The sequence below is a fragment of the Pongo pygmaeus genome, chromosome X (assembly GCF_028885625.2).
Source record: "Pongo pygmaeus isolate AG05252 chromosome X, NHGRI_mPonPyg2-v2.0_pri, whole genome shotgun sequence".
Lineage (NCBI taxonomy): Eukaryota > Metazoa > Chordata > Mammalia > Primates > Hominidae > Pongo > Pongo pygmaeus.
This window is the reverse complement of record NC_072396.2, coordinates 43,807,584-43,879,672: the sequence shown is the minus strand read 5'-3', so window position 1 is coordinate 43,879,672 and position 72,089 is coordinate 43,807,584. Positions and strand designations below refer to the sequence as shown.

Genomic DNA, 72,089 nt, shown 5'->3' with positions numbered 1-72,089 from the left:
GTGGCATCTTGCATCACTAGGGAGAAGAGGGACTTAGACTGGGTTGAGATAAATGGATAGTCATTTGAAAAAAAAATAAAACTGGGTTCATACCTTATACCATACACTAAAATGAATTCCAAATGGATTAGATATTTAAGTGTAGAAGTAAATAAATTAAATCACACAAACACTAGAAGAAAACTTGAGTGAATTACTTTATAACCTGTATGTGAAGTTCTATGACTCGCAATTCAAAGGCAGCCATTAAAAAGACTGATAAATTTGAACTCATAAACATTCTCTGAAAAATTTTTTCACATGGGAAAAATATACCATGAGCAAAGTCAAAAGACAATATGGGAGAAGCACTATGCTAGATTCAGTACTCTGAATCCTCTCATATGACAGTGTTCCTATCGTGGCATTCCACTTTTTGCTAATCATTATTTTATATATATGAGACCTGATGAAGTGATGAGTTAAATGATATTAATTTCCCAATATATGTTTCCAAACTTTGAGTATAGTTTTCAGCCACTTCCTCTCTACAGCTACAAACGAGATTCTTTAACATGGTCATAATAATTCTATCATTTTAAGTTTTTGCATTAAACCAAGAATTTAGAACTTTAAGATCACTCCTACAATCCCTGAATTCCTCATTGCCTTTATTCACGTTTTTTTGGAAGTAGTTACTATATCCCTCAAAGCTGTGCCTTCACTAGGTACTTTATTTTTAGTGATCATAGGTGATAACTTAAGTGGTTGCTTGCTATGTACTATGAACTACTAAGTCCAATCTTTCAATACTAACCAGGTGTCCCAACAAGCACATAGAATTAGATGTACAATAGATTTGGTCAGAAATGGGATGTGGGGGATTCCTGTGAAGGATAATGGGGGCAGAAACAGGCATAGGCAGGGAGAGCCTTTTTGTTGAATCATCATAGCCATTGATGAAGGCTGCTTAACATCAACTGGCCAAGACATTTTGTCTGTTTGATTTTTCAGCCACGCTTCTGTGGTAAATGCTTCCTGGTGACCCTTAAGGTGTGATACAAAAATCTTTACACTTATGCCCTCCTCTATTCATATATATGCTCTATTACTTCAAGGCACCATAATTCCCATAATTATCAGTGAGCCCAGCTCTGTCACTGCCTTGCCTACTGTCTGCCCTGGCTTGGAGAGGATAACTACCACTGAAGTCAGTGATGCTGGTTCCCATCTCACCATCACATTCCTGATGGCCTGGGTGGAAGAGGGTGCCCTTTGGGTCCTCTCATGAACCATAAGCCTATGATGAATCTTCTGGTCTCATGTAATATATTAATTCCAGCGTGCCCACTTCCCTCAGTCTCTTCATTCCCTTCTCTACTATCTGCCAGGGCAGTTTTCACTTGATCCTTGTTGACTGTCACTTCTTCCAGGCTTCTAAAAGCTAACTTGTCAGTACATTTGCCCCATCCCTTAGGGTCCCTGCCAGGTCATTAAATTTCATGTCCTGAAAAAGTGTTCCCAAGTGAGTTAACTTTTGCTTACCTAGTCATATGTTCCAGTTTCTTTCAAACACTTTTAAATCCTGTTCTACAGATACTCTCTGGCTCCTGCTAGTGAATGCTGGGTAATTCTTGATGCTCCTACTGTATATAATCTCTTTATTCCCTTATCAGACCTAGCATTTTTCCATACAGGTTATACTGAGATTTAACCTTAGTAATAAGCCTAACAGCCAGGAGAGGAGGTGGGGCAGCTCCTGATGTATCCCACCTATTGTCTTACAGGGCACGAGCCTGCAGCATTTTCCTGTATGGGGGAAATGCTAGTCTTAAGAAGAAATGGTTATCTTGGCCAGGTGCGGTGGCTTACGCCCATAATCCCAGCACTTTGGGAGGCCGAGGTGGCCAGATCACGAGGTCAGGCGATCGAGACCATCCTGGCTAACACGGTGAAACCCCGTCTCTACTAAAAATACAAAAAATTAGCCGGGCATGGTGGTGGGCGCTTGTAGTCCCAGCTACTCGGGAGGCTGAGGCAGGAGAATGGCGGGAACCCGGGAGGCAGAGCTTGCAGTGAGCCGAGATCCCACCACTGCACTCCAGCCTGGGTGACACAGCGAGACTCTGTCTCAAAAAAAAAAAAAAAAAAAAGAAATGGTTATCTCTACAAGCTCTAAGGGTTCAGGGAGGTCTGAAGAGCTATAATCCTCAAATGCAAGCATCCTGATGCTTCCATTTCACGTTTCAGGGGCCCAGATTATCCCTATCAGGGGCTAGAACTTCATGTAACAGGCCTGCCTTGGCTCAGCATTTAAATGCCTCTGGAATTCTGCAGCTCAATCAGATCTTGTGTCCACTCCTGTTAACACCTATGTCTGCCCTTCCGCTGCAGGAGGTAAGGTTTATTTCAAGCAACTACAGAGGCACTCTGGCTCTCATAGTTAGTCTTTAACTGTTTGTTAACAGCCTGCAGACTTCCATTATCTCTCTGCAGGATGTCAATCGAACTTAATCCTATCAAGCCAACTCTCCTGTCCTTACAGGTATTGTTTTACCTGTCTCTTTCAAGTGCCTGAATCACCAAACCAGCAAGGGCATTCCCCTCCACTGTGAAATTTTCCCAGATCACTACAGGTGAAATCGCCAACAGTTGGGTTGACACATTGTATCTGGGACTATTCATGATCTTATAGAGGCACTCAGCATGGTGTCCTGCTTTTCAGACAGGTACTTAGTGAGCCAGTGGCCATATCCCATTTTTATGAGTTTTTCCTGTCCACTGTCAGTTAGGTTAGTTAGGTCTTTTGAGAAGCAGATGCCAAGATGGGATCAGGGGTGAGAGATTTATAGGGGGAAATGCCTATGAAGGGTAAAGGCAGAGGAAGCATTTTAGGAGGTGAGAGGCTTCAGTCTGTGTTGCAAGTGTGGAAAAAGAGAAAGAAGGAAGAATTGGGTAAGAAGAGCCTCAGACCATAGGGCAGTTCTGAGAAAGTTTCCACTTGGCTGAAAGGAACTCCCCAAACCAAAGTTGCTCCTTAGAGGAATCCCAGTTTGAGGCAGGAGTGAGCTGGCCCCAGTACCTCTGCCATGCTCAGGCATTGGCTGGGAGGAACAGCAGCTGGAAGCTGTCAGTCACTATGTTCACTGCTCATGGAGCAGGTTCTGTTGAAAGAGAGCTGAGCAGCATGTTTCCATGGCTGCCGTGCCAGATAACCAATCACAAAACTTCCCCATTTCCCAGGGGTTCTGTTGTCTGCATCAACTTCTGGTTCCAATTTCTGTATCCTTCCGGATTCTTAGCTGCATATAGCAGAAGCTGACTGGCTGATTAGGCAAAAAGAGAGTTTTTTAAAAAGGGTACTGGATAGCTCATAGAATTATTGAGAATGTCTTAGGCTAAGTTTCCATGGTCAATGCCAGAAAGCAACCTACAGAATTCGATAATGAAGAAAAACACAGCTGTTTCCCCTGCTGCTACCAAATCCTAGAAGCTGCAGATTGAACAGCTGCTATCTACTAGAAATGACTGAAGTAGCTGCTGCTGTTAGCCCCAAACTCACTTCTAAACCAGGAACTCAACTTGCCTGCTACTATCTCCCTTGACAGCCAGAAGACTCTGCTATTGATATCTGGGACCAGCAGTCTAGTCTTTCACCCTTCAGGCTGTTTTTGGCTTGAAGGTGAGGTTTCACCAGGGACCCGCCCCTATCTGCCTAGGCATTTGGCTGCCTCCTGTCACTATTATTGTAATCCTCTCCAGGAAAGTGGATTAAGTAGGGAAGCTGCTCTTCGCCAATCAAACTGAAGCAGGGGGTATATCTAAGTCACATGATTGTGCCCTAGCTGAAAGGAACCTGTGGAGGTGAGTTGCCTGAATTCTAAATTATAGAGATGAGACTCTAATTCTCTAGACATTTCAAAGATGCTCGAAAAGTTCTGGAAAACAGGTCAAATACCAACTTCAAATGTTCAACTTCATGCCTGCCTCATGCATAACTATAAAATCATTTGTATTAGTAAATACTTAAGGACAACCTAAATACCCATCATTAGATAAATGGTTAACTAAATAACGAAAAGTATTTACTTTGGCACACTATGTAGTAATAAAAAGATTGAGAAAGTTCTGTATGTGTTAGCAAAGAATAGTATCTAATATGTCTTTATGCAAACAAATTCAAGACAGAAATATATATATAACTATATGCACATATGTGTTTGAAAGTTAATAGCATGATTCTATTCATATTCATAAACATATATGTAAGTATATACATATTATTCTCTATTTATACATAGAAAAGGACTAAAAAATATATATCCATATGATACATTTGCTTACTTTTAGTTAGGTAAGACGATATTGAGTGTTGGGGCACAGTAAATGGAACATTCACATTTAATTCTCTACAACTCTCACTGTATAAATCTATTATCATAAGACTATATTTGTGTTTAGCTATTACATTTATGGAGAAGATGAGGCTTTAGAATATAAATAAGTAGCCCAAGTGATCTACAAATTTGGTTCTGAAGTCCTTAATGGCCAAAAATGGTAACAGCCTCCATTTCAGTTTGCTTTGTCCATGGGAAGGGGGAGATTCCAATTACCTGGGGCATAAACATTTTACCTGGTGTTATTGTATTGTAGTATAATGCAAAATAAGTATTTGGTCATTGTCCTTGGTTCTTGGCACAGAGCCCCTGAAACCCTTGGAATTTCCTGAGTGATGGATATTTTTGTATGCTAATGAGATATTTGGTGGCTAAGGGCCCCTAAATAGCTTTAGGATGGGGGCACAATAAGAGGGTTGGAATTTTCAGCCCCCTCACCACATCCCCCCACCATGTTTGGGGAAGGGAGAGGGACAGGAGATTGAGTTCAAAAACCAATGGCCAATGATTTAATCAATCATGACTACATAATGAAACCTTTATAAAAATTTCTGAATGACAGTCAGAGAGCTTCTGGGTTACTGAGTATGCTGGGAAGGTGGTGTGCTCAGAGAGGGTATGGGAGCCCTGTGCCCACTGACCCCATACTTTGCCCTATGCATACCTTCCATTTGGCTGTTCCTGAGTTGTATCCTTTATAATAAACTGTTACTAGCAAAGCACTTTCCCAAGTTCTGTGAGTTATTCTAATGAATTATTGAATCTAAAAAGGGGATTGTGTGAACCCCCAAATTTATGGCTTGTCAATAAATATGGGTGGAAAGATTGAACTTGTGACTGACATCTGAAGTGAAGGCAGACTTGTGAAATGAGCCCTTAACTTGTGGGGTCTATGCTAACTTTAGATAGGTAGGGTCTGAATTGGATTGAAGTGTCGGACACTCAGTTTGTGTCAAGAATCAGTGAATTTGTGTTGGTAAAGTTACCACATATTTGGTGTCAGGGGAAAAACACTTTTCAAATATGCATAACTTTTTCATATGAGTCTCTAAGTAGGCATATTGAGCAATGTACCTGACAATTTTCTTCAGAACACATCTACATTAAATGAAATAGTGAATTCATTAGGGCTGTTTCTTGGGGTGTCACTTAACACAACTAAGCCATAATGCAAAAGTTCCAACCTAAAGAATCAATCATGCAAGGATCAAAGTTCCTCCAGTTAGTACCTTCAGTTAGTTCCTCCAGTTGGTACTTCTTGCTAAATAATATCATTGGCCATCAGTGAAAGAGGCAGTTGGAGGAAGGAGAGTTACAGCTGTACCATCAACTCATATATAATGCTAACTATGAATCTTGACCCAAGTGGAACTCCATCAGTAAGGATAAAACACTAGTCAAATGGGAACTTTTGTAAACATTAATGCTTTGTAGTAAGACCGGGGCTCATTTTTCAAAAGCTAGCTTCTTCTTTTTTTGAGATGGATTTTCGCTCTTGTTGCCCAGGCTGGAGTGCAATGATGCGATCTCGGCTCACTGCAATCTCTGCCTTCCGGGTTCAAAAGATTGTCCTGTCTCAGCCTCCTGAGTAGCTGGGATTACAGGCCCCCACCACTACGCCTGGCTACTTTTTTGTATTTTTAGTAGAGACAGGGTTTCACCATGCTGACCAGGCTGGTCTTGAACTCCTGACCTCAGGTGATCTGCCCGCCTCGGCCTCCCAAAGTGCTGGGGTTACAGGTGTGAGCCACCATGCCTGGCCAAGTCAGCTTCTTTATAGGTCAGGTTTAATGATTTGAAAGGCATATTTACATTACTCCCTCTCATTGTCAATAACTTCTACTAAGCCCCTTCTAGATACAGAACAAAGCATAGAGTAGACACTGTTGATGCTCTGTTTCGTATTTCTTTGGCCTACATAAATTCACCTGCAGATGCAAATAAAGACAATTACCAGCACCTGTTAGCTTCCCAGCTCAATCACCAGTCTGTCTTCTCGGGCTGAGGATTTTATCCAGCATGGAAACTTAGGCTACTATATACAGGCACAACATGGAAGTATGGGGAGTTCATGCTATTTGAGAGAAACTCAGCCAATGAAGTACGGGATCTGTGAATAAGAGCTCCAGTGTCCCTCTCAACCCCACCCACCTCCACCACAGTCCTTGGGAAACCTCTTCCATGTGATATTTCAGAGGTGCCCTAGCAAAATTAAGCTCCAGTTGCCCACAGCGATAACCTGCTAATGAATACCCACTTCATTAGCTTTCCTTTTGTATTTTCTCACTAACTCACTTCTCCATTCTGCTTCCTATGCTCACCTCCCAAATAAAAAATTTGCACCCATGTCCTCACCTCAGAGTCTGCTTTTGAGAGGGGCCAAAGTAAGACAAAGAACATGTGTTTATTTTTGCAATCTCATTTGAAATAAATTAGAATAAGGTAAAGTACTACTTAGGAAGTAACTATGAGCCCTCTTAAGACAGAAAATTTTTTAAAAGATTTATTTAAAAGCTTAGGAATCAGTATCTGACATTGTAGATAAAACACAAAAATCACATTTCTAGTAACCACTGTTATAGCCTGACCGTGAAAGATCTGTTTTCCCTGTTAACATTCCACAAAACCAAATTAAAGATTGAACCCTTTGGAGACCCTTGTATTGAATGAATAAAGAGCCTGTCTTTATCATTTCCTTCAATCAATCTTCTTGAAGATGTGATAATCTTGCCAAAGCAAAAAGCAAAGTCAAGTGATTTATTTAAACATGTCTACCAGGTGATCACTGCCTTAGTTGTCTTTTCAGAAATGGTAGCAGCCCAGAGGGTTTCCCGTGCTCTAAGCCTGAAATTAGTTCTGGAGAATAAAGAGAAATTTGCTGTCCCGAGTTATGAGATCTTGAAAGACAGTGAGTAATATGTGGGTGCATGACCACTCTCCTAAGCTTGAGAGACAGCTGAGAAAATCATATTCTTTTATTATAAAACCTGTGTTTGCTGAGGTAAGAGAGGTTCAGAGAAGAAAATCAAAGGAAAAGATAATGGCCAATATTTGGAAATGTTTTGTAGTAAATGTGATAACATTATGAAATCTGTTTTCCCCCTGTCCTGCAAATCTCAAATATGCAGAGCCTGACACTTGATTCTAAATGAAAAATTTATCTCTAAGGGTCAGAAATACTTCAGTTCACATATGACCACAAGGTTTTAAATGATGACTCATTTGTTTTTATCCCCTCACTTGCTTTTAATTTCAAAAATATCTTTCACGTAGAAAGCTTTCCAATATGCTCCATTCAACACACAAGTTAGGTGTTGATGTTTGTGGACAGAATATCTGTTTTGAAGTAAATGCCAAGTTTGATCAGGACCTATTGCTCTTGGTTTCTCATAGCTGTTTATTTTTCTTTCTGGAAAGGTAAAATTGCATTCAGAAACCAAGCAAACCTTATTTCAAAGATCCTTATCATTTGTTGATGCCAGCCCTTCCCTAAAATCAACTACTGTCCTGAAACTACAGTGGTATTGGGATAATCAAAGCAATAGTAAAGGCTTTCTTCTATCAGAATCTTAAATATCTTAAAGACTGGAAATTTTGATAGTGTTATATTCAGATCTGATAATGGCTCACGGCATTATTGGAAATATAATTTCTTAATTTCTCTGTATCTCTTGTCACAGCCATAAAATCTATTTGCCTCTTCAGTTATATAAAGTCATCCTTATCAGCTATTGAAAGTATTTATTAAGTATCAATTTATAAATGGAGCCACGCTTGGCAGAGAAAGGCAGATCATAACTTCCTCTGGAATGTGGTTAATTTATTTCAATGCACCACTATGATAGACTGAATATGTCTATGATACATAGATAATTGAATAATAAACATTTATCTGAATGAATAAGCATAATGTTCAGGTGTCTGCATTATGTGGAAGTAAGGAATTACTGAATTTATATAGAAATTAGTGAGTGGAAAGCCGATGTATGTTTTATGTTTGGACATGGTAATGGGAAAACTTTTTTACTCAGGCAATTAATTCATGAAAGCGTTATTGAGTACATGGGGTTTTGAAAGCAACGATGACACTTGGCGGTGATGTGAAGAGGTAAAATAGCACTTTTAACTGAGGATGGCAGTGACCCCTCTATTTCCTTGGCTGAATAAAGTGTTCCTTAGGGTCCCATGGGTGGCAGGTACACACAGAACAGGGTTTCACAACTATGACGGGGCAAACTATTTCAGTGATGCTCCCATTTGAAGGTTAAAGTGGGGAGAAGACAGAGGGAAAGAGAATACTGTAATTCTGATGTTATTTTCAACAAATTTGTATGCTTTTGTTGATATTTCTAAATACTTGACTATTCATGCTGTGCAAATTTGTTTCAAAATGGTTAACATGAAACTACCTATACCAAGAACATGTTTTCAAATTAGGAAATGAATAACCACACTGCTGTTCTAATGAAATTAGTCTAAATTGTAGCCAAAAACTTCTCACCATATTTATGCATTAAAACTCTTTAGGAAAACAAGGTATTTTAGGACTTATTTTGGCTACCTAAAAATATGACTTTAAGTCACTATTTGTAACAATACAATTTTTCTAATAGGAAAGGTTTTCTAATTACAAAGATTCTGTGAAATTTGAGGGGCATAAAATTCCATTTAAATAAGGCAAACTGCTTATATAAGAGGGAAACTAAGAAGCATTCAATGGAAATATACAATTTTTAGATGAGAAGATAAATTCATGAAAAATGAAGCTTGCACTACATAAAAAAAAGTTATCGTGTAATTTTGTCTCTATGTTATGTGTGAAGAAAGGAACCAGAATTTTGAAAAGGCTACAGTAACCAAAACAGCATGGTACTGGTACCAAAACAGAGATATAGATCAATGGAACAGAACAGAGCCCTCAGAAATAATGCCACATATCTACAAGTCTCTGATCTTTGACAAACCTGACAAAAACAAGAAATGGGGAAAGGATTCCCTATTTAATAAATGGTGCTGGAAAAACTGGCTAGCCATATGTAGAAAGCTGAAACTGGATCCCTTCCTTACACCTTATACAAAAATCAATTCAAGATGGATTAAAGACTTAAATGTTAGACCTAAAATCATAAACACCCTAGAAGAAAACCTAGGCATTACCATTCAGGACATAGGCATGGGCAAGGACTTCATGTCTAAAACACCAAAAGCAATGGCAACAAAAGCCAAAATTGACAAATGGGATCTAATTAAACTCAAGAGCTTCTGCACAGCAAAAGAAACTACCATCAGAGTGAACAGGCAACCTACAAAATGGGAGAAAATTTTCGCAACCTACTCATCTGACAAAGGGCTAATATCCAGAATCTACAATGAACTCCAACAAATTTACAAGAAAAAAACAAACAACCCCATCAAAAAGTGGGCGAAGGACATGAACAGACACTTCTCAAAAGAAGACATTTATGCAGCCAAAAAACACATGAAAAAATGCTCACCATCACTGGCCATCAGAGAAATGCAAATCAAAACCACAATGAGATACCATCTCACACCAATTAGAATGGCAATCATTAAAAAGTCAGGAAACAACAGGTGCTGGAGAGGATGTGGAGAAATAGGAACACTTTTACACTGTTGGTGGGACTGTAAACTAGTTCAACCCTTGTGGAAGTCAGTGTGGCAATTCCTCAGGGATCTAGAACTAGAAATTCCATTCGACCCAGCCATCCCATTACTGGGTATATACCCAAAGGACTATAAATCATGCTGCTATAAAGACACATGCACACGTATGTTTATTGCAGCATTATTCACAATAGCAAAGACTTGGAACCAACCCAAATGTCCAACAATGATAGACTGGATTAAGAAAATGTGGCACATATACACCATGGAATACTATGCAGCCATAAAAAATGATGAGTTCACGTCCTTTGTAGGGACATGGATGAAATTGGAAATCATCATTCTCAGTAAACTATCGCAAGAACAAAAAACCAAACACCGCATATTCTCACTCATAGGTGGGAATTGAACAGTGAGAACACATGGACACAGGAAGGGGAACATCACACTCTGGGGACTGTTGTGGGGTGGGGGGAGGGGGGAGGGATAGCATTGGGAGATATACCTAATGCTAGATGATGAGTTGGTGGGTGCAGCGCACCAGCATGGCACATGTATACATATGTAACTTACCTGCACATTGCGCACATGTACCATAAAACCTAAAGTATAATAATAATAATAATAATAATAATAAAAGAAAAAAAAAAAAGAAATAAAAAAAAAAAAAAAAAGAAAAATCTCTATAGAGCACCAAGCTAGACTTTCACAATTTCTGCTAGATTCCACCCATGCTAACTTCTTTCTAAACAAATTGTTTTGGCTTTTCTAATCTAGCCTTAGTTCCATTTGAAAATTTTTTTAACCACTGTCATGCTGTAACAACTAAAACTGGATGAAGGTCATTATTGATTGATCAATAATTAAGAATTTTTTATCTGCTCCAAAGTAGTTGTCCCAACCACTATAAATAAATATTGTTTAATGTGTAAAAAAAAGAAAAGGCAACTGCAATTTCCCTGTTCTCTAATGGCATCTCCAATTTTCCTGTTCTCTGATGACATGGGCAGGCACAATAGATGCTTCAGTTCAAGACAAAATATGTAGGTAACTAGTTACTGAGTCTTAAGTCTCTGAGTCACTACTCAGAGACATTGAAAGAATCGAGTACAAATTGCTAGGATGGGCTATAGATTATCAAAGGTTTCAGATGACTCTTTTCTACTCCCTGCTGACTTTTTGGCATGCATTTCTATGAGTCTTAACACATGTATAAGTTAATGTATCCATTAATACCACCACAATCAGGATACAGAGCAGTTTTATCACCCCTCAAAAATGACTTCATGCTCTTCCTCTATAATCACACCCTCTTCCCCCCTCTCAACTTTTGGCAACCACTGATTTGTTTTGTCTCCCTAGAACATGTTACAAATAGAATCGCATACTACGTAACCTTTACAAAATTGCTTCATTCACTTAGCATAATGTCTTTGAGATTCATTGATGTTGTTCCATGTATCAATAATTTATTCCTTTTCATTGATGAGTATTATTCCATTGCATGGGCATATCACAGTTTGTTTGTCTACTCACACTTTAAAAAAGGTATATGGGTTGCTTCCAGTTTGGGACAATTATAATAGAGCTGTGATATATATTAATTTGCTGGTTTTTGTATTAACATAAGTTTGTATTTCTTTGGAGTAAATACCAAGGAATAAGATTGTTGGATAGTATGGTAAATGTAGGTTTAACTTTATAAGAAAACTGCCAAATGATTTCACAGAGTGGCTATATCATTTTGCATTCCCAGGTGAGGGTTCCAGATGTGTCACAATTTTGCAAACAGTTGATATTGTCAGTATTTTTTAGCCATTGTAATATATGTGTAGTGGTATCTCCTCATTCTTATTTGCATTTCTCTAATAACTAAAGATGTTAAATGTTCTCTCACATACTTATTTGCCATCTCTGTATTTTCTTTGGTGAAGTGTATGTTTTAGTGCTTTGCAAAATGTTTTTGAAATTTTTATTGTGATATAATTGTAAATTTACATGCGGTTGTAAAACACAATATGGAGAGAGTCTTTGTATGCTTTACCCGGTTTCTAACAATGATAACAATTTGCAAAAGTATAGTATAGTATCACAACCAAGATATTGACATTGATACCTTATAAACATATACAATTGTTATTAATTAAAAGTAAAATATTATAGTATAGTATAGTGCACTATGTAACCTTCTGAGACTGGCTTTTTACACTCAGCATGATTTCTCATAGATTCCTCAAATTGTTGCACGTATCAATAGTTTGTTCTTTTTCATTGCTGAGTGTGTATATGCCACAGTTTGTGTAACTATTCATTCCTTGAAGGGCATCTAGGTCGATTCCAATTTCTGACTATTACAGATTAAACTGTTATGACATTTATGTTCAGGTTTTTGTATGATCATGTTTTCATAACTTTGGAATAAATATCCAATAGTACAATTGCTGGGTCGTATGGTAGTTGCATGTTTAGCTGTATAAGAAACTGCCAAACTGTTTTCCACAGTGCCTATACCATTTTACATTCCCATCAGCAATGCGGGCGATTCATTGTTTACATCATCTCAAGCATTTGGTGCTATATCTATTTTTTTTGTTTATTTTAGTCATTCTGATAGATGTGTAATGATATCTCATTTTAGTATTAATTTGCATTTCCTTAACTAATAGTGTCGAACATCTTTTCATGTGCTTATTTTCCATCTGTGTATCCTTTTAGGTGAAATGTCTTTTCAAGACTTTTGCCCATTTTCTAATTGGATTGTTTGTGGTTTTGCTGTTGGGTTTTGGGACTTCTTTATATCCTACATAATAGTCCTTTGTCAAATATGTGGTTAGCAAATAATTTCTCCCAGTCTGTAGACTGTCTTTAATCCTCCTCATATGGGATTTCACAGAGTAAAAGTTTCTAGTTTTAATGAGGTACAATTTATCAATTTTTCCTTTTATGAATCATGTTTTTGGTGTGAAGGCTAATAAAACCTTGTCTAGTATTAGAGCCCAAAGATTTTTTCTTTTGTTTCTTTTTTCTGTATATTTTACACTAAGTCCATTATCCATTTTAGGTTAATAGTTATATAAGGTGTGAAGTTTAGGGCAAGGTTCATTTTTTGCTTATGGAGGGCCAATTGCTCCCACACGATTTCTTGAAAAGGCTATCCTTCCTCTATTGAATTGTATTTGCACCTTTGTCAAAAATCAAGTGGTTGTACTTGTGTGGAAGCAATTTCTGTGTTCTCTATTCTATTCCATTGATCTATGCATCTGTCCCTTCACCATACCATATTGTCTTGATTATTGGACTATATGGTAAGTCTTAATATTGGGTAGAGTAAGTCCTCCCACTTTATTCTTCTTTATCAACATTATCTTAGTTATTCTAGGGCCTGTGCTTTTCCCTATGAGTTTTAGAATAAGCTTGTATATGACTATAAAACACCTTGCTTAAATTTTGGTAGGAAATTTGTTAACTCTCTATATAAATTAGGAGAGGATTGACATCTATACTGTGTTGAGTCTCCCAATTCATGAACATGGCAAGTCTCTTCATGTATTTAGGTTTTCTCTGATTACATTCATCATTTTGTAATTTTGCAAACAGACCCTATATGTGTTTTGTTAACTATACACTCAACTCTTTTATTTGGCAATTTTAGTAGCATGGTGTCTTAAATTTTGGTTTCTGCATGCTTTTTATCAATATATAGATACGCAATTGATTTTTGTTGTTTGATATATTGTTCTAATATCCTAATATCCTGTGACTTTGAAGAACTCACTTAGACCTAGGAGTTTTTATTAATAGATTTTCTTTCTTTCTTCTTTTCTGACCTGTATGCCTTTTTATTTCTTTACTTTTCTTTATTGCATTGCCTAAAACTTCCATCACTATGCTGAATAATAGCAGTGACAGTAGACGTCTTTACTTTGTTTCTGAACATAGCTGGGAAACGTTCATTCTTTCACCATTAAGTATAATGTTAGGTGTAGGGTTTTTGTAGCTGTTCTTTACCAAGTTAAGGAAGTTGTCCTGTTTCTATTTTCCTGAGACTTTATAATAAATAAGTGTTAAAATTTATTAAATGCTTTTTATGTATCCATTGACAAAATCACTAATGTTTCTTCTTTACCTTGTTATTATGGTGGAATGAAATTATTTATTTTTAAATATTTAACCAAGCTTCGATCCCTGGAATTAACCCCAGTGGTTATGGTGTATAATTCTTTGCATCATAGAATTCAGTTTGCTAATATTTTGTTGAGGAATTTTATATCAAAGATTATGAGAGATATCGATCTATACTTTTAGTTTTGGACACTATCTTTGTCTGCTTTTGGTGTCACAGTAATAATAGCTTCATAAAATTAATTGAGAAGTGTTACCTCTTCTATTTTCTGCAAGGGATTGTATATAATTGCTATCAATTCTTTTTGAACATTTGGTAGAATTTTCCAGTGAAACCATCTGGGCCTAGAGTTTCTATTTGGGGAGTTTTAAAAATTATGAATTCAATTTATTTAATAGTCTTAAGGCAATTCAAATCAACTATTTAATATTGGGTGAGCTGAGGTACTTTATGTTTTTCTAAAAGTTGATATATTTCATCTAAGTTGTCAAATGTATGAGTATGGAATTGTTTGAAGTATTTCCTTATTATCATTTTGGTATCTGCAGGGTCTGTAATAATACACTCTTTCATTCCTGACATTAGTTATTTGTGTCTTCTCTTTTTGCTGTTGTCAGTCTTGCTAGAAGTTTGTCAATTTTATTGATCTTTTCAAAGAACCAGCTCTGTGTTTTATTGTTTAACTTCTCTCCTCAAAGCACAGATAAGCATCCTCCCTGTTCATTTTAAGAGCTAAAAGTCTTCATGTACCATTTAGCATTGAATGGTCACTCATCGCAACAAAGTTGCCTTGGTTGTTATGTTTTGAAAACTCACATGTTTAACATAAACCACCTAGTTATGTCACAGTTGATTCCTGGCCAGAAGACTATGTTATGTCTACCTCCTTATATACACGTCTTGTTACTTTGGCCATGAGGAAATTATTCCTCCATGACAGAAGGCAGTGTCAACCACAGCCTATCCTGATGACAGCTCATGTCAAGTGGAGGAAGAGGAGTGCAAAGAAAAGGATGCTTTAGACGTTTTGATAAGCAGCCTGGTTTTCAATATGTGCCTGTTATGGGGTGAATTGTGTCCCCTCAAACGTCATAGCCCCCAGGTATAGTTCAGCACATTTCATTTTCCTGTGGATAACTGGTCTCTTGAGAAAAGTATATGGAGAAGCTGCTGGAAAGATTTCCCTATAGTTTTCTCTTTCAGAGTTGGATAAGACTGTGAATTGAATAGCTATTTACCCATCTGCTCTAAGATGCCCTGTAGCACTTTTCCAATGGCAACTGAGAGTCTCTTTGATTGTAGCTCCCAGATCTTTTTTCTTATCCTAACTTCTTCTAGCTACTCAATAAATTGATCAGTTAAAGTTCAAAGGATTTATTAAATTGAAAATCCTCAACCTGAAGAAAAGAAATAAACCCAAGCAACTTTTGTGAGACTTGTCATGTGTCCTTCAGCAAACTTAATGTTAAACAAGAGTACTTTTCACCTTAAGCAATGGAGACAGATGGAGAAAACCAATGTATTGAAGACTAATGAATCCACTACTAAACTTTATCTATCTTGTAGCTCTAAAATTGCACTGTTTAGAATACACTATGGTAGCCACTAGACATATGGCTACTTGAACTTGAATTGGTTAAAATCAAAATTAAGAATTTAATTTCTCACTCACATTAGCCACATTTCAAGTGCTCAACAGACACATGTGGCTAGTGTCTACCATATTGGACAGCATAGACTTAAAGAACATTTCCATCATTACAACATGTTCTACTGGTAAGTGTTGCTAGACAATGTCTACAAAAAAGACAATGTCTAAACAATATCCAGACTAATGTGCTCACCACTATATGTCTTATGTTTACATATACATGTACACATACAGAAGGTGTATATATTAATGTATACCTCTAGGCAGTCTATATAACAGTACATTTTAATATAAAAATGGTCCACTCCCAATCATAATACCTTATTTTAATATATTTCCTTCAATTTGCATATATTTTATGCTCTCATATATGATATGCCACTTTGTGTTCTGCTGGTTTTACTTAACATTATATGAAACATTTTGTTTATGTTTCTACATAAACCTAACTATCATTTTAATACCTGCATAATATTCCATCACTTTACCATAATTCATTAAACCAGTTCTCTAATATTAGACTTTTTCTTAGTGTTTCTTTCTTTCTTTATCCTGATTAAGGTTACAAGGCATTTTCTGTGTGTAAATGTTTCTGCTGTTCTCTTATATTTCATGATTATTTCCTTTATTCACATGTGCTTTACAATGAATATCCCATTTAAAGCCTCTATAGTACCCAGAACATAAAGCTGTCTCTAAGTTAATCCAAGAACACTCAAAACAAATAGTTTATGGAAGACAGTGGATTCTGTATTTAGACTGTATGCCTTTGGTGGATGACCTTGATTTAATTGTTCAATTTTCATTATACTGCAGCTTTCATTCCCTGATATCCTACAATGCTTTCAGCCCCAGAGACAGTTTCTAGAATAGAAGTCATATGAACCAACAGAAATAACTGTCAGTCCCTATTTGAATTTCATCTGTAAGCTCAGTCCTCCTTCCACCTTTGAGTTATATTCCTGACAGAAGTGGGGAGACTAGGATCTGTTGGCCAAATTTTGTCTATGCTGTGCCTATGTTATTCCCCAGTTTCCCTCTACTTACACCCAGAACTAAGATCTAGGATTCCACAGGCATCTTTATGGCCTCTTACTCAGGCCTAAAGCAAAGACTGGAACACCTACTGCTTTGCCATTTTTTCCAATTTATAGTCTCCAAGACTAGTGCTTGCTTCACCTTTTAAGGTAAATTTTAGGAGGAGGGTCCAAGGTCTCAGCCTTAAATATAGGGTTTAAGGGTGTGTTTGTTTTGCATTGCTATAAACGAATACCTGAGATTAGATAATTTATAAAAATAAAAGGTTTATTTGGTTCACAGTTCTGTAGGCTGTACAAGAAGCACGGTGCCAGCATTTGCTCAGCTTCTGTTGAGGGACTCACAACGCTTAAAATTGTGGCAAAAGGTGCAGCTGGAGCAAGCATGTCACATGGCAAGAGAGGGAGCAAGGGAGAGGGGAGGAGTTGTCAGGCTCTTTTTACCAAGTAAATCTCACAGTAACTAATAAAGCACAAACTCACTCATTACTGTGTACCAAGCCATTCATCAGGGATCCATTCCTGTGACCCTAACACCTCCTACTAGGCTCCACCTCCAACATGGGGGATCACATTTCAACATGAGATTTGGAAGGCACAAATATCCAAACTATATCAAAGGGTATAACAATCACCCAGGGTCAGACAATTGAAAGGACTTACTTCACGTATAAGGCTTTAATAAGGGCAAGTATAGCAGAAGAAAGAAAATACGGTCAGTCACTGAGGGGTTTAACATGTCCAGGAGCAGCTCACAGAGTCCTTTCTCAATTGCAAAGGATGTGCTTTGCATTCAGATTATAAAAAACTAAGATATGTGAAAGATATCTTAATATCAAGGAAGCTAAGACAGAAGTTTATTGAAGGTTTTATCCTCCACTGATCACAAATAAAATCAGAATGTGTAAATGATTAAAGCAGGTGCAAACCATCAATCTATCCATCCTTAAACAATGTAGACAAGCCAGCAGAGGATACCTCCAAGGGAATTTTGGACTTTGTATAGCACAGTATAAATCATTAACCAGCACATTCCATCCTTATCTTAGACAAGGGTCAGTACTAGACTTTCAGACATCTCTGGAGATAAGCATTTATCTATCTCAGTCCAGGTGCAAGTTAATACACTATCCTCACATAGAGAGATAAGATATCTAGGGGTTATGAATTTTGAGGGAGCAATATCAATGTATTGAGGATACATCCTCCATATTGCAATGTTGCCATGATGGAAATGTGCTTTAAATCTATGCTATCCAATATGGTAGACACTAGCCATATGTGTCTGTTGAGCACTTGAAATGTGGCTAATGTGAGTGAGAAATTAAATTCTTAATTTTGATTTTAACCAATTCAAGTTCAAGTAGCCATATGTCTAGTGGCTACCATAGTGTATTCTAAACAGTGCAATTTTAGAGCTACAAGATAGATAAAATTTAGTAGTGGATTCATTAGTCTGCATTTTTTTCCCAATGCCATTAATATTTTTTCTATGATCAGTTAGGGTCCTTAAACGTACTTTGTCATACACCTCTCCCTTTGGAGCAAGAAATCATGTAAAAAGTTCACCCTGGTATACTGCAAAGGATAAAAGAACTCCATTCACTCGCTATTTCAGTGGAATTTTGGTTCATCAGTTTTGGTATATCAAAAATCTTTATTGTAATCACAGATATACTAGAGACCTATGGTTACCCAAAAAGTTGTCCCTTTCTGGTACAAAAACATAAGAAACCAGAAAGACAGCAGGTTATACATGGGCATCCTCACTTATTTTGGTCTGTAAGGTACATGATCAAAGGGTTCTTGCACAGTCAGTAACCTGGTAAATATGAATGAGAAAGCAAACAACCGTAGTTCTCCCACTTGAAAAAATATGAGGACTCCATATAATTTTTCATTTATCTCTGGAATATTTTCCTCCTGTGTCTCTAGTAAGCAGTGTCCACCTGAGTCAGGTGGATCTCATCCTGACTTCTGCATTATCATACTGCTTTTTCTTCTATATTTTTGTGTATTCACATTCCCAACCATACTTCTCTGCTCCTGTCCTCTACCTTCACCTTGGAATGCCATTTCTATTCCCAAAGGAAGTATTGAGCTAGATCTTGAAGGGTAAGATAATTTGGATTAGAGATGAGTAAGGGAAAAAAACGACTCAAACTTAGTGTGATGTAATTACCAGCCTCCTTCAGAGCAGTCATTGTTATGCCTGATAATTTGCCTGGGGGTTGTTCTACTAAACCTATCTACAAATTTTAAAAAATTGGTGATATTATTTACTACCTACTCAGTTATGTATCTAGCAGCAGTCTAAATATCTTTAAACAAACATTCTTTTTCATTTTTTACTCATTCTAACAATGATTTCTTTTTCCAATCAGTCTTTTTTCCTGTGTCTCCACTAAGAGTAAAATATTTCACTTGTCTGAGTTAGAGGCTTAGTCTCTTGCATCAAACTTAAAATAAAACTTTGAAATAATGAATTTGTTATATATATTTTCCTTAAGAATTTGGAGGCACTACCAAGATGGCTAAAGTCACTATGTTGGTATTCACCAGAGTGAAGTAAGAACAGCTCTGAGTCAAGTAACACCATACCAAGAATGACACTGAAAGCTTCAGATCTCCGTGGCTTTACTATTCTGCAGCTACTGCCATTGACTGTTTTGATGAGATATAGAAATTGGACTCAATTTTAGAGCTTTTGCTTTTCAAAATCTGATGGTGAAAACTTTTAGAGAAAGTTTGGAGCTAGAGTACTGGGTGTTCTCATGTTTTGGACAGTTACAATAAATGTCACCACCCCTGCTTCTCCCACGAATGCCTGGAAATGTCATTTGATGTCTGAAGGATGTCATAAGACTGGAGGAAAGGAGATTCGGGTGTGGTACCATAGGCTTTTGGTCAGCAATTATATTACTAGGGGATGACAAAAGCCCCTAGAAAAGATATAGTGGGCAAATAATCGGTTATTTCTTTTGGTTGCAGGAAGTTATTTTGTGTTTCTTCCACAGGGATTTTGTGTCTTATTTTCATTTTTCTTTTAGCTAAAATTGTATAATTTACCCAGCAATTTTTCACATGTTGGCCTATGTCTATAAACAGTCATTTATAATTCTTTGTGTTTGTGGTCAGAGAGATTCTAGATACACAACTGCCTGTTTGCTTAAAATATCTCTGGAAACTTAAAGGTAATTGATCACAGGAATTGGTCATTTGTGTGCACCATGAAAACATGAGTTCAAACAGACAGGTCCATTTTGAGATGAAGAAGGAATGGAAAATCTGTTCAACTAATATCACAAAAATATCCTATCTTCTTCTGTGACATTAAAGAGAAAGACAGTTTCCTGTGCTGGGCACAGTGACTGAGGGATTGGCTAGAATAGGCAGAGATAGAACCAACTCTGGAGATATAAATAATATTATCAAAGGCAAACTATTTACTTACTTAACGTTGCAGGTTGGGTTCTCCTGGGTGCAGACCTTGAGATAGAGCTTAGCATGCATAATATTTATGAAGGGATCAACACCTGTGGGAGGTAAGAGGTTTAAACAGGCATGGGCAGAGGGAGAAGGCCAACTTGCAGTGCCAGCCTAACAAAGGTTTTGGGCAACCCTATGGGGGCACTCTGCAGTTAAAATAGCTCTTCAGAGTTGTTCCTTTTTGGGTAGAGAGGTCTGGACATTTCCATCTCCATTTGGATCAGGGTAGTAGGGGAAATTTGTAGCTACCTTTGGCTGACACATCTTTGACGTCTCTCCCAGAAGCTGAGGCAAATCTTTCCCTGAGGTAGGATCTAGGTAGAGCATAAAGGGATCTCCCTCCTTAGTTATACATTTTTGTGGAACTAAATTGACTAATCTGGATAGAAATTAACAATGTTGTTAAATTTATCATATTTAATGGAGCTCATATTGTAACTGGTCTAGGAACTAAGTTCATATAATTTTAGAATAAATAGTCTCAAGAATGCATAGACAAAAAGGAAGAAACAAAAAAACTGTGCCTAAAAGGGAACAATTAAGTTTTAGGTATATGGGTGAACTTTAGGTTACTATGATAAGAAGCAAAGAAATGAACATTGGTACATTGGTATAAGGCCAGTTTTAAGAAACTATTCTAAATGATGATGTTAAAGCAAAATTAAAATAGTTTTAATCTTTTCTGATAAATATGAGAGGATTACAAAAGTTCTTTTATTACTTTTAGTTATAGTAAGTCATGGACAAATGAAACTGTTTTGATAGATTTGTTTTAAAAGATAGTTACATGTTTTCTTTCTTACTTTATCACAGTGTAGAATATAATATAAAGTACTTTATATATACAGTACTTGATTTTATTTTCTTACAAAAGTGTCTGGTTAACTGGAACTTTTCTATACTTGTCTTATGGGGTCAGATAAATAATCATTACTGATACAAAAATTTTAGGACATGTAAATTTAAACATGGATGTTCAACTAAATTGATTTACAATAACTAATATCCTTATGATTTTTTGCTACTGTTGTTCTTGTAAACTCCAAGCACAGTTTCAAATTATGTGAACCCAAGAATTACTTAACTTGTACCAGGTGAAATTTCAGGGTGTTATACTTTTCTGGGAAGTTTTTTTTAAATATCAACAGTGACTACACTGTTATTTAATTAACTTACAGCTAAATAAGGATCTTGAAATTATAATTTATTTATTTATTTATTTAGAGACGGAGTTCTCTCTCTGTTACCCAGGCTGGAGTGCAGTGGTGCGATCTTGGCTCGCTGCAACCTCCGCCTCCTGAGTTCAAGCGATTCTCCTGTCTCAGCCTCCCAAGTAGCTGGGACTACAGGTATGTGCTACCACGCCTGGCTAATTTTTATATTTTTAGTAGAGACAGGATTTCACCATGTTGGCCAAGCTGGTCTCGAACTCCTGACCTCAGGTGATCCATCTGCCTTGGCCTCCCAAAGTGCTGGGATTACAGGCGTGAGCCACTGCACCCGGCCAGCAATTATAATTTAAAGTCTTCTCTAAGTATTATATTGGGGTCATTAAAAAATAATCTTAGGTTATCTGGAAAATTGTTAAAGAAATCTAAGTGAATAAAGATGAAAACAGCAAAAGTAATTGGTCACCAAACAATAGTTTTCATTTATGTATTTTCATTTATATTTAAATATAGTTGACACTATAGAAAAATATTCTTATATGTTTAGAAAAGTTAAAAGCTACAGCTTACATTTTTAAATTAAGTTATAATCTGTTATTTTTTAGTGTGATTGTATATGAATTTTTTTTATTAACAAATTTTATATTTGAGTGAGAGAAGACACTGGTAGCTCAGAAGACAAAATAAAAGGGTCTTTAGAATAATGTCTGTTCTAAATGTGAGACAATAAAAAGTTATCATTTGCTTTCAGCATCTTCTACCCAGATGGCAAATGATTTTTGCCTCACCCACCCCGACTGTGCATTCTCAAAAGAGTCTGTTAATTTTTAGGTTTCTTTCTACTTTTGGGAATTCCATGACTAGAGACAACTCTAAGCACAGTGACATAAAGAACTAAATTCCTGAATGTTTATTATGAAACAATTCTGTTATGATTGTTACATGGTGTTGCTACTCTCTGGAAGTTTCTTATCCTCACATTGTACTCCCATCTGAAAACTATTATGACATCACCTTCCTTCGAGTTCAGACCTCAAATTTAGAAAAATACAACCAAAAAGTAATCTAGAAATGATTTAAAGTATACAGAAGGATGTGCATAGGTTATGTTTGAATACCATGCCACTTCATAGTAGAGGCTCAAGCATCTGTAGATTTTATTATCCATGGTGGGTCATGGAACCAAGCTAGTGACATCTTTACTTTACATTAGTCTGAGAAGCTGAAGGACAGTGACCCTGAGAGAAGGGAGACAAATGAAGAGAGCACTATAATTATCTTCAGAGAATTACTAGTCCATGACACAGAGAGGGGGATCACGAAGAGTCCACAGATGCACTGAATTTAAGAGGAGCTGAGAATCTTGGAGAACAAAGTGGCCTAGAGTTGGTAGGACAGAGTGCCAGAAAAGATAGGGCTGTAAGAGAACTCTAGGAAAAGAATTCCAATGCAGAGGGTTCCCCACTGAGTATCAATTAGTACGTGTGTGAGAAAATTACCTGAGGATGGAGAAAGAATCAGATGAAAGGATTAGAGAAAAAAAATGCTCCCAAAGGGCCAGAAATAGTGCTTTACCTCAAGATTCATAGGATTTAAGCTGGGTGCAGTGGCTCATTCCTATAACCCCAGTGCTTTGGGGAGGTGGAGGTGGGAAGATTGCTTGAGGCCAGGAGTTCAAGACCAGATTGGGCAACATAGCAAGACCCTGTCGTTACTAATTAAGTAAATAAATAAGTAAGCAAATAAATGAATAAATAAGTAACTAAGATTCATGGGGGGTTAAATACAGTACACAGAAGGGTCTAACCTCAATAATGGGCAGTAGTCCTAAACTGACCAGTGTTCCAGGCCCACCTAACAAATCTGAAAGCAGAATCTGAAATGACCAAAATGTTTCCAAGTAACTTAACTCTAGGAAGAGAAAAATTTTCAAGAAGATTTATAGGAATGCAAAGATATCCAGCACCCGGCAAGGTAAAATTAACAATTTATGACATCCAATAAAAAAAAGACAAGTCATACAAAGAAGGAAGAAAATAAGGTTGTATTCACATTACAATAGGACCCAAAAGAACAATGTGCTTAGGAATAAATTTAACAAAAGAAGTGCAAAACTTGTATTCTGAAAACTACAAAATATTGTTAAAAGAAGTTAAAGAAGACCTAAATAAATGAAAAAAATCTATGTTCATGGATAAAAAGACTTAATATTATTAACATAGACATACTTCCTAAATCGATTACAGATCCACACAATTACTAGCAAAATTTCACCAGGCTTCTTTGCAGAAATTGAAGAGCTGATTCTAAAATCAATGAGGAAATTCTTCACAGGGCCCAGTATAGCTAAAACAAATAAATAAATAAAAACTTGACAAATAAAAACAAATTTGGAGAATTCACACTTTCTGATTTCAAAACTTACCACAAAACTCCAGTAATCAAGACAGCATGGTACTGGCAAAAAGATAGAAATATAGATCAACTAAATAGAATTGAGGGTCCGGAAATAAACTCTCACGTTTATGGTCAAAAGATGCCAAGACAATGCAATAGGGGAAAATAGTTTTTGAATAAATGGTGGTGGGATAATTGAATATTCACACATAAAAGAAGGAAGAAGAACACTCTCCTGAATCCATAGAAGAAAATTAAATCTGATCTTAGACCTAAATTAAAACTATACAACTTTTAGAAGAAAATATAGGAGCAAATCTTCATGACCTTAGGCTAGGCAAAAAGTTTTTAGACGTGAAAACAAAAGTACAAGCAACAAAAGAAAACATAGATAAAATGGACATCATCAAAATGTAAAACTTTAGTCCCTTAAAGAATACTATGAAGAAAATGAAAAGGCAACCGCAAATGGAAGGAAATATTTTCAAATCTTATATTTGATAATGGATTTGTATTCAGGATACTTACCATTCAATAATAAAAAGATAAATAACTCAATTGAAAAATGGACAAATTATATGAACAAATAGTTTTCTGAAAAGATACACAAATGGCCAACAAACACATGAAAAGATACTCAACATTATTAGCCATTAGGGAAATGCAAATCAAAACCACAATGAGATACTACTTTATACTTACTAGCATGGCTATAATAAAAAAGACAGATAACAACAAGTCTTGGGTAGGATGCAAATATTGATCTCCACAAAAGATGAAGAATCATCAGAATGGTAACTACATGGGTAAATATGTAACACCTTTTCCTCATTATTTAAATATCTTTAAAAGATAATTTACTCTTCAAAAAATAATAAAAATGTAGCCTGAGATTTATAGCATAAATTAAAGCAAAATGTATGAAAACCAAAGTACCAAGGTCAGCAGGGGAGAAATAGATGTGTACCACTCTGAAAGGTGGAAAGAAGTCAGACAAGCTAGCAACTTCGGGATCAAAAGAGTGATTAGTGGTGAATCGTGTGTGTGTGTGTGTGTGTTTGACACGTATTTTCCAAACTGGGCACTGGAGAAGCCAGCAACTCAGAAACATCAATAGGCAAACACCAAGGGAAAACAACAACAACAACAAGAAATCCTACTTTCTATAGTCTATCTAGCCTAAGAGCCAGGAGAGGAGCAACCTAGATGGATAGATAGAAAATATTTATTATTAGAAAATAGCTCCTCTACCAAAATACCACAGAAAAAAATGTGGCTTAACCACCAACACTGATAGAAATGGCTAAATGAGCAAGTGTAGACTTCCTCTCATGTGAGAGTCTTCTCTGTCCCTGCGTCTTCAGAGATAAGAATGTTCTTTTCCTTATCTCTGAAGATAAGAGAGGGCACCTTTGGAATATTGGTCTTATAACCTGCTTCAGGGACAACTCAGAAAATCCTTCCTAGGTTTTATAATCTGCCTCAGGGGAGAAGGACAAGGGAAGGCTTGAGAGACCTTCCTGCTCCTGCTACTTTCTCAAATGCCAAGGTGCCACATTTTGGGGTAGTCCTGTGCCCCATAACATTATTATATTGATGCAAATGAGGAAGAAAGGAGCAGACCTAATAACTTTGTAATATAGTGTTTTGACTGTAAGGATAAAGGCAAAAAGTACTGTGTACAAACACTGTGTTTTAGTTGGTAAACTTGTCTAGCATGGGATATGGATTAGCAATTCTGAAACTATATAAGCACTACAGTGAACAAATAAGTGTGCTGTAGAACAGGGGTTGGCGTACTATGGACTGTGGGCCAAATTTGGCTTATTTTTCTATGGCCCACAAAAAACCTTTTTTTTTTAATTATTGAATGGCTAAAAAAATCAATAGAAAAATTATACTTTATAATACATGAAAATTATTAAAAAATTCAAAGCTGAGGAGTTGTGATGGAAACATTATGGTCCCCAAAGCCTAAAATATTTACTGTCTTTTACAGGAAAAAGTATCTATTTACATGAAAAGTTTGCTGACCCTTATAGTAGATAATAAGAGCCAGAATTCTCAGTGTCATGGAAATAAGTTCTAAATAAGCAAAAAGGGAGGACCAGAATATACCCTGTGTTGCTGGATTAGAGTTGGAGACATCAGTATAAATTCATATTTAATATACATATAAATAGATACAGAAAGGTAGATAAATATGTATACATGGGTTAGCATACATACATATATTTCCCAGCTCTGTCTATTGAGAGGGCTGTATTGTATTAATTCAGCCTAGCTCCCATTCCTGCTATCTGTATTAAATATAAAATTTGACTAAGCAAGAAATTCAATTAATAAATTTAGCACAAAAATATATTCAGATATTTTTCTAACAAAACCAGTTCCTTTATGATTGTTTCCTTCAAAAGCAGAATCTGAGAAAGAAAAATTGAACCAGACTTGGTCTAAGAAAAAATATTTTAACCTAATATATTTCAAAATCTTTTGATAAATAATTCACATCTCTAATAAAATGCTTAGGCAATTTCCTTTTTCATTTACTTTTCTTCTTCAACTTTTATTTTAGGTTCAGGGGATACATATGCAGGTTTGTTACATCGGTAAATTTTGTGTCACTAGGGTTTGGTATACAAATGATTTCATTACCCAGGTAGTGAGCATAGTACCTGATAGGTAGATTTTCAACCCTTACCCTCCTCCTAACCTCCACCCTCAAGTACACCCTGGTGTCTATTGTTCCCCTCTTTGTGTTCATGTGAACTCAATGTTTACTTTCCAATTATAAGTGAGAATGTGCAGTATTTGGTTTTCTGTTCCTGTGTTAGTTTGCTTAGGATAATGGCCTCCAGCTCCATCCATATTGCTGCAAGGGACAGGATTGCTTTTTTTTATGGTTGTGTAGTATTCCATGGTGTATATGTACCATATTTTCTTTATCCATTCCACTATTGATGGGCATCTAGGTTGATTCCATGTCTTTTCTATTGTGAACAGTGCTGCAGTGAACGTATGAGTGCATATGTCTTTTTGGTAAAACAATGTATATTCCTTTGGGTATATATCCAGTAATGGTATTGCTGCTTCAAATGATATTTCTTTTTGAAGTTCTTTGAGAATTCTCCAAACTGCTTTCTATAGTGGCTGAAATAATTTACATTCCTACCAGCAGTGTGTAAGTGTTCCTTTTTCTCCACAATCTCACCAATATCTGTTATTTTCTGACTTTTTAATAATAGCCATTCTGACTGGTGTGACATGGTATCTCATTGTAGTTTGATTTGAATTTCTCTAATGATTAGTGATGTGGATAATTATTTTCATGTGTTTGTTGGCTGCATGTATGTCTTCTTTTGAGAAATGTCTGTTCATGTACTTTGCCCATTTTTAATAGGGTTGTTTGTTTTTTTCTTACTGATTTAATTTGCTTATAGATTATGGATATTAGACCTTTGTCATATGTGTAGTTTGCAAATATTTTTTCCCATTCTGTAGGTTGTCTGTTTAGTCTGTTGAAAGTTTCTTTTGTTGTGCAGAAGCTGTTTAGTTTAATTAGGTCCCAATTGTCTATTTTTGTTTTTGTTGCAATTGCTTTTGGCATCTTCATCATGAAATCTTTGCCAAGGCCTATGTCCAGAATGATATTTCCTAGGTTTTTTTCCTAGGGTTTTTATAGTTTTAGGTCTTACATTTAAGTCTTCAATCCATCTTCAGTTAATTTTTGTATGTGGTGAAAGAAAGGGGTCCAGTTTTAATATTCTGCATATGGCTAGCTAGTTATCCCAGCATCAGTTATTGAATAGGGAGTCCTTTCCCCATTGTTTGTTATTGTCAACTTTGTAAAAAATCAGATGGTTGTAGATGTGCAGCTTTATTTCTGGGACTTATAACCTGTTAAATGGGTCTATGTGTCTATTTTTGTACCAATTCCATGCTATTATGGTTACTGTGGCCTTGTAGTACAGTTTGAACTTGGATAATGTGATTCCTCCAGCTTTGTTCTTTTTGCTTAGGATTGCCTTTGCTATTTGAGCTATTTTTGGTTACATGTGAATTTTGAATAGTTTTTTTTCTAATTCTGTAAAAAATGACATTGGCAGTTTGATAGGAATAGCATTGAATCTATAACTTGCTTTGGGCAGCATGGCCATTTTAACAATGTTGATTCTTCCTATCCATGAGCATAGAAATTTTTCTCATTTGTTTGTGTTCTCTGATTTCTTTGAGTAGTGTTTTGTAATTTTTATTATAGAGATCATTGACTTCCCTGGTTAGTTGTATTCTTAAGTATTTTATTTTTTTGTGGCTATTGTGAATGGCACTGCATTCTCGATTTGGCTCTCAGATTGGACAATGTTGGTGTATAGAAATACTAATGATTTTTATACAGATTTTGTATACTGAAACTTTACTGAAGTCGTTTATCAGTTCTAGGAGCCTTTGGGCAGAGACTACGGAGTCTTCTCTGTATAGAATCATATCATCTGCAAAAAGAGATAGTTTGACTTCATCTCTTCTTATCTGGATGCCTTTTATTTCTTTCTCTTGCCTGATTGCTCTGGCTATGACTTCCAGTACTATGTTGAGTAGGAGTGCTGAGACTGGATATTTTTATCTTGTTCCAGTTCTAAGAAGGAATGTTTCTAGCTTTTGCCTTTTCAGTATGATGTTGGCTGTGGGTTCATCATAGATGGCTCTTATTATTTTGAGGTATGTTCCTTCAATGCCTAGTTTGTTGAAGGTTTTTAACATGAAATGATGTTGACTTTTATTGAAAACCTTTTCTGCATTTATTGAGATGATCACGTGGGTTTTGTTTTTACTTCCGTATATGTGATTAATCACATTTATTAACTTGTCTATGTTGAAACAACCTTTCATCTCAGAGATAAAGCCTACTTGATCATAGTGGAATAGCTTTTGGATGTGCTGCTGGATTAGATTTACTAGTATTTTCTCCAGGAGTTTTGCATTTATATTCATCAGGGATAGTGATCTGAAGTTTTCTTTTTTCATTGTGTTTCTGCCAGGTTTTGGTATCAGGATGATTCTGGCCTCATAGAATGCGTTCAAGAGGAGTCCCTCCTCCTCAATTTTTTGGAATAGTTTCAGTAGGATTGGTACCAGCCCTTCTTTATACCTCTGGTAGAATTTGGCTGTGAATCCATCTGCTCTGGGGCTTTTTCTGGTTGGTAGGTTTTTTTTATTACTGATTCAATTTTGGAACTGGTTATTGATCTTTTCAGGGTTTCAATTTTTTTTTCCTGGTTCAATCTTGGGAGACTGTATGTTACCAGGAATTTATTGATTTCTTGTAGGTTTTCTAGTTTGTGTTTTATAGAGGTGTTTGTAGTAGCCTCTGAGGGCTTTTTTTTTTTTTTTTGTATTTCTGTAAGGTTGACGGTAATGTCCCCTTTGTCTTTGCTTATTGTGTTTATTTGGATCTCTCTTTTTTCCCTTATTCATGTACCTGGCAGTCTATCAATCTTATTTATTGTTCCTAAGAACCAACTCTTAGTTTCATCGACCCTTTGTATGGGTTTTAATGTCTCAATTTCATTCACTTCATCTCTGACTTTGGTTATTTCTTTTCTTCTGCTAGCTTTGGCTAGCTCTTGTTTTTCTAGTTCCTCTAAGTGTGATATGAGGTTTTTAATTTGATATGTTTCTAACTTCTTGATGTAGGTGGTTAGTGCTATAAACTTTCCTCTTAACTCTGCTTTAGCTATGGCCCAGAGATTCTGGTATGTTGTATCTTTGTTTTTATTAGTATCAAAGATTTTTTTAAAATTTCTGTGTTAATTTCATTGTTTACTGAAAAGTCATTCATAAACAGGTTGATTAATTTACATGTGCTTGTATGGTTTTGAGAGATCTACTGGTATTGATTTCTACTAGTATTGATTTCTATTTTTATTGCACTGTGGTCTGAGAGTGTGGTAGGCATGATTACAGTTTTTAAAAATTAGTTGAGAATTGCTTTATGGCCAAGTGCGCAGGCAATCTTAAAGTATGTGCTGTGTGCAGATGAGAATGTATACTCTATTGTTGTTGAGTGGTATATTCTGTACATGTCTGTTAAGTCCATTTGGTCAGGCATTGAGTTTAGGTCCTGAATATTTTTGTTTGTTTTATTTCTTGTTGATCCAACACTGTCAATAGGGTGGTGAAGTCTCCCACTATTATTGTGGTGTTCACTAATAAGAACACAATAATAGTAGGAAGGTTTTCTTAGGTCTCTAAGAACTTATTTTATGAATATATGTGTTCCAGTGTTGGTGCATATATATTTAGGATAGTTAAGACTTCTTGTTGAATTGAACCTTTTATCATTACGTAATGCCCTTCTTTGTCCTTTTTTATTGTTGTTGGTTTAATGTCTGTTTTATTTGATATATCAACTCCTGCTGTTTTCTGTTTTCAATTTGCTTGATAGATCTTTCTACATCTGTTGAGCTTATGGATGTCATTGCATGTGAGATGGGTCTCTTGAAGACAGCGTACAGTTGTGTCTTGTTTCTTTATCCAACTTGTCACTCCATGTCTTTTAAGTGGGGCATTCATCCCATCTACATTCAGGGTTGATATTAATATATGAGGATTTGAACCTGTCATCATGTCGTTAGCTGGTTGTTATGTGGACTTGATTGTACAGTTGCTTTATAACGTCAGTGGGCTATCTACATAATTGTGTTTTTGTGGCAGCAGGTGTTCATCTTTTTTTTCTATGTGTAGCACTCCCTTAAGGACTTCTTGTAAGGCAGGCCTGGTGGTAAAGGATTCCCTTAGTATTTGCTTGTCTAAAAAGGATTTTATTTCTCCTTCACTTATGAAGCTTTGTTTGACTGGATAAGAAATTCTTGGTTAGAATTTTTTTTAATTATGCTGAATGTAGGCCCCCAATCTCTTCTGGCTTCTAGTGTTTTTGTTGAAAGGTCCACCGTTAACCTGATGGGGTTTGCTTTGTAGGTGACCTGCTACTTCTCTCTAGCTGCCTTTAGGATTTTTTCTTTCACATTGACTTTGGAGAATCTGATGACTATGTGTCTTGGGGATGGTCATCTTTTGTGTTATCTCATAAGGGTTCTCTGAATTTCTTGAATTTGTATGTTGACCTCTCTAGCAAGGTTGGAAAGTTTTTCATGGACAATATCCTCAAATATGTTTTCTAAGCTGCTTGCTCTCTCTCCATCTTTTTCAGGAATGCCAATGAGTCATAGGTTTGATCTCTTTATAGAATGCCATATTTCTTGGAGGTTTCGTTCATTTTTAAAAATTATTTTTTCTTTATTTTTGTTTGCCTGCATTGATTCAAAGGGGCAGCCTTCAGGCTCTGAAATTCTTTCCTCAGCTTGGTCTATTCTGTTATTAATGCTTCCATTTTCATTCTGTAATGCCTGTAGTCAGTTTTTCACTTCAAGAAGTTCAGTTTGATTCTTTTTAAAAATCAAACTGGCTATGTTGTCTTTCAACTCTTGGACCATATTACTGTGTTCCTTGGATTGGGTTTCAACTTTCTCCTGTATGTTGATAAGCTTCCTTGCAATCCAGATTCTGAATTCTATGTCTGCCATTTCAGCCATTTCAGTCTGGCTAAGAACCATTGCTGGGGAACAAGTGTGGTCATTTTTTTGTCATGAGAAGACACTCTGGCTTTTTGAGTTGCCAGAGTTCTTGAACTGGCTCTTCCTCATCTGTGTGGGCTGATGTTCATTTCATCTTTGAAGCTGCTGTTTTTTGGATGAGAATTTTTGCTTTCATATTTTTTAATGTTCCTGAGGATTTGACTATAGTATACTTTAGGTTTAGTTGTTTGGCTTCATTTCTAACTGCTTCCAGAGAGCCAAGGCTCAGCTCAGCACTCTGGCTACGTGTTCTATCCCTGAGGGGCTGGGAACAGGCCTGCAGCTTTATTCTCTTGCCCATTGAGTTAAGCACCTGACACAATGGAAGGCCCAAGGTGCTCCCAGTCTGCTGACAGTGATGCTCTGATGGGGGCTGCTGGCAAGAGTCCTCTGGAGGGGTGGCAATAGACCCCTGCATGCATGCATGTCAGTGAGGCAGTGAGAGGTCCCCATGTGTATGCATGCCACCAGTGGCAGGATGTGGGAGGGGTCCCTGTGTGCATGTGCCCTGGAAGAGATGATAGTGGGTCCTGTGGGGCTCCTGCATGTGCATGCTTGTGGGGTGGTGGGGATCCCTACCCATGTGTGTGCTGGTGAGGGAACAGGGAGAGGCTGTGGATAAGTGTGTGCTGGTGGGGAAGTGCTGCCGGTGGTGCAAAAAAATGCTGGCAGGGTCAAATGTGCAGGTGAGTGAGTGCTTGTGGGAGTCAATCTGTAAAAGCACATGGATGGTTAGGCGGGGTTTGCTGGCAAAAGAGCTGTGGCAGTGGCTGCTGGCAAACTGAGGCTGCCCTGCCAGCAGGTGCTGCAAGGCAAGGACCCTGGGAGAGGCCAGCAGACAGTGAGTTACTCAGGTCAGACTGCGTCCATCCCATGGGCAAGACAACCCTCCTCTGTTTGGATGCAGCTGGTAACAGACTAGAGCTACCTAGAAGAATATGGTGAGCCTTGAGTGATGAGTACCCATGGTTGTGCTTCATTGCAGCCAGCCATTCCTGCACCAAACCCTCTGGACTTCACACAGGCTGGAGTTCTGTCTCTGCCAACTCTTAAGGCAGTTCTCCCTGCCGGACCAGATGTCCAAGGGGGTCATGGGGTCTCCTGGACCTGGGATCTTGGAGGTTCATGGCAAGAGTGGGCCTATGCCTATTTCACTTATCCCTTCTCTAGGAGCCACTTAGTGTCAGAAACATGTCCTGGTGCTTGGCAACCTTGTGCAGGATTCCCAGCTTCCTTCACTTTCAGCCTGGGGCCTGCATCTTCCCTCTGTCCACACTCGATGCCTTATTTTTGAAGATCTATTTGGAGCGTGTTGGTCTACCTGATGATCTTGTCTCTCTTGGTGGGTGCATCTAGTAAGCCATCTTGGCTCTCTCCCTGCCCCACAATTTTCTGATAAGCCTAAATGAGATTCACAACTGCTAGGAAATTCTTCATCTTACGTTTCCATATCAGTCCATCAGTCGGGGTGTAAAGCTCTTTAACGAGAGGTTCTCTATCACTTGTTTGCTTGCACTTTTATTTTATCCTACTGAACAGTGATTTCCTAGCCATGTCTTTTTTTCATACAAATATTTTTAAGAGAGAAATCTTTGAATTGGCTTGCATAGAATCTTAGAGGAAGCATGATGTAGAACTTTGGCACATGCTTGTAAATTAAATAATTTTTCAAGTAGTGGAGATGCACGAACGAGGCAGTCAGAGAAGAGAGACTATGTACAAAAGAAATACAAGACCTAATATATTAACATGTCAGTATATCTACCACTTCCCCACTGCCCTCATGCCCTTGCTCCCAAGTGGAAAATTTTTCTCTTGTCTGAAATTTTCTACTTTCTTTTTTTTTTTTTCATGGACAGGAATCATTACTCCTCTGAATGCATGGACCCTGTGGAAAGAAAATTAATTTATTTACATATTCCCAAGGAAGCCCAAATGCCTGCTGTTCATTTGCTGAATGAATACATTTTGTAAAAATGGTATAGATAGTGAAGATACTATATGGCTGTATGGCTCATCACAGAACGAACATTGAAGCAGCATATTTTCTAAGATTATACTTCCCCTCCTTCATACATGCTTTTCATGTACATTATTCAAGGCGAGGTAGGACAAGGAGCCCTTCTTTCAGTAGCCCAATCTCCTTGCAGGAGTTTCCCAGCTAATCAGAATTTCAAGGAACACCTACAATGCCTCTGCTCTTTGCTCTTTTGAAGAGTTTTAACTGCTTACATTATTCCTCCACCACAGAGAAAACTCTTAGATTATATTAGAAGAAAGTATAATTTTAGACAGATATTTGAAAACAATTTTACCTCCACAAAAGAAAAAGAAAAACCTCAATGGTAGCCAGTAGAGGTAGCAGAAAAAGCATAATGCAACACTTCACCAATTTTATTAATTTATTCAATAAATATCTATTGAGTACAGATGCTCTTCGACTCATGATCAGGTTATGTCCAGATAAACTACATCCTAAGTCAAGGAGTATAAAGAATGTTTATGGTTTTCATATCGTAGTAAAGTTGTAAAGTTGAAAAATTGTAAGTTGAACCCGTCGTAAGTTGGGAACTGTCCATAATACTCTGTAATGTCCATAATACTCTGTGTGGGGACTCAAGCAAGAAAATAGTTCTGTCCTCAAAATACTTATGGCCCATTTCCACAATCTAAAATTGAAAAGCACATATGATATCAATATTAAATAGTCCAATTCAATAAACTTCATCAGCATGAAAATACCAAAAGAACTGTATTTTTCTGGGCCAAATGTTGTACAAATATATCACTATTGTAAGGGACAAAAAGTAATAACTTTTCCTTACTCATTGCTAAATTCATGACTGTGTATTAGTCTGTTCTCACATTCCTATAAAGAACTACCTGAAACTGGGTAACTTGAAAAGAAGTTTAATTGACTCAAAGTTCTGCAGGCTGTACAGGTAGCATGGCTGGGAGCCCTCAGGAAACTTACAATCATGGTGGAAGGTGAAGAGGAAGCAAGCGTTGTCCTCACATGGCAGATCAGGGAGAGAGAGAGAACAAAGGGGGAAGTGCTTCACATTTTCAAACAACCAGATCTGATGAGACCTCACTCACTATTATGAGAACAGCAAAGAGAAAATCTGCCCCCATGATCCAATGACCTCCCACTAGGTCCCTCTCACAACATTGAGGATTACAATTCAACATGTGATTTGGGTGGGGACACAGAGCCAAACCATATCATTCCCTTCCTGGCCCCTCTCAAATCTCATGTCCTTCTCACACTTCAGAACACATTCGTGCCTTCCCAACAGTCCCTCAAAGTCTTAACTCATCCCAGCAATAACTCAAAAGTCCATCACCAAAGTCTCATCTGAGACAAGGCAAGTCCCTTCCACCTATGAGCTTGTAAAGTAAAAAACAAGTTAGTTACTTCCAAGATACAATGGGATACAGGTATTGTGTAAATTCTCCTGTTCCAAAAGGGAGAAATTGGCCAAAACAAAGGGGCTACAGGACCCATGCAAGTCCAAAACCCAACAGGGAAATCATTAAATCTTAAAGCTCTGAAATTATCTCCTTTGACTCTATGTCCCAAATCCAGGCCACACTGATACAAGGGGTGGGCTCCTAAGGCCTTGGGCATCCATACCTCTGTGGTTTTGCAGGGTATAGCTCTCTCAGATGCTTTCATGGGCTAGCATTGAGTGCCTTCATCTTTTCCAGGTGCATGATGCAAGCTGTAGGTGGATTTACCATTCTGGGGTCAGGAGAACAGTGGTCCTCTCCTCACAGCTCCACTAGGCAGTGGCCCAGTGGGGACTCTGTGTGGGGGGTCTGACCCCACATTTCCCTTCCCCAGTGACCTAGTAGAGGTTGTCCATGAGGACTTGGCCCCGGCAGCAGACTTCTGCCTGGACATCCAGACTTTCAATATATGCTCTGAAATCTAGGCACAGGCTCCCAAGTTTCAACTCTTGCCCTTTGTGTACCCACAGGCCCAAGTCTACCTGGAAGCCACCAAGTCTTGGGGCTTGCACCCTTGGAAGCAATGTCTTAAGCTGTACCTTGGCCCTTTTTAGCCATGGCTGGAGCTGGAGCTGCCATAATGCAGAATATCATGTTTGCCTGCACAGAGCAGAGGGGCCTGTGCATTTTTTTCTTCTAGGCCTCCAGGTCTGTGATGAGAGGAACCATTTTTTTCTTCTAGGAAACCATTTTTTTTCTTCTAGGCCTCCAGGCATGTGATGAGAGGATCTGCCATAAAAATCTCTGAAATGTCATAGAGGCATTTTCCCCATTGTCTTGGCTATTAACATTTGGTTCCTCTTTGCTTATGCAAATTTTTGCAGCAGGCTTGAATGCCTCCCCAGAAAATGGTTTTTTTTTCTACCACGTGGTCAGGCTGCAAATTTTCCAAATTTTCATGCTCTGCTTTGCTTTTTAATATAAGTTCCAATTTCAGACCATCTTTTCACAAATGCATATGAATGTATGCTATTAGAAGGAGTCAAGTCACATCTTGAATGCTTTGCTGCTTATAAATTTCTCCCACCAGATACCCTAAATCATCTCTCTCAAGTTCAAGTCTCCACAGATCCCTAGAGCGGGGCACAATGCCAAAGTTTATTTGCTAAAGCATAGCAAGAGTGACCTTTACTTCAGTTCCCAATAAGTTCCTCATGTCAATCTGAGACCTCAGCCTGGACTTTACTGTAGGTATCACTATCAGCATTTTGGTCACAACAATTTAACAAGTCTCTAGGAATACCAAACTCTCTTTCATCTTCCTGTCTTCTTCTGAGTCCTCCAAATTGTTCCAACCTCTGCTGGTTACCCAGTATCAAAGTCACTTCTACGTTTTCAGGTATCTTTATAGCAATGCCCTACCTCTCTGGTACCAATATTCTGTATTAATCCACTCTCACATTGCTATAATGAACTACCTGAGACAGGGTAATTTATAAAGAAAAGGGTTTTATTTGACTCACAGTTCTGCAGGCTGTACAGGTAGCACGGCTGGAAGGCCTCAGTAAGCTTACAATCATGGCAGAAGGCAAATAAGAAGCAAGCACTGTCCTCATATGGTGGAGAAGGAGAGAGAGTGAAGGGGGAACTGCTACACACTTTCAAACAACTAGACCTCATGAGAACTCACTCACTATGACGAGAACAGCAAAGGGAAATGTATTAGTCCATTCTCACACTGCTATGAAGAAATACCTGAAACTGGGTAATTTATAAAGGAAAGAGGTTCTTTTGACTCATGGTTCTGCATGGCTGGGGAGACCTCAGTAAACTTATAATCATGGTAGAAGGAAGGAAACATGTCCTTCTTCACATGGTGACAGGAGAGAGAAATGCCAAGCAAAGCAGGGGAAAGCCCCTTAGAAAACCATCAGATCTCATGAGAGTTCACTCACTATCACAAGAACACCATAGGACAATGAATTTATTTAGTAAGAGTTTTACATGCCACAAAGCCTTCAGAAATGAAAAACCAACCCCCTAAGGAGGTACAAAAGCTTATAAACCATCTTTTAAAAAATAATTTTTATTTTTATATTTTTAGATACAAAATTTCTCTGCTGACTGAACCACAGTTACTGCTTCTATTCACATTTCATTGGCCCAGGCAGGTAGAGGGCCGCAGCTAATTTCAAGGACAATGGGACAATGCAATTCTATCAGATACCTTGAAGGAGGAGAACTGAACTATTTGTTTACAGCCTTAATAATACACTTTCCAAAGCATATTTCAGAAAAGCTAGAAAACTGAAAGTCTCCTAAAACCATTAAAGTAATACCAGTGACAAGAAATTTGAAGAATTCAGTTTCAGGTGTCTTCAATGGGAAGTTTTAACCAGTAGTCAACAAATAATTTTTTTCATCTGTTACAAATTCATCACAATATAACTGGCTAGCCATATGCAAAGGATTAAAACTGGACCCCATACTTATACCATATACAAAAATTAACTCAAGATGGATTAAAGACTTAAATGTAAAACTCAAAACTATAGAAACCCTAGAAGAAAATCTAGGCAATGTAATTCAGGACATAGGCACAGGCAAAGATTTCATGATGAAAACACCAAAAGCAATTGCAACAAAAGCAAAAATTGACAAATGAGGTCTAATTAAACTAAAGAGCTTCTGCACAGCAAACGAAACTATCAACAGAGTAATCAAACAACCTACAGAATGGGAGAAAATTTTTGCAAACTATGCATCCAACAAAGGTATACTAGCCAGCATCTATAAGGAACTTAAACAAATTCACAAGAAAAACAAACAGCTCCATTAATATGTGGGCAAAGGACATGAACAGACAAAAGAAGACATACATGTCCCCAACAATCATATGACAAAAATGCTCAACATCACTGATTAAAGAATGCAAATCAAAACCACAATAAGATACCATGTCACAGCAGTCAGAATGGCTATTATAAAAAGTTAATAAATGACAAATGTTGGCAAGGTTGTGGAGAAAAAAAAGAACACTTATACACTGTTGGTAGTAGTTTAAATTAACTCAACCATTGTGGAAGACAGTGTGGCGATTCCTCAAAGACCTAAAGATAGAAATATCATTTGACCCAGCAATTACATTACTGGGTGTATACCCAAAGGAATATAAATTATCTTACCAGAAAGACACATGCACACAGAATTTTATTGCAGCACTATTCACTATAGCAAAAACATGGAATCAACCTAAATACCTATTGATGATAGACTGGATAAAGAAAATGTGGTACATATACACCATGGAATACTATGAAGCCATAAAAAGGAATGGAATCTTGTCCTTTGCAGAGGCATGGATGGAGCTGGAGGCCATTATCCTTAGCAAACTAATGCAGGAACAGAAAACCAAACACTACATGTTCTCACTTACAAGTGGGAGCTAAATGATGAGAACACATGGACACATAGAGGGGAACAACACACTCTGGGGTCTATTAGAGGGTGGAGGGTGGGAGGAGGGAGAGGATCAGGAAAAATAACTAATGAGTACTAGGCTTAATACCTAGGTGATGAAGTAATCTGTACAGCAAACCCCCATGACATAAGTTTACCTATATGACAAATCTGCACATGTACCCCTCAACTTAAATGTTAAAAAAAAATTATGCCAATAAAACAAATGGGGGAATATACTCTGAATTACCTTATAAGGTTAGTATAACCTTGATGTCTAAGATAATTCAAAGGAAATACAAGAAATAATAATTAAAGGTAAATCTTATTCATTAATATAGATACAAATATCCTGGACAAAATATTATATTCGATCAAACAATATTTGAAAATACACTACATCAGCCTATAGTGTTTATATCCCAGGAATGAAAGTACAGTAAAACATGAGAAACCAATTTATATAATCCACCACATTAACATATTAAAAAGGATATATATATATATATATACACACACACATATATTGTATATATACTCACCTCAATAGATTTGGAAAAATCTATGCTATTTAACATCCATTATCTTTTTTTAATCATCTTTACTGAACAAGAGCAAATGCATTTTTGAAACATTTTTACTGAATAAGAGCAAACGTAAATCATACTCAATGGTAAATTCAGATTCCAACTTTATCCTTGGTATCAGAAGTAAGACAAGGATATCTCCTATCATTACATCCATCCTTTATTTTATCAGATGCCTTGGTCAGTGAAACAGAACAAGAAAAAAAATAAAAGCTATTAGTCTAGGAAAGGAAGAATCATACTATCATTTTTCACGGATGACACTGTGCATTTAGAAAATCAAGAAAAGGATTAGAAACAGCTGCAGTATGCAGCACTTATGGGAAGAAATTAAAAGGGGTGAGTGAATCCAGTATCTTCAACTGAAATAGCCAGGTTCTCACTTTGGGACTGACTAGGCAAACAACTCGACCCACAGAGAATGAAGAAAAGCAGGGAGCAGGGTGATGGCCCACCTGGGAGTGGCACAGAGCCAAAGGAACCTCCACCCAAGCCAAGGGAAGCAGTGACTGATAGTGCAACCCCACCTGAGAAACCACACTTTTCCCACAGATCTTTGCCACCTGCAGGTCAGGAGACCCCCTCAAGAGCTCATGCCACCAGGGCCTTGGGTCAGATACACAGAGCTGTGTGGAGTCTCAGCAGAGCAGCTGCTTAGGCATATACAAAGACACAGGAGTTTTACATACTCTGGCCCTGGGATCCCTGGCAAGGTGGGAAATCTGTCCATACATATCCCTAGAAAGGGAGCTGAATCCAGGGAGCCAAGCAGCATCTTTCTCTGGGCCCCACTTCCATGACATGTCACAAGTTAAGACCCACTGGCTTGGAATTCCAGCCAGCCAATGGGAACAAGCTGGAATCGCCTGAGATGGGTCTGAGTTCCCAGGGGGAGGGGCAGCTGCCATCTCTGTGGTTTGGTAGTCTCAGCTGTTCCAGCCTGTTGGCTTTGGAGATGGTCCAGATGAGGAAGAGTCCCTTACAATGCAGTACAGCTGTTTTGCCAGATTGTGGCCAGACTGCTTCTTTAAGTGGGACCTCAATCCATTCCTCCTCACCGGGCAAGACCTCCCTGTGGGGGCTTCAGCCACTCCAGCCAGAGTTCTATGGACAGAATTCTTATCTCTGGGACAGAGCTCCCAGCACAAGGGGCAGCCACTACCTCTGCAATTTGGTCACCTCAGCCATTCCAGCCTGCTGGCATTGGAGAATACAAATGGTCTGGATGAGGAAGGGTCCCCCAAAACATGGTACACTTGCTCTACCAAAAAGCAGCCAGACTGGTTCTTCAAGTGGGTTTCTGATCTTGTTCTTCCTGACTGGATGAGACCTCTCAATTGGGGTCTCCAGCCACCTCCTACAGGTGCGTTCAGGGCAGTGACAGATCAGTACACCCCTGGGACAAAGTTTCCAGAGGAAGGAGCTGGCTACCACCTTTGCAGTTTCACAGCCTTCACTGGTGAAACCTCCAGGTATGGGAAAAACCAAGGCAACTAGGGTCTGGAGAGAACTCTCAGCAAAAAACAGCAGCCCTACAGTAGAGTGACCTGACAGTTAAAAAACAAACAAACAAACAAACAAACAGAAAACAACAATATCAACAAAAAAGACCCCACAGAAACCTCACTCAAAGGTCAACAACCTTAAAGAACGAAGGTAAATAAGTTCACAAAGATGAGAAAGAATCAACGCAAAAACACTGAAAAATAAAAAAGCCAGAGTGCTTCTTCTCCTCCAAATGACCACAACACCTCTCCAGCAAGGCTACAGAGCTGGAGTTGAGGCTAAAAAGGCTGAATTGAAAGAAGTAAGCTTTAGAAGGTGGGCAATAACAAACTTTGCTGAGCTAAAGGAGCATGTTGTAACCCAATGCAAAGAAGCCAAGAATAATGATAAAACAATACAGGAGCTGATAGCCAGAATAGCCAGTTTAGAGAAAAACATAACTGACCTGATAGAGCTGAAAAACATGAGAACTTCACAATGCAATCACAAGTTTCAATAGCAGAATAGATCAAGTGGAGGAAAGAGTCTTAGAGCTTGAAGACTAGATAGTCCTGAAATAGGACAAGCAGACAACAATAATAAAAAAAAAAAGAATGAAAAGGAATGAACAAAACCTCTGAGAAATATGAGATTATGTAAAGAGATCAAACCTACTACTCATTGGGGTACACTAAGGAGACTTGAAAAATGGAATCAAGTTGAAAAACACTTCAGGATGTCAACCAGGAGAACTTCCCCAACCTAGAAATACAGGCCAACATTCAAATTCAGGAAATACAGAGAACCCAAGTAAGATACTCCATGAAAAGATCAATCCCAAGACACATAATTTGCAGATTTTCCAAGGTCAAAATGAAAGAAAAAAAATGTTAAGGCAATTCAGAAAGAAAGGCCAGGTCACCTACAAAGGTAAACCCATCAGACTAACAGCAGACCTCTCAGTGGAAGCCCTACAAGAAGACAGGGGGCCAATATTCAACATTCTTAAAGAAAAGTATTTCCAATGCAGAATTTAATATCTAGCAAAACTAATCTTCATAAGCAAAGGAGAAATAAGATCCTTTTCAGACAAGCAAATGCTTAGGAAATTCATCACCATTAGGCCTGCCTTGCAAAAGCTCCTGAAGGAAGCACTAAATATGGAAAGGAAAAACCATTACCAGCCACTACAAAAACACACTGAAGCATACAGACCAGTGACACAGTGAAGCAGCCACATAAGCAAGTTGGCAAAATAACCAGCTAGCATCATGATGACAATTAAATTTACACATAACAATGCTAACCTTAAATGTAAATGTGCTAAACGCCCCAATTAAAAGACACAGAATGGCAAGCTGGATAAAGAGCCAATACCCAGTGGTATGCTGTCTTCAAGAGACCCATCTCACATGCAAAGACACACATAGGCTCAAAATAAAGAGATGAAGGAAAATTTACCAAGAAAATGGAAAACAGAAAAAAGCAAGGGTTGCAATCCTGGTTTTTGACAAAAGAGAATTTGAACCAACAAAGATCAAAAAAGACAAATAAGGGCATTACATAATGGTAAAGGGTTCAATTCAACAAGAAGAGCTAGCTATCCTAAATATGCACTCAATGCAGGAGCATTCAGATTCATAAAGCAAGTTCTTAGAGACCTGCAAATAGACTTTGACACCCACAAAGTAATAGTGGAAAACTTCAACACCTCACTGACAATATCAGGCAGATCATTGAGAGAGAAAATTAACAAAGATATTCAGGACACAAACTTAGCTCTGGATCAAGTGGATCTGATAGATATCTACAGAACTCTCCACCCAAAAACAACAGAATATATATTCTCATAGCCACATGGCACTTGCTGTAAAATTGATTGCATAATTGGAAGTAAAACACTGCTCGATGAATGCAAAAGAACTGAAAAAACAGTCTCTCAGACAACACAATCAAATTAGAACTCAAGATTAAGAAATTCACACAAAACCACAAAACTGAATGGAAATTGAACAACCTGCTCCTGAATTACCATTGGGTAAATAAAGAAGTTAAGGCAGAAACCAAAAAGTTCTTTGAAACTAATGAGAACAAAGAGATGATGTACCAGAACATCTGGGACACAACTAAAGCAGTGTTAAGAGAAAAATTAATAGCGCTAAAATGCCCACATCAAAAAGCTAGAAAAGTCCCAAGTTAACAACCTCACATTTCAACTAAAACAGCTAGAGAACCAAGAGCAAACAAACCCCAAAGCTAGCAGAAGACAAGATCAGAACTGAACTGAGGTAGATAGAGATATAAAAAACCGTTCAAAAAATCAACAAATCCAGGAGCTGTTTTTTTTTTGAAAAAAAATCAATAAAATAGATAGACCATTAGCTAGACTAATAAAGAAGAAATGAGAGAAGAATCAAATAAATGCAATCAGAAATGATAAAGGAGATATCACCACTGACCCCACAGAAATACAAACAAGCATTAAAGAATACTAAAAACACCTCTGTGCACATAAACTAGAACATCTAGAAGACATGGATAAATTCCTGGACACATACAACCTCCCCAGACTGAACCAGGAAGAAATTAAGTCCCTGAATAGACCCATAATGAGTTCTGAAATTAAGGCAGTAATAAATAGCCTACCAACAAAAAAATAAAAACAAAAACAAACAAACAAACAAACAAACCAAAAAAGCCCAGGACCTGACATATTGACAGATGAATTCTGTCAGAGGTACAAAGAAGATCTGATACCATACCTACTGACATGATTTCAAAAAAATGAAAAGAAGGGACTCCTCCATAACTCATTCTATGAGGCCAGTATCATCCTGATATCAAAACATGTCACAGATATAACCAAAAAAGATTTTAGGCCAATATCCTCGATGAATATTGATGCAAAAATCCTCAATAAAATACTGGCAAACTTAAACCAGCAGCACATCAAAAAGCTTATACACCATGATCAGGTTGGCTTCACCCCCAGGATGCCAAGTTGGTTCAACATATGCAAATGAATAAATGTGATTCATCACATTAAACAGAACTAAAGCAATAATCACATTATCTCAATAGATGCAGAAAAGGCCTTCAATAAAATTCAACCTATCTTCAAGTTAAAAACTTTCAATAAACTAGGTATTGAAGGAACAGACCTCAAAATAATAAGACCCATATATGACAAACCCATAGCCAATATCATATTGAATGGGAAAAAGCTGATATCATTCCCCTTGAAAACCAGCACAAGACAAATATACCCACTCTCACCACTCATATTCAACATAGTATTGGAAGTTCTTGTCAGGGCAATCAGGCAAAAGAAGGAAATAAAAGGTATTCAAATAGGGAGAGTGGAAGTCAAATCTTCGTTTGCAGATGACATGATTCTATATGTAGAAAATCCCATCATCTCAGCCCAAAACCTTCTTAAGCTAATAAGTAACTTCAGCAAGTCTCAAGATACAAAATCAATGTTCAAAAATTGCTAACATTCCTATACACAAACAACAGGCAAGCAGAGAGCCAAATCATGAATGAATTCTCATCCACAATGGCTACAAAAAAATAAAATACCTAGGAATACAGTTAACAAGGAAATTGAAGAACTTCTTCAAGGAGAATTACAAACCACTGCTCACAGAAATCAGAGACGATACAGTCAAATGGAGAAACAATCCATGGTCATGGATAGGAAAAATCAATATTGTGAAAATGGCCATACTGCCCAAAGTAATTTATAGATTCAATGTTATTCCCATTAAACTACCATCAACATTCTTCACAGAATTAGAAAAAAACTATTTAAAAATTCATGTAGATCAAAAAATGAGCCCAATTAGCCAAGATAATCCTAAGCAATAAGAACAAAGCTGACGGCATCATGCTACCTGACTTCAAACTGTACTGCAAGGTTACTATAACCCAAACAGCATGGTACTGGCACAAGAACAGATACATAGACCGATGGAACAGAATAGAGAACTCAGAAATAAAACCGCAAACTTACAACCATCTGATTTTTGCCCCTGACAAAAACAAGCAATGGGGAAAGTACTCCCTATTTAATAAATGATGCTGAGAGAGCTGGCTAGCCATATGCAGAAAATTGAAACTGGACCCCTTCCTTATACCATATACAAAAATTAACTCAAGATCGATTAAAGACTGAAATGTAAAACCCCAAACTATAAAAACCCTAGAAGAAAATCTAGGCAATATCATTCAGGACAGAAGAATGGGCAAAGATTTCATAACCAACATGCCAAAAGCAATTGCAACAAAAGCAAAAATTGACAAATGGAATCTAATTGAACTAAAGAGCTTCTGCACAACAAAAGAAATTATCATCAGAGTGAAGAGACAACCTACAAAATAGGAGAAAATTTTTGCAATGTATCCATCTGACAAAGGTCTAATATCTAGAGTCTACAAGGAACTTAAATTTACAAGAAAAAAACAAACAACCTCATTAAAAAGTGGGCAAAGGACACGAACAGACACTTCTCAAAAGAAGACATACATGTGGCCAACGAACATTAAGAAAAGCTCAACATCACCAATCATTAGAGAAATGCAAATCAAAACCACAATGAGATATCATCTCACACTAGTCAGAATGGTGATTATTAAAAAGTCAAAAACAACAGATGCTGGAGAGGCTGTGGAGAAAAAGAAATGCTTTTACACTGTTGGTGGGAGTGTAAATTATTTCAACTTTTTTTTTTTTTTTTGAGACGGAGTCTCGCTCTGTCACCCAAGCTGGAGTGCATTGGCGATCTTGGCTCACTGCAAGGTCTGCCTCCCAGATTCATGCCATTCTCCTGCCTCAGCCTCCTGAGTAGCTGGGACTACAGGTGCCTGACACCATGCCTGGCTAATTTTTTGTGTTTTTAGTAGAGACAGGTTTTCACCGTGTTAGCAGGATGGTCTCAATCTCCTGACCTCGTGATCTGCCTGCCTTGGCCTCCCAAAGTGCTGAGATTACAGGCATGAGCCACCACACCTGGCCAATTAGTTCAACTATTGTGCAAAACTATTGTGCAAAAACAGGGTGGCAATTCCTCAAAGACCTAGAGACAGAAATACCATTCGACCCAGCAATCCCATTACTGGGTATATACCCAAAGGAATATAAATCATTCTATTATAAAGATATATGCACGTATATGTTCATTGCAGCACTATTCACAATAACAAAGACATGGAATCAACCTGAATGCCCATAACTGATAGACTGGATAAAGAAAATGTGGTACATACACACCATGGAATACTATGCACCCATAAAAAGAAATGAGAGCATGTCCTTTGCAGGGACATATATGGAATTGGAAGCCATTATCCTCAGCAAACTAATGCAGGAACAGAAAACCAAACACCACATTTTCTCACTTATAAGTGGGAGCTGAATGACGAGATCACATGGACACATAATGGGGAACACCATCACTGGGGCCTGTTGAAGGTGGGAGTTGTGGGGACGGAGAGCATTAGGAAAAATAGTTTATGCATGCTAGGCTTAATACCTAGGTGATGGGATAATCTGTGCAGCAAACCACCATGGCATACGTTTACCTATGTAACAAACCCGCATATCCCGCACATGTATCCCAGAGCTTAAAGGTTGAAGGAAAAAACAAGAAAGAAAATCAAGAAGAATCTATAGCTAAATTATTAGAATTAAGAGTTTAGAAAGTTTGTAGAATACAAATGTATATAAAAAATTGCATTTCTATTTACCTGTGTAGGGAAGGAAAACTATCTTTTCCTTCTACCCTTCTGAGTTCTTGATTGTGGCCTCTGTAATAGAAGACAGAGAAAAGCATACAAAAGACAAAAGAGAAGCATACACATTTTAAAAATATAAGCTTTACATGCCGTGAGAGCTTTAATAAGGAAATGAAGACCCAAATAAGTGATTAAACCTGAGTGTTTTTAACACTATATTTGATGAAGAGTGGAGAGTCACAAAGAAATATAAGACAAAGGGGGTATGAGCTAAGGGTAGTAAAGTGGAGGACACAGCAAAAATTTTGTTCATATTTCCCTCTGTGTCCTTTTGTCTTCACAAATAAGAATGCTTCTTTCCTTAGAATATAGGGAGGTGAAGGGGGAAAATAACCCCATAGGCCTTTTTTTTTTTTTTTTTTTTTTTTTTTTGAGACGGAGTCTTGCTCTCTCCACTAGGCTGGAGTGTAGTGGTGTGATCTCGGCTTGCTGCAGCCTCCGCCTTCTGGGTTCAAGTGATTCCCCTGCTTCAGACTCCCAAGTAGCTGGGACTACAGGTGCATGCCACCACACCCAGTTAATTTTTTGTATTTTTTAAATAGAGATGGGGTTTCACCATGTTGGCCAGGATGGTCTCAATCTCCTGACCTCATGATCCACCGGCCTTGGCCTCCCAAAGTGCTGGGATTATAGGCGTGAGCCACCATGCCTGGTCCCCCATAGTTTCTTAGTTGGAATGGACCCCTATAACAAAAAACAGATTAACAGGAGTAAAACAAATGGAAGTATGTTAACATGTATATTTCATATATACATGGGGAGACAACTGGGGAATGAATAGTTCTCGGAGAGATGTCTTTAAATTACAGCTTATATAGCATCTTCAATAAAGAACAGTCAATTTTTAGAGAAGTGACAAAACAAATGAAAAGGACTTTGACAGTAACTTGGGAGAAGGCAAATAAATGGCAGATAAAGGCGAATTAATAAAGCTTGTTAATGTAGATTTCTCTAGTACCATCTACAGGCCAATGAGGGTCTAAAGCTGTCTCTGGCAGTTAATCTTTTTCTTCCTGGCAGAAGGCAAGGATACCTTTAGTCTTTGTAAGTCTTCATCCTGCTTTTAAGCAAATAGAGGGAGGGCAGAGAGCTTTCCTGCATCTGCTGCTTCTTAATCATCTTCAGCTCAACAATTCTTCATATTTTGGGGTGACATATTCTGTTCTTCCACAGAGGGTTCCTCTCACAGGAGGGTTTTATGACCTGCTTCAGGAAACAGTCAGAAAGTCCACACCACACACGCCATTTCTCAAATTTTTTCAGCTTAAAATATTCAATAAGACAAAATGTCAAATTTTGGAGTAACATGTCCTGAACTACATCATGAGCATTTAGATAATAAATATTATTACAGTAATATAATGGAATATCACTCAAGAATAAAAAGAATAAACTCCTGAAACATGAAACAACATTGCCGAATCTCAAAAATGTTATCCTGAGTGAAAGAAGCTAAACCCAAAAGAGTGCCATATTAGTTATATATTGCTGCATAATATTACCAAGACATTCAGTGACTTAAAGCAACATTTATTATCTCAGTTTCTCTGGGTCAGGAGTCTAGCAGCGGCTTAGCTGGATGGTTCTAGCTCAGTGTCTCTCATAAAGTTGCAATGAAGGTTCATCTAGAGCTTTCAGTCATCTGAGACATGATGGGGGTGAAGGATCTGCTTCCATTTTTAATTACATATATGGCAATTGGCAGTAGGCTTCAGTTCCTTGCCACATGTGCCTCCCCATGGGGCTTCTCAGGGCATAGCTTCACCAAGAACAAGTGATCCAAGAGAGTGAGAGTGAAAGAGACTGAGATGGAAGCAACTGTGTTTTAATAACCTAATCTCAGAAATGATATACAATCACTTCTGCTGTATGTGACTGGTCACACAGACCAACACTGGTACAATGTCGGAAGGGGCTACACAAAGATATGAATACCAGAAGCCAGGGATAATTTTGGATCATCTTGGATACTGGCTATCCCAAGGGCATAGTGTATGATTATATTTATATAAAATTCTTAAACAGGCAAAACTAATCTAAAGCTGGTGAAAGCTAACAGATTAGTGGTTGCACAGTGATGGTAGTTAAGGGTGAATGTTTAAAAAGGGGCATAAGGGAAGATCTAAATTTCTATAGAATATTTATATAGAAATGGGATACTGGTTACATGGGTGCATATACTTGTCAAAATTCATTGAATAAAACATTTAAAATGGATTCATCTTATTTACTTATTTATTTATTTTTTGAGACGAGGTCTTACTCTGTCACCCAGGCTGGAGTGCAGTGGCACAATCTCAGCTCACTGCAACCTCCGCCTCCTGGGTTCACGTGATTCTCTTGCCTCAGCCTCCTGAGTAGCTGGGATTACAGGCGCTTGCCACCACGTCTGGCTGATTTTTATATTTTTAGTAGACATGGGGTTTCACCATGTTGGCCAGGCTGGTGTTGAACTCCTGACCTCAGGTAATCCACCCACCTCAGCCTCCCAAAGTGCTGGGATTACAGGCTTAGGCCACCATGCCCAGCTGATGCATCTTATTTATATAAATTATATCTCAAAAGTTGATTTTTTAAAAAATAGAAAATGGAATTCAAATAAAGATACCATTTATAATAGCATACAAATCAAAGCACTTAGAGATATAGAAAAATAGAATTCAAATAAAGATACTATTTACAGGCCAGGTGGAGTGGCTCACACTTGTAATCCCAGTACTTTGGGAGGCTGAGGTGAGATCAGGAGTTCAAGACTAGCCTGAACAACATGGTAAAACCTTGTCTCTACTAAAAATACAAAAATTAGCTTGGGTGTGGTGGTGCATGCCTGTAGTCCCAGCTACTTGGGAGGCTGAGGTGGGAGGATCACTTGAACCCAGGAAGTAGAGGCTGCAGTGAGCCAAGATTGCACCACTGGACTCAGCCTGGGCAACAGAGTGAGACCCTGTCTCAAAATAATATATACTATTTACAATTGCATAAAAATCAAGGCACTCAGAAATATATTTGATAACCTAATTAGTAATCAAGGAAATAAACATTAAACATCACAATAGTCAACAGATTAACACACACTGAAAGTCTGACAATTCAGACCGGTGATGACATGGAGCAACAGGAATTCCCAGGTACTGCTGGAGGGAAGATAAATTGGTCTAGCCACTTTTGAAACAATTCGGCATTCTCTAGTAAAATTGAAATTGTATCCTACTACTGGTGATATACCTGAGAGAAATTCTTTCATGTGTGCACTTGAATACAGAGTATTTAAGCAGTATTGTTCATAAAGCCAATAACTGGAAACAATCTACATGTACTCAATAGTACACCAGACAAACAAATTGTGTTGCATCCAGAAAATACAAAAAGGAAAACCGGGGAGAATGGCTATATCCAACTGTCACAAGCACTGTTAAGCTAAAGAAGACAGTCACAAAAGACACCAACAATATGATTTTATTCATGTCAAAGTTCAAAAGCAAGGCAAGCCAAACTATGTCATGTAGGAATCCATACTCAGGTTGAAAATCTGTAAAGAAAATGAAGAAAATAATCATCACAGATGGCTAGACCATGGTTGTCACTGGGAGAACGAGAGAAGAATGTGATGGCAAGGGGGACCATAGTAGGGTACTTAGGTGTAGGCATTGTTTGATTATTATTATTAACACAGGTGGTAAAAATAACAGAACTCAGGTATCCTACTAGTTTTAAACAAGTGTTTGATATATAATTACTTTATAAACTTTGTGTATTTTTCTTATTACCCTTGACTCCATCTCCCTTTATTTTTTTTCCAAGCAGTTGAATGAGGCACAAGGTGGTAACCAGCAGTGCATACTCACACAGACCTGCTGCTCCTGCTGCCACTGACATGCCCACAAAGTCTGAGCAGAGGTGGCTGTGCCCAGCCCTCATCTTCAAAATCACTGAGGCCTCCTCTAATAGCATCCTTGTGAGGTGCTGCCTCAGGGCCCTCAATCTTGGACTGTGATTTAGTGAGTATTTTCTGAACACAACATATTTTGTCTCCTAGGTTAAAGGGGGTGGATTTAGATAAACACATTATAAATTGTGACAGAAAGAGCGCCTAGGATTGCTAGAAGAAATAAGCCAGCAATGCCTGCTATCTGGCATCACCAACAAAAATGCTGGAACTAACATGGTTGATGTCTTATCACACCAATGTCCTTACATATTAACTCTTTCTTTCTCCTGTAATAGTGCCTCCTCATAATGAGGCTCAGGCATGAGTTCCTGGGAGCTGGACTGGAGGACTGAGTCAGGACTGAAATAACTGACTTTGTTTTCGGAAACAATCTACATGTACTCAATGGTACACTAGACAAACAAATTGTGTTGCATCCAGAAAGTATAGAAAGGAAAACGAAGGGAGAATGGCTATATCCAACTGTCACAAACAATGTTAAGCTAAAGAAGACAGTCACAAAAGATACCAACAATATGATTTTATTATTGGATTGTGATAAGATTGTCCTTTTCCCTCAGATCCTGTCCACTGCCCTTGGCCATGTTCTATCCATATGACTCTTTTTCCCTCATGGAAAGTCCTTCCCAGGAGGCAAATCAAACTCTCATATAAGGAGATATTTCTCTGACTGCCTCCTCAGGATTCCAGACATTCCCAAGCATGTATAAATCCTAGAAAGAAAGGAGGAGCTGAGGACAAAACTTGGGTTCATCTTGCCAAGTTATAACAATTCTACTTGGACACTGTGATGGTGAGGTGCAGTGTTTATAGCCCACCTAGATTATTGTTTTTGATTGTAGCAGCCTATGGGGAAGGTTGCTGTAGAAGCAGACCTATATATTTTTTTCAGATATCGTCAGAAATGAATACATATATGAGGGTCGTGGCAGAGAGACTTGAGGAAATATGGTATCATTAGTGGAAATTTCTGAATGCATAGTGAAAGGCTTAATAAATAGACTTTAAATTTTTCCTGATGTTTAAAACATATTGTCTAAAATAATAATTTTGGCAAGTTCAATTTTGCAGTATTATCAAAGATAAAGTTTTGCCTTCAATTAAGCAAGGGTCACAAGTCAATCAGATTTCAAGTTAAAAAGGAAAAAATAGTCTATACTGGATCCACCCTGCCAGATTACTGAGGACCAAGGACATTGAAGTCCAGGCTGAGATGTGGTAACCCAGGAGTTTGGGCTAAGTGTGGGGGCTGTGGTGCAGAAGGCTAAAGCAGGCTGTCTAAGCTTGGGGAGAAGGTAAACCAAAAAGCTGTACTTTCTATCCTAATGAAATCAATTGGAAGGTACCTGGCATAGGGATGTCACTAAGTATACTGCTGAGTCTCTTTTAGCATTTCAGAGCATCGTTTTTCCAGTTACTGTGTGTTTTTCCTTGAAATCGCACACCTGTGTTTCTCTTTGAAGGCCCACTCTTGGGCTACTGGGTTTGCTTTGCCTCAACAGCAAAAAGTTTGAAGTGCCTGAGAGTTGACAAACCGCCCTTTTACCCCTACCCTAAAGCCAGTGACTCTTATTCCAGAACTGGCTGGTGCAGGAGTTATAAAGCCCAGCTACTTTCCTTGAAACAGCTCCAACTCTGAGCTGTGATTTACGCAGGATTAGGCTGAGGTAAGGACCTGGCCTAAAACCACACACTTGCTTGCTTCTTCCTCTTTCCTCTCCTGTTTTTCTCACTCTTTTACAAGATTCTCCTGGCAGTACTTCCTTCATAAACAACTTGCACCTGAATCCTCATCTCGCGGTCTATTTCTGGGTAACTGACAATGATCATCAAAAATTTGTATATACAAATATATAGATAGTGGAAAGCCACTACTTCCACTCACAAAGAAACTTCAAGTATGCAGGTTCCCTTCTTCGAAATTCTTGTCTTAAAAGAGAAAATAAATGTTATTTAAAAAGAAAAGTTGGATGGATATTGAAATAAGCAAATTATATTTCATCTTATTGCATGTATGTTCAGGGTTGCTGAAAATCACATTTCATAACTGGATTAGTAGAGGAAGTAGAAGAAAAATAAGACTCAGTGCTCGTCTATTAATAAATGCATATATACTAGGAACTGCTTGAAAACAATCAACTTCGAATCAGGTTCAAATTGGCTGCTGCTGAGAGTGGAAATGAAATTCACCCTCTGAGCCAGTGTACAAAATGTTCTGCTTCTAGCTTGAATCATAAGAAAAAAGAAAAGGAAACTCTATCTCTTTTCTTTTCCCTTTTAGAATTGGCTTAAAAGATAAAATACTGTTCTGCTAAGTAAATTCATAGATATACTGGTCAGATTTCTGTTTATTTTCAATCCCTGTGCAACAACATTTGACATAAATTGACTTCATGTTTCGCTGCACAGCAAGATTTGTTGTTCATTCTGAATTAACATTATTCTGTAGCATGCATTGTTACCATTCAGAAGCCAAATCAGGAAGTCAAAATGGCAACACTAATCAACTTTGAAGCTTTTTCAAATCGCATGTTTTGGAAACCCTATACATTTATAACATCATCCAAATTTGAAAAAGTAATCAAACTTCTTCATCATTTCTTGTTGGATACATGCTAGTTTGGCATTAGGACTGTACAATTTTTCTCAGAAAATTCCATTCTGAGAAATCTTTTTGTAGTGGTGGCCATTTTAAAGATCTCTTTGCAGCCCATGGAACAAAAAATTACCTGTTTTAATGGAAACTCTTTCCTCTTAATGACAACATGGATGCTTATACAATGTTATTCCATCTCCTAGGTATACTTCAAGGACCAGGGTAATCCAGTCAGAATCTATACTCTGAGAATCTGGAATAGGAGCTAAGATAATCTTGTGTCAGTCTGTACTGAGCTCTGAAAGAGAAAAGGTGTAAAATCTTGGGCACAAGGCTGTTGTTAATTAATGCATTAGGTTCCTAGGGCTGCTGTAAGAAAAGTACCAAAAGCTTGGTGGCTTAAAACAATAGAAATTTATTCTCTCACAGTTCTGGAAGCCAGAAGTCTAAAGTCATGGCCCTGCTCTGTCTGAGTTTTCTCTCATCCTTCCTTGCTTCTCCTAGCTTCTGGTGTTTGCCAGCAGTTGTTGTCATTCCTTAACTCGTGGATGCAGTACTCTAGTTACAGGGCCATCTTCGCCTTGTATATCTTCCCTCTGTGCATGTCTGCCTCCATATCCAAATTTCCCCTTTTTATAAAGATAGCAGTCATATTAGAATAGAGTCCACCCTAATTGCCTCGTCTTAACTAATTACATCTGCAAGGACTTTATTTCCAACATATCTTTACTGAGGGATGCAATTCAAGCCATAACAGTTGGGTTCCCATGAAGCTGACCCTGAGATGAGGATACGACTGCAATCAAATCATTAAGTGCTCACAGGAAAAATCAGTAAGGCACTAATGGAAACAAGGCAGGATAAAGGAGGAAGCAAAAGCTCCATAGAAGGTTGGATTACTCAATTTTATCCTGTAACGGAACCCTGGAGTGTGAGTTACATTTTGGAGTTTTTCTGATTAGAGACAAGCAAACAGGGCATGCCTATGCTTTCAGCGATTATCATTGACTAAGGACTGCCTTGGGGGTGGTGGGGGAATGTAAATCCCCAGGCACTTTCATCTCTGCTACATCCCAGCAAATGGGACTCCAAGACTCTCTTGGCAGTCCTCTAAACAGAATTGTAGGTGTGAACTACAATTCCTATGCCCTAAAAGAGAAAATAAATGTTATTTAAAAAGAAAAGTTAGGCCGAACGCAGTGGCTCACGCCTGTAATCTCAGCACTTTGAGAGGCTGAGGCGGGTGGATCACCTGAGGTCAGGAGTTCGAGACCAGCCTGGCCAACATGATGAAACCCCGTCTCTACTAAAAATACAAAAATTAGCTGGGCATGGTGGCACACACCTGTAGTCCCAGCTACTTGGGAGGCTGAGGCAGGAGAATCCCTTGAACCTGGGAGGCAGAGGTTGCAGTAAGCTGAGATTGTGCCATTGCACTCTAGCCTGGGCGACAAAGGAAGACTATGTCTCAAAAAAAAAAAAAAAATTAAATGGATATTGAAATAAACAAATTCCATTTCATCTCATTGCATGATATGGTTTTGCTTTGTGTCCCCACCCAAATCTCACCTCTAATTGTAATCCCCATGTGTCAAGAGAGGGACCTGGTGGGAGGTAATTGGATCATGGGGGCAGTTTCCCCCATGCAGTTCTCATGATAATGAGGGAGTTCCTATTAGATCTGATGGTTTAAAAGTATTCGGCAGTTTCCTCCATCACTCTCTCTGTCCTGCTGCCACGTAAGATGTGTCTTGCTTCCCATTCGCCTTCTGCCATGATTGTGTTTCCTGAGGCCTCTCCAACCATGCAGAACTGTGAGCCAATTAAACCTCTTTCCTTTATAAATTACCCAATCTCAGGTAGTTCTTTACAGCAGTGTGAAAACAGACTAATACATTGCATGTATGTACATGGTTGCTGAAAATCACATTTCATAAACAGATTAGCAGAGAAAGCAGAAGAAAAATGAGACTCAGTGCCTGTCTATGAATAAATGCATACATACTAGTATCTGCTTGAAAACAATCAATTTCAAATCAAGTTCAAATTAGCTACCACTGAGACTGGAAATTAAATTCACCCTTTGAGCCAGTGTACAAAATGTATACTGGGGAGGGGAGGGAAAGGGATGCAGGTGGGCTAGCCCTCAAATTTGGGGCTTAGCTTAGGAGGGTTCTTGGCTTTTCTCAAGAAAGAATTCAATAATGAACCAGCAGTGAAAGACAGCACCTTTTACTGAACCAGTACTGCTTTCTGTGGAACAGGACTAATGCATAGGCAGTGTGCCCAGAGTTGGCACTTATGGGCTATTGGCTAGCTGTATTTATATCTACTTTTATGGGCTATTGGCTAGCTGTATTTATATCTACATGTAAATTAAGGGGTGGTCTATGCCAAAATCTCTAGAAAAGGAGCATTAACTTCCAGGTAGTTGCCATTGAAAGGGGTGGTAACATCTGGGTCATTGCCATGGCATTTGTAAACTGTCATGGTGGTTATGGGAGTGTCTTATGCTAATGAGCAATGAGGGCAATTAGAGGTTGCTTTCAGCACCATTTGTTGGTTCCAGCAAGTTTCTTTGTTTCATCTGGTTGGGACTAGGAAATAAGTCCTCTGATCTTCTACCTCAAAAACATACCAAAGCTAGGGGATCCACAAAAAAGACAAATTGGAATTGGAAGGTATTTGGGCAGAACACTGATATCTGCCACAAGTCGCATGGCCACCTCTCAGCATGTGGACTGTGTAGCAGAAATAACAGGTCTGCAGAGAGAGAATAAGGAGGCCAACACAAGAAAGAAAACCCTATGATGGAGCCCTTTCTGGGTACTTGATGGCTTTCTTTCCCAACTATACTCTTTCTGAGGTTTTAACGTATTCTTTCCAATTATTTCCACAGTATTCCCCTATATTACCACAATAAATTCCTGCACCCTTCTACTTCTTCTTCCTAAGCTAATAACAGTTGTTTCTTTGACTTGCAACCATACAACCCAACCACCAAATATGGCACTCTTCTTGGAATGGTTTGAATGCAGTCCTGCTTGGAAGGTCCTTTGGATTTAAACAAAGTAAAAAAGTTAAAAAGATAAATGGAAAAAGGTAACAAAAATCTTTTTGAATAAATATCCCCTCTTTCACACTGCTTATAAGGTTAGTTACCTGAATGTTCCAAACTCAGCTCATCACCTCTCTGGAAGTTTTTTTTTTCTTTCTGTGAATGACACCACCATCCATTTACTCAGTTACCCAAGCTCATAAGTTTGTGTTATTTCCACTCCCCACACCCTATCAGATTCTGAGACGTGTGAAATAATCTCTCTGTCTCCCTGTTTCAAAACCTCTTTACTTACCTTTTTGTGGTATTATTCAAGTAGGTTCCAAACAGCCTTTCTGCTTCCTGTCTCACCAATTTGCTCTGCACACCACTACTGTTCATATTCACCCAGGCATATATCCATTCATTCCTCAACTATTTACTGAGCACCCATGCTACAGGTAGAAGTGAAAAATATAAATATGGATATGATATTGATAGAAATGGCATTTACTATTGTGCCTTGCATTATTCTAGGTTCTTTACATGTTTTAGCTCATTACATTATCTTTAAAAATTATGAACAAGGTACAATTTTTGTCTATACTTTAGAAATTAAAAGAGAAAACGGGCATAGAAAAAGTAAATAATTTATCTAAGCTTGCAGCTTCTCTCATAAGAGGTTCAGTGAGATAATTAAGCCCTATAGAAAATGACTGGAGTGACTATTTTCTCAATTCTTCCAAGAACATATAACTAACACCATTCTGGTAACATAGGAAATAAATTAATGCATTGTATAGAACAATTGTTTTGGAGTGTTAGTGCTTAATTCTCTGATGGAACCCTATTAAGAGCAGTCATGTCACGGGACTAGCAAATGACAGTTTTGATCTCAGTCTATTGACTCTGTGCCCATGCTCTCAGCCACTATGAATTGCTGAGACATGCAATAGTGGACAATGTTCATTGTCACAGCCGTATAGCACCCAATTCCTTCCTATTGTTGGGATTCTCTCATTTCGTATGGAGCCTTGTCTTGCATTTAGAAAGTTGAAATTGTCCTCCCTCTCTCTGCCCTATGGTAGCCAGGCATATACCAGTAATTCAGATTCCATCATGGGGGTCTGCAATTTGAGACTGGAAAGAGTAACTCAGTGACACAGGGAATGTTAGGGAGTCCTCACAGTCACTGAGGCCATGTCAGCAACATTGTAACACAATAGTGGTGTCCACTACATGAATAATAGCATGCCAGCCAGAGAATCTTACAAGGATATGGTTTGTCCTCCTGTTCTTGGCCCTTTGATGCTGTCTTCATTTCTGTTCAACTGTACTGCAGGGTGAAAAATACATACAGTCTCATCAGATCTGATAAGAAGTTGGCCTAAAATATTCAAGATTATCAAGAAGACTATTTGAAACATGGATTTATGCCTAAAATTGTAAATGCTGGTTGACCTCACCCTAAGATTACATATATTATGTTCATTTTTTATGTAAGGTCAGCCCTCTGTATCTGTGGGTAATGCACCCATGAATTCAAACAACCACAGATATAATTTTTTTTTAATTGGGTCCGTAAAGACATGTTTTCTTGTCATTATTTTATAAGCAATATAGTAAAACAACTGTTTTTATAGCACATTATATTAGGTATTATAAACAATCTACAGATGATTTAAAGTATATGGGGAGATGTGCATAGGTTACACATAAATACTAAGGCATTTTACATCAGGGACTTGAGCATCCATGAATTTTGGTATTTAAAGGAAGTCCTGGAGCCAATCTCCCACGGACACTGAGGGAGGACTGTATATATACATATATACAGTTATGTACAACATAACATTTCAGGCAACAACAGTTTTGCATATATTGATGATGATCCCATAATATTATAATACCATATTTTTACTGTACCTTTTCTAGGTTTAGATACACAAATGTTTACCATTTTGTAGCAATTTCCTACAGTATTCACTAAAGTAATGTACTGTATAGGTTCATAGCCTAGAAGCAACAGGCTAGACCATATAGCCTAGGTGTCTATTAGGCTATCCCATCTAGGTTTGTGTAAGTGCACTCTCTGATGTTTGCACAACAACAAAATTGCCTAACAATGCATTTCTCAGAACATATCCTCCTCATTAAGTGATGCATGACTATATATACATTATATAGGATGAAATGAAGCATTATTTGTAGTTTAGCATTATTACACATTAACTCTTTAAAGACAGAGCAGCTTGTTTCTAAACATGTGCCTCTTAGAGTTGTGAGGATTACATTTATATCTATCTATATCTTTATATCTATATAGCTGTATATAGATACATAAATGTTAGAGTGTGGTGAGTGACTATTTATAATTGTATAAATAAATCCATGTTTCATATATTTTATATATATGTATAATAAATACACTAAAGAAACAGATGCACTGGGGAAGGGGGCATATGCTTTTCTTTTTAACTGACATTGTAGAGGTCTCTAAGCTTTTTTGATCAAACATCCTAAATTTATCGTTTAAAATCTCTCATGGTATCTTCTAGGGTTTTAAAAATTTCATTTCGTTATATTTAAACATTTCACATCTTTGGAATTTATTTTGGCTAAAGGAGTGAAGGAGGGATCCCTCTACTGTTTTCTCTCCCTACCACCTTATTTTCTAAGGCCAAACCAACTCTATGAATTGTCAGTAATCCATCCTCAGCCTAATGTTATAAAAACTATCTTCAAAATATTCTGGAAGACATTTGTTATAGATCATTTATTTGCTAAAAAAAAAAAATTGTGTGGTTAAGGGAACATGAGGTTTCAGCTTGCTTGGATTTAAATCAAGAGTCTCAGAGATGGTTTACATGGATTTTGCACTACAGTCTGACAAGACTGGCCTGATAGTCTTGCAGTAAAGCCCCATGTGCCACAGGCTTCTTGAGTGACGACTTGGCACTTGCTCTTCTTCTCCTGACAAAGATTAACAGCTACAAATTTGTTGCCTTCCCCCACCCCCAGCCTCTTTCTGCCATGCTGAGCACCTGTTTTTTCTCGGACTTTTTTTGTTCAAGGCTGCCTCCCTTGCCGCTCTGTGTTGGAGTGGCTTCAAGGAGGCACTCTCGGTCCAGCCCAGCCTTATATCAGAACTTTCTTTGTTAAGTGAGGGATTTTTCTGCCACTTCTTTTTGGAGAGCTCTGTGCTCTACTCAGGTTCCAGAGTTCAAACTTCAGTTTTAATAACCAGTAGTTTTGTGATCTTGGGCAAGTTACTTACCTTCTCTATGCCTCTGTTTCATTGCTTGTAAATAGGGAAAATAATATTACCTATCTCACAGGGTCATCAGGATTAAATTAGTTCACACTTAGAATATTTCTTGGTATATGGCATATCATTGATACTTAACAATACTCTTTAATATGTGGAGAATTTTAGGTCTATCTTGGAATCTATCCCTGTTTAGGTTTCAGTTCCACTGCATTTGGCTGGTATTTGTAGGGGGCAAGGCCCTTGGCCCACTGAAGGTTCCCTAAAATTCACTGGCATAAGGCATATTGATTAATAGGAGAATAGGTATATATATTTATTTAACGTGTATACAAGGGAGCCTTCAGAATGAAGATCCAATCCCCCAGTGAAGTATAGAAGCTTATATAACATCTTTTAAAATGTATTCATTTATTTTTAGAGATGGGGTTTTGCTCTGTCACTCAGACTGTAATGCAGTGACATGATCATAGCTCATTATAGCCTCCAACTTGTAGGTTAAGCTATCCTCCTGCTCAGCCTCCCAGGTAGCTGAGACTACAGGCACATGCCACCATGCCTGGCTATTTCTTTTATCTTTTTTGTAGAGATAGGGTCAGACTATGTTGCCCAGGCTGGTCTTGAACTGGCCTTAAGCAAAATCTACCTCCCAAAGTGCTGAGATTACAGGGGTCAGCCACCACATCAGGCCCTTATATGCCATCTTAAAGTTACAGAAAGAATGGGAGCTTGGATCCTTGCAAAACAAGAGAAATTCTATTGAGGAGCAGTAAAGGATTACTAGAGAGAACGAATGGTTGGGGAACAGAGATAACCTGGTAAGTGGTTCTCTCTGTTCAGGTGTGGTTACATTCTTGGTCTTCTTTTCTGCAATAGGTAATGAGATAACAGGGAGGGGAAGAAAAATCCATTGTTTTCCTTGGTGAATTCAGACTTAAGGCAGATAAAGGAACTTCAGAGAACAACTTTATCCTATGCTTTTTTTTTTTTTTGAGATGGAGTTTCACTCTTGTTGCCCAGGCTGGAGTGCAATGGCACGATCTTGGCTCACCACAACCTCCGCCTCCCAGGTTCAAGTGATTCTCCTGGCTCAGCCTCCCAAGTAGCTATGATTACAGGCATGCGCCTACACGCCCGGCTAATTTCATATTTTTAGTAGAGACGGGGTTTCTTCACGTTGATCGGGCTGTTCTTGAACTCCCGACCTCAAGTGATCCGCCTGCCTCGGCCTCCCAAAGTGCTGGGATTACAGGCGTGAGCCACCGTGCCCGGCATATCCTATGCTTTAAGAGAGACTATTACAGGGAGTGAAGAAAGTCAGAGGGACCTTAAAGCTTCTTCAGTTCACCATGACCAAATGTCATATTTTGGGGTATCAGTTTTTGAGCTCCAACATATTCTTTTTGGTATAGTTTGTTGTGTGGCTCCTTCCTTATTTCATTAAAAATAAAACTTTCTTCCTTTATATTTTCTTTCTTTTGAGTGTCTATGGTGATTGATTTAATATGGGAAGAATATCTCTTCACCTCAGTTTTTCAATGTAACCTAAAGAGATCATTTTATTGTAGGGGAGGAAAAAAATATTTTTTACCACTATGCTTCATAGTTCTTAGTTGGGATAGACACCCCCCCCCCCCACCCCGTAACAAAAGACAGATTAACAAGAGAAAAACAAAAAAGTTTATTAACATGTATGTCTTACGTATACATTGGGAGATACTGAGAGCAAAAAGTAAATCTCAGAAAAATGGCTTTGAATTCAGGCTTAAATACTATCTTCAGTTGAAACAAAGAAAGAAGGGTGTGGAGGGGAAGCAGTTACGGGAATGTGAGTAGAAAAAACATGGTAAACAAGGGTAACAGTTGTTATGCAAATTTAAGTAGGTACCTTCTCCACTGATAAGAGTTTCTAGTGATTTAGAGTAAGCCCTCTCTTTCTGGTATGGAGTGGGAGACACCCTTACAAATGGAGTTTTTTTTTAATAGATGTGAATTTCTGTTACAAAAGGGTAACTTCTCTGTTTTTAGAGCTTCTCCTGTGTCTGTAGTTTCTTAGAATAATAAACTGAAAATAATCCTTATGCCAAAGAGGCATATTTTGGGGTGGCATATTCTGGACTCCTACACTATACATATATAACACATTTATAGTTATAAGAAGAAAATATATAATTTCTCTCTCTCTCTCTGCCTGAATTATTTTCAATATTTGCTTGAATATTTCTGAACACATTAATTTATCTGGAAACAATTCAGATACCTTGAGTTGTTTTTCTTTGTTGTTCCTCTATTGTATTGTTTTTATTTTAGAAATATCTAAACACTCATTTTATAGAAATGCTATCCAATTTGAAGAGTTGGGGAAGAGTGTGATATAATCGTCTTTCATTTTCAATAATTAACTGCAAACTAATAGGTACAGTTTTATTTGGGTAAATTTTAAAACCCTTTTCTCCTGCAATTGTACAAATAGAAATCTATAGGCAAGAGCCATTAATCTTTATTTTCCTAATATTGTTTTGTGTAAATGCAGCAGTTGTCCTTTCAGATTAGTTCCCTTTGAGCTTACATTGTGTTTCTCCATACAAGACAGGGCTAGTTTCTCAAAATATGCCTTATAGAGTTGTTGTGAAGATCAAATCAGACCAAATCATGTAATGATTAAAAAACAACAACACTTAGAACCGTGCTTGGTGCCTGGCATGCAGTAAGCACTCAATTAATGTTTGCTATTATTGTTATCTTCTTTTGTCCTACAGGAGGAAATTTCTCCCTTTAGAATGTCTTCCTAAACATTGAGTTGTGGTCATTTATATCACACACAGAGCTCCCTTCTGCCTTCTATCTCCTTCCCATTTTCAGACACCCATAAAAAAACCCCACAGGGATTCAACAGCATCCTTTTGTGGCCCTTTTACTAAATTTAAGTTTTGTGTTTCATCCCAACTTCCTTGTCTTCCTTTATTCAGATTAGAAAACCCTTGGTGAAATCATTTGTAAACTGTACTTGAAATGCAGGGTTCAGATGCCCCTGTGATCCACACTTTTAGAGGTAAAAATGGTTCAGTGCAGCTGTTTGTTTGAACTTGTTGAATATCTATGGGTGGAACCTCCATTTCTGATTATTTTATGTCTGAATAACACCTGGCTTAATGTTTTGAAGGCATAGCATTGAGCCTTGGCAGACGTCCATTTGAGGTTTTGTTGTTGTTATTGTTAGCTATGTGACCCAGGTGAGGTACCTAAAAGCTCAGTGCCTCAGCTTCCTTATCTGGGTAGTGGGGATAACTAACAATAATGACTATCCTACTGGATGAAGGTGAAGATTAAAGGAGTTAAGTATATAAAGTTTTTAGCACATTCTAAAGATAAAATATATTATTATGTTGTATTATTTTATTATTGTTAAATAAAAATCATTCATGACACTTATTAAAGAACAGTGAGGCAGACTATAGTCAGAACTGTTGCAATAGGTATAGGGACCACTGTAATGGGGTTTTGCATTTGGGGAGAGAGATTGGGCTCAACTTCAAATATAACAAGGAAAAGGGGAATTTACAACCCAGGATGAGGGGTGGAAAAAAGGCATTTCATGCAAATGGACTTTAAAAGCAAGCAGGAGTAGCTATTCTTATTTCAGACAAAACAAACTTCAAAGTAACAGCAGTTAAAAAGGACAAGAAGGGATATTATATAATGGTAAAAGGCCTTGTCCAACAGGAAAATATCATAATCCTAAACATATATGCACCTAACACTGGAGCTCCCAAATTTATAAAACAATTACTAGTAGACCTAAGAAATGAGATAGACAGCAACAGATTAATAGTGGGGAATTTCAATACCCCACTGACAGCACTAGGCAGGTCATCAAGACAGAAAATCAATAAAGAAACAATGGGTTTAAACTATACCTTGGAACAAATGGACGTAACAAATATATACAGAACATTTTATCCAATAACAGCAGAATACACATTCTATTCAACAGCACATGGAACTTTCTCCAAGATAGACCATACGATAGGCTACAAAATGAGCCTAATAGATTTAAGAAAATTGAAATTATGCCAAGCACTCTCTCAGAGCACAGTGGAATAAAACTGGAAATCAACTCCAAAAGGAACCTTCAAAACCATGCAAATACATGGAAATTAAATAACCTGCTCCTGAATGATCACTGGGTCAAAAACAAAATCAAGATGCAAACTAAAAAATTCTTCGAACTGAACGACAATAGTGACACAACCTATCGAAACTTTTGGGATCCACCAAAGGTGGTGCTAAGAGGAAAGTTCATAGCTATAAATGCCTGCATCAAAAAGACTGAAAGAGCACAAACTGACATTCTAAGGTCACACCTCAAGGATCTAGAGAAACAAGAACAAACCAAACCCAAACCTAGCAGAATAAAGGAAATAAACAAATCAGAGCAAAACTAAATGAAATTGAAACAAACAAAAAACCCCCAAAAGATTAATGAAACAAAAGGCTCATTCTTTGAACAGATAAATAAAATTGATAGACAATTAGCAAGCTTAATCAAGAAAAGAAGAGAGAAAATCCAAATAACCTCAATAATAAATGAAATGGGAGCCATTACAACTGACACCACAGAAATCTAAAAGATCATCCAAGGCTACTATGAACACCTTTACACACATAAACTTGAAAACCTAGAAGAGATGGATACATTCCTGGAAAAATACAACCCTCCTAGCTTAAATCAGGAAGAATTAGATACCCTGAACACAACAATAACATGCAGCAAGATTGGAATGGTAATTAAACAATTATCAACAAAAAAAGTCCAGGACCAGACAGATTCACAGCAGAATTCTACCAGACATTCAAAGAAGAATTGGTACCAATCCTTTTGACACAATTCCACAAGATAGAGTAAGAGGGAACCCTTACTAATTCATTCTATGAAGCCAGCATAACCCTAATACCAAAACCAGGAAAGGACATAACCAAAAAAGAAAACTGCAGATTGATATCCCTGATGAACATAGACACTAAATCCCTAACAAAATACTAGCTAACTGAATCCAACAACATATCAAAAAGATAATCCACCATCGTTAACTGGGTTTCATACCAGAGATGCAGGGATGGTGATGGTTTAACATACACAAGTCAATAAATGTGATACACCTAGGCAAAAATTTACATTTTGACAACATCTGCATTTTACCAATAATCTTTAAGGCTGTTTTTATTTCTGAAAGATTAAAGTCACATGAACTAAAAAGTACCATAGCTTTTATCTTCCCTTTAAAAAATATTTCATCCAAGTGCTTATCCTTCTTTAAGTCAATTAATTAGAGCTCTTTTTTATAGACATCACACACACAACACATGTATAACCACACAGACAGGCAGAAGAAGATCCAGTAGCTATAAAATTTTTCCTTTGCCAACCTCCTAATTGCATTATTGGCTTCTGGGTGGAGCCCTTTAAGAGCAAGGCTAGGAAAGCATGTAGTTTCTAGGGTCTAATAAACAAGTGTAGCTGGAAGACAAAAACAGGTTTTGAGAGGGATCTATACACCTCTAATTCCTGGCACTCCACAAGGAAAACAGGTGTCTCCAAAAATTGAATCTGTGGTACCTTTTCTGTTTTTCCCAAAGAGTCCCAGGCCATCAGAAATTATCTTAGAACCTCTCATGCATTCAGTAAGAGTGGCAAGGCAAAATGGAGTTCAGTCGACTGAGAAAAAAACCTTTTCCCAGCAAAACAAGATCCAAGAAGAGAAAACCATAAAGTCCTTTTAAATATACCCTTAACTTGGATATCCACTTTTAATTAAGCTGAGCGCTCCTTAAGAGAATCCTTTTAAGTCCCTTATTACCCGACTTTAGCCATGCCAAGCGGCCAATATTTCTGGCTTTTGAACTTTACCGAAGGTAACCTCCCAACTACTCCAAGAAAGGAAACTACAAGGTGGTTCATGGAGCGGAAGAGAATCAACAAATGGCAAAGGTCACACAGATATCAAACCAGAAAGGACTCATTCCCTAAGCCAGGATTGAACCTGGGCCACCATTGTAAATGGTGGAGGCTGAAACAAAGCATTGCCATGTGGTTACAGGTCACACTCCCAATAATTTAAAACAAGATGGAGGCCTTCAGCAAAGTTTGCCACTGACCAGTTTGCTGGGCTTGAACAGTGGACCTATATTAGGCCTACATCCCATCCTAAGATATCTCTCTTTCTGACAGAACCATAAAGAAAAACATGCAAAACACACCAGATTGAGTATAGCTTAAGACCAACCTCAAAAATCCTTTTTTTAAAAAAAAAATTAAAACTTTACAGAGAATATAAACAGTGATAGTTGGGGTCCTGGCCTAGTCAAACGTCTTCTAAAAGGAAAATAAAAAAGCCTCTCACATAAAAGTTAATGCCTGGCCTAGTGGAGAAAAGAAAAAAACAGCTTAAAGTGCAGAGTTGGAAAGTGTATTAGTCTGTTTCCACACTGCTGATAAAGACATATCCAAGACTGGGAAGAAAAATAGGCTTAATGGATTCACAGTTCTATGTGGTTGGGGAGGCCTTACAATCATGGCAGAAAGTGAAAAGCACCTCTTACATGGTGGCAGCAAGAGAAAATGAGAATCAAGTGAAAGGGGTTTCCCCTTTTAAAACCATTAAAACCATCAGATCTTGTGAGACTTATTTACTACCACGAGACCAGTATGGGAGAAACTGCCCTCATGATTCAATTATCTCCCACAGGGTCCCACCCACAACACTTGGGTATTATGGGAACTACAATTCAAGATGAGATTTGGGTGGGGCACAGCCAAATCATATCAGAAAGATGCCTGGGGAAAGAACTGCTTGTTCTTATGTAAATGGTTCTTATGTAAATGGTTTCTTCCAACAGGGAGAGAAACTTAATTGCTGTTTCTTCCCTGGGGCTCAGACAGAGCTGGACCCCTCAGCTAGGGGAGGGGAGGCCAGGTGAGGGGAAGACATCATGGACGTGTGGTGGGGAACACTGGCCAGCCTGCCACGTGGGGGCCTTGGGGCATGTGCTCCAGCCCCACCTGGGAGGGGAGGGGAGCAGGGAGTCATGCCTGCAGCCATTGGGGTGGGGGTGAAACACCCCCAATATTGTGAAAGAAAGGATAGGTGCCAGTACAGTCTCAAAAAAAGAAGGAAAATGCCATAGAAAATCTGGATTGGACCGAGACTGACACTGCTGACCCCTGAGAGCAACGAGGTGGGGCACAGTTTACCCTCAAAAGAAGTCCAAGGACAAAAAGTCTCAGAAACAAAAGGGACAAACATTTTTTGGTCTGTATTTTACTCACCTTTCCTCATGTACCAGTATGGGCCACCAAAATGATCCGGGATCTTTTGCTCTTTAGTTCAGCTAAAATCCAGGTTCTTGTCACAAGACCAGGAAAAATTAGGCATACGGACACATTGAAAGGTGAGGAGAGCGGAATTTATTAAAAGAAAGCTCTGAGCAAAAAGAAACCAAAACGGGTCCTTCCAACACGCCGTCCACCTCACAGATTGAATGCCAGGCCACCACACACACAACCTGAAGAGGCCACGCTCCTCCCCACTGCATAAGGAACGAATCCCCAGTGGCTCACCCCATTCTTCCAGTGCACAGGCCAGCCCGCAGTCCATTGCGGGCATGTCCAGACAAGGGCCTGGGCAGGTTCTCTCATGTGCATAAAAGCATCTGATGTAAACACTTGTGGGGTGGGTCGGAGATTCTCCAGGGATCCTCCCTTAGCTGCCTCCTGCAACTATCACCAGGACTAAGAAGTTTCCCATAATTTCAGACAAGTTTCCTTTGAAGATTGAAAATACACTGCGTATTGTTTTGGTTCATAGGAGGCCGTGTCTTACAGTATACTTACAGAGTATACTTACAGAGGCTAAGTATATGAACTTTGGAGAAAAAAAATGACTTGGATTTTAATTCTGGTTATGTCACTTTCTAATTATGTGACTTTGGGCATTGCTATGGTTTGAATGTTTGTGTGCCCTCCAAAATTTATGTTGAAACATAATCCCCAATGCAACAGTATTAAGATGTTTGGCCTTTGAAAGTTTCTTAGGCCATGAGAGCTTTGCCCTCATGAATGGATTAGTGCCTTGTAAAAGGACTGGAAGGAACTAGCTAGGTCCTTTTGCGTTTTGCTCTCTGCCACATGTGGCTTCAGCAAGAAGGCACCATCTTGGACACAGAGAGAGCAATACTCACCTAACACTGAATCTGCTGGCACCTTGATCTTGGACTTCCCAGCCTCCAGAATTGTGAGAAATAAATTTGTATTATTTATAGATTACCCAGTCTGTGGTATTTTGTTATAGCAAGATTAATGGACTATGACAGGCATGTTAACTCTCAGATCCTCAGTTTTCTCATGTAGAATCTTTGAACCTAGTACCTACCATATAAGAATGTTGTAAAGACTAAATTAGATGATACTTGGAAAAGACCTCACGTAGGTGCTCAGTGTATTAGCACTGGAGTCTCTTCCTTGTACTTTGAAATGTACCTGCTATGGTTTGAATGTTTGTTCCCTCCAAAACTCATATGGCAATTTAACTGCCACTGTCACAGTATTAAGAGATGAAACTTTAAAGAAGTGATTAGGGCATGTGAGCTCTGCCCTCGTAAGTAGGACTAATACCTTTCCTACAAGGGCAAGTTTGGCCCTCTTCTTTCTCTTTTCCCTTCTTCCATGTGATGGTGCAGCAAGAAGACCCTTGCCAAATGCTGGCACATTGTTATTGGACTTCCCAGCCTCCAGAACTGGGAGCCAATACATTTCTATTTGCTATAAGTTACTCAGTCTATTAGTCTGTGGTTTTCTACTATAGCAACACAAAAAGACTAAGACAATCACTTATACATATCATGATGCAATATGTGAGAAATGCATCCAACTATATCAATATGACACAGCAATTAGGACTAAGAGCTAAGATAATCTGTGTCAACATGACTTAGTTATTTGTTCCAAAAAAAACCTTGCCTAGGAATGATAAGACTGCAAACCAATAAATAGTTTCAGTCTTCACTTCAGGAAATTCCTACAAGTCACTTTATCTGAGACAACAGCCTGCTCTCCTGAAAAACAATTTATATATTAAACGGTTTATTTACCAAGGCGTGCTTCAAGACCTTGTGTCTACCAATCTTAAACCATTATGTTACAAACTGCTGAGTCTTGATCAGGATACCACACTGAAATCCACACCTTAAACCAGACCCCAGATCCTTTAAATATCCTCTTTTGATCTTCTGATTTTTCTTTTTTTTTTTTTTGAGACAGAGCCTCGCTTTATTGCCCAGGCTGGAGTGCAGTGGTGCACTCTCAGCTCACTGCAATCTCCACCTTCCAAACTCAAGAGATTCTCATGCCTCAGCCTCCCAAGTAGCTGGGATTATAGGTGTGTGCCACCATGCCAGGCTAATTTTTATATTTTTAGTAGACATGGGGTTTCACCATCTTGGCCAGGCTGGTCTTGAACTGCTGGTCTCAAGTGATCCATCCGCCTTGGCCTCCCAAAGTGCTGGGATTACAGGCATGAGCCACTGCACCTGGCCTGATCTGATTCTGATCTGGCCCCTGGATACTTTTCTGGCCTCATCTCCTATGATGCCTTATTTGCTAATTGGAGCCACACTGACATACTTGTTGCATTTCAAATGCTCCAGGAATACTCACACCACTAGATTTTATATTTGTTTGTCCCATGTATATCCACATGATTCACTCTCTTATTTCATTCACATCTTTGTAAAAATGTCTCATTAGCAGAGTGACTTTTCCTAAGCACTTCATGTAAAATTAACCCTCCAAGTACTGTTTATTCCTAATTTGTGTTTCTCTATAGCACTTATAACCTATTGTATAGCTTTATGTATATGTATATACATGTTTGTCTATCTTCCTCTCACTAGAATGCAAGCATCATTAGAGAAGTGACTTTACTTTTGTTTGTCATTATATCCCTAGTACCTAAACAGTGCCTGAAACATAGTGATTAATATTATTTGATGAATATTTGATATATATTTATTGTGAATAAATATTTGATGAATGTTCATTATATGGTTTGGGTGTGTCTCCACCCAATCTCATCTTCAACTGTAGTTCCCGTAATTCCCACGTGTCATGGGAGGGACCTGGTGGGAGGTAATTTAATCATGGGGGCGGTTACCCTCATGCTGGTCTTCTCATGACAGTGAGTGAGTTCTCACAAGATTTGGCGGTTTTACAAGGGGCTTTACCCACTTTTGCTCAGCACTTCTCCTTGCTGCCACCATGTGAAGAAGGATGTGTTTGCTTCCCCTTCTGCCATGATTCTAAGTTTCCTGAGGCCTCCCCAGCCATGCTGAACTGGAGTCAATTAAAACTCTTTCCTTTATAAATTACCAAGACTTGGGTATGTCTTTATTAGCAGTGTGAGAGCAGACTAACACAATTCATCAAGTAAATATTTGACAAATAAAGAAATGAGGGACAAGTGAAAGTAGAAAAAGACATGATAGAGTCTCAGTTGTTGACACTTGCTAGAAGCAGCCATTTCATCCAATCCAAACTTGGATGCCCTGTGGATGTTTCTGGCATGAATCAGACTGTTTAGAGCAGTGCTATCCAAAATTGATCATGTCATTTCTTGCTTAAACCCTTCAATAGTTTTCTATTGGTCAGGAGTTGGTAAACTATCACCTAAGGGCCAGATCCATTCTGATGCCTGTATCTTGTACACAGAGTTTTATTGGATCACAGCCATGCTCATTCATTTATGTATTGTCTGTGATTATTTTCTTGCTATAACAGCACAATCGAGTAGTTGCAACAGAGACCATATGGACCACAAAGCCTAAAATATTTATGATCTTGTCTTTTACAAACAAAAAAAAAAATTCTGACCCCTGCTATTGGCTAAATTAAGTACAATGTTCTTCGTACCTGTCTCATACTTGGAAGAACAGCAGTATGGCATTTAGCTAAGAGTTTGGAATTATGTAGGTTCTGTAGGGGTCAAAGGAAAACTTTCCCATTGCTGTCTGAAGTTTTGCTGAAAATCACTGACAAAAGGCAGATTAATAGGAGAAAAGGCTTACATATTTATTTGATCATAGTTTTTTACATGACATGGGAGCCTTCAGAATAAAGACCCAAAGATACAGGGAAAACTGTCCATTTTTATGCTTAGGTTCAACAAAGTATGGATAGCTTTGTAGAAATATAATTGGACAAAAAGGTATGATCTAATGCCAACAGACTGAGTGGGGAAACCCAGCACGTCCTTTCTGTCTGGATTCTTCTTGGCCTCTTTGAGCAGCATTCTTTCCTTCTGGGTGTGGGACAGAACCCTCTCTTGATTAGGGCTCTTATGACCTACAATTAAACAAAGTAAGTCAGACAATTTCTTTTTTTATTTTTATTTTTATTATTATACTTTAAGTTCTAGGGTACATGTGCACAATGTGCAGGTTTGTTACATATGTATACATGTGCCATGTTGGTGTGCTGCACCCATTAACTCGTCATTTACATTAGGTATATCTCTTAATGCTAACCCTCCACCCTCCCCCCACCCCACGACAGGCCCCGGTGTGTGATGTTCCCCATCCTGTGTCCAAGTGTTCTCATTGTTCAATTCTCACCTACGAGTGAGAACATGCAGTATTTGTTGCTGTCCTTGTGATAGTTTTCTGAGAATGATGGTTTCCAGCTTCATATGTGTCCCTACAAAGGACATGAACTCATCCTTTTTTTATGGCTGCATAGTATTCCATGGTGTATATGTGCCACATTTTCTTAATCCAGTCTATCATTGATGGACAGTTGGGTTGGTTCCAAGTCTTTGCTATTGTGAATAGTGCCGCAATAAACATACGTGTGCATATGTCTTTATAGCAGCATGATTTATAATCCTTTGGGTATATACCCAGTAATGGGATGGCTGGGTTAAATGGTATTTCTAGTTCTAGATCCTTGAGGAATCGCCATACTGTCTTCCACAATGGTTGAACTAGTTTACAGTCCCACCAACAGTGTAAAAGTGTTCCTATTTCTCCACATCCTCTCCAGCACCTGTTGTTTCCTGACATTTTAATGATCGCCATTCTAACTGGTGTGAGATGGTATCTCACTGTGGTTTTGATTTGCGTTTCTCTGATGGCCAGTGATCATGAGCATTTTTTCATGTGTCTGTTGGCTACATAAATGTCTTCTTTTGAGAAATGTCTGTTCGTATCCTTCACCCACTTTTTGATGTGGTTGTTTGATTTTTTCTTGTAAATTTGTTTAAGTTCTTTGTAGATTCTGGATATTAGCCCTTTGTCAGATGAGTAGATTGCAAAAATTTTCTCCCATTCTGTAGGTTGCCTGTTCACTGTGATGGTACTTTCTTTTGCTGTGCAGAAGCTCTTGAGTTTAATTAGATCCCATTTGTCAATTTTGGCTTTTGTTGCCATTGCTTTTGTTGTTTTAGACATGAAGTCCTTGCCCATGCCTATGTCCTGAATGGTATTGCCTAGGTTTTCTTCTAGGGTTTTTATGGTTTTAGGTCTAACATTTAAGTCTTTAATCCATCTTGAATTAATTTTAGTATAAGGTGTAAGGAAGGGATCCAGTTTCAGCTTTCTACATATGGCTAGCCAGTTTTCCCAGCACCATTTATTAAATAGGGAATCCTTTCCCCATTTCTTGTTTTTGAAAAGATCAACAAAACTGATAGACCGCTAGCAAGACTAATAAAGAAGAAAAGAGAGAAGAATCAAATAGATGCAATAAAAAATGATAAAGGGGATAGAATCGGATAATTTCTTTATAGACAGTTTTTACGCACAAAGGAAGAGGTGGGTGGTGGCGGGGAATTAGAGTAATAATTTTAGGTTTTATGGCTGGTTCTGAGGAAAAGGGGTTCTGACTTCTATGGCCCAGCTTAGGGAAGAGGAA

The 72,089-nt window shown here is 38.1% G+C and overlaps 1 long non-coding RNA gene across 1 annotated transcript; it reads right to left on the bottom strand.

The window, feature by feature from the left end:
* Positions 1–17,065: 17,065 nt before the first annotated feature.
* On the bottom strand, positions 17,066–66,669 carry LOC129023796 (uncharacterized). The gene is made up of 6 exons (XR_008496928.1): positions 66,456–66,669; positions 52,957–53,088; positions 47,312–47,484; positions 46,231–46,290; positions 20,267–20,348; positions 17,066–18,634 (listed from the first exon to the last, which is right to left on the bottom strand). It is a non-coding gene; the product is annotated as an uncharacterized LOC129023796 (long non-coding RNA).
* Positions 66,670–72,089: the final 5,420 nt, after the last annotated feature.